This window comes from Chenopodium quinoa, unplaced genomic scaffold, assembly GCF_001683475.1.
Source record: "Chenopodium quinoa cultivar QQ74 unplaced genomic scaffold, ASM168347v1, whole genome shotgun sequence".
Classification (NCBI taxonomy): Eukaryota; Viridiplantae; Streptophyta; class Magnoliopsida; order Caryophyllales; family Amaranthaceae; genus Chenopodium; species Chenopodium quinoa.
The window spans coordinates 6,297,170-6,369,258 of record NW_018745410.1 but is presented as its reverse complement, the minus strand read 5'-3'; the positions used below and the strand labels follow the sequence as shown (position 1 = coordinate 6,369,258).

Below are 72,089 nucleotides of genomic sequence, written 5' to 3'. Positions count from 1 at the left end.
AAAACGGTAAATAAATAACTCACCCAAGTCTGGTACCGAGGTATCGACCGTTCAATAAAACAGTGATCCGGATGAGCCAGAGGAATCATCTCCTCAACAAGGCCATACATCCCTTGATAGGTGATGGATACGGATGGAGCAACATAATCCGCGTCCGTATCCTACAAAACAAACTGAGTAATCAATACCCACTTGGGGGCTATACAAGAGACAAATGCAAAAGATGAAGAATGCCTCCTCTGCTCCCTCTAGCAAAGCACGTGGTGGAGCCAAGAGCGACAGCAATGCCTCTGTGTAGCATAGCTCCGGATGGGCATGAGTCCACCAAGGTGTACCCTCTGGCGACCTACCCGCCAAGATCCTCAATCTCGCCTTATCGAACATATGCCGAGGAGGGCGAGCAGGAACAACAAACGCCTCCGAGGAGTACTGAATAGCCACTCTCTCGCCTAGATACACTGTAATGTCATAAGTCCTCTAGAAGTACCGACGCTGAGCAGTGTACTGCACAGTAAGCGTAGGAATGTTGAAATCTGCCCATGGTCATAAGTTTATGGCCGGATCCTACAAAATGCATACTCATGAGATAAATTCCTACTAATGGTATAAAAAGGCAAGTATGTGAGGAACATACCGAGAAGATTAACACTCAAACGCGCCTATTAGTAGCCGCATCACTATGACGGCCTCCCCAACCAGCGGCAACGTGGAGCTCGCGAGGTGAAGGTCTTGCCAGCGCAAGAGACGGAAAGTACTCATAGAACCAGATCTATGAAGATAAAGAAATGTCAATTAATGCCAATACAGATCTAGAGCTAAATTTAATAAATGAAATAAAGTGTACCTCTACGACTCTCGAAAAGCTGGAAAGTGCGATATCTCCCTCAAAGGAGCTATGACGACTAACAAGTCGCATTCCGACTAGGAAGTCCGTGTAGGCCAAGTTGGCCCAATCATATGACCCGACAATTGGAAGGTCACGAAGAGTAGGCAAGTAGTAGAGTAGCACTCGAAGGTGAAAAAGTCCCTGAAAATAAGATGAGAGCAAATATGCGCACCCGCTGCTCAGGGGTGGTTGCGCTGTCCTGAAAGGTCGTCGCAAGCGTGGACCATGCACCTAGAGCTAAGCTGCGTCGGCTCAGCCTCACTACGAGCCCGAATGGTGATGGGGCCCAGTAGCTCCAGTATCTCTAGAGAAAAGACAAAGATCTCGCTATCAAAAGTAAGCGCGACCGAAGCAAACTGTAATCCCGTGATGAGACTGAAGTCAGTAGGGATAACAGTCATCTCACCCCAGGGAAAATGGAATATGTTGGTGGTGTCCCAAAAGAACTACGCAAAAGCTCATACTACATAGTGGCTCTGTCCGAAGGAATACATAGCCTGAGTGGCTCGCAACAAAGGAGTCAGGCCACAAGACTCCCCCAAGAGGCGTAGGCTTTTATGGTCATGGAAGTAGGTATCGTACAAAGAGTCGATGGTCGTGTTGCCGGAACCATGGCAGCGAACTCTCCCGCTATGAATCCCTTGCCGAACATGCTTCAATATGTGAAACTCGAGCGCAAAATACAGAGTACGCTCATCCCACTCTAGAAACCTCCCAAGGGAAGAAGAGGTTCGTACTCCGGCGTCAACGGGATCGTCCTCCCGATGAGCCTCCCTAGAACGAGAACTGGAACCTTGTCGTCTAGCCATGCTATATTATGCAAAATAATAGAAAATTAAGTTTCTATAGTATCTAAGGTTTGCCTAGCCGCATGATACTATGTTCGCGAAAAAAAAAAAAAAAAAAAAGAGTGCGTAATACTAAAACAGAGCATAATTTCAATTCAAGCATAAATAGCAATTTTCAACAATCAAACAATTTCTTGAAATACTATGACTGTGACAAATTTGAAAAGAATGGCTAGCAAAAACACGAGAAACAAGTCACATTGTTCTCACGAACTCAAGGGGTTCAACAATGGCAATTTGCTCAATTCTTCACCAAATTGAGTAAAACAAGTCTCAAAATTCACTAAAGATAATACATAAACATGATCAAGCAATTTTAAGGCATAAAATTCAACAAACAAAGCGAATTAAGCACAATTGTGTTCAAATTTTTCAAAAACTCACGCATGAACGTGTTCGAATTCAGCAAAAACCGAGATAAGTTTGAGAAAAAATTACATGGATCGGGAAACTATATGAAATAAGCTTTGATTTGCAAGAAGTTTAAGCGAATTTGGTGGACAAACGAGCAAGTACGAGTGAATTGAAGTCTTCGAGCGCAAACACGAACAGCAATAACAGCTGCGGCAAAAATGAAGAAGAAGGGGTTTTATTTCAGAAAACTCGACATCAGCGCCAGATGACAAGTTCGTTTCCAGGCGCTGACCTCTGTCGCATGGCGACAGCGTGTTCCAGCGTGCGCTGGTGCGGCAACATGATGAGTGGCCCCCATAAATGATTATGCGGACCTTATACAGCAATTTCAGGTTCCTTGGTACACTAGTTAGCCCCTATAAGAAATTTGACATGATTAATTAATCGTCTCGATTACAATCACAATAGATGATCGACCTGATAAAAGATCGTCTCACTTAGCTTAAAGCGCCTAAACATTGGCTCATCACAAGCACTGACGTAATGGTTCACAAGTAGCAAAATGCGCCGATGAACTGACACCGTGGTAATTTCCGCAAATATCACAGCAGAAAAGTTCAAGTGAGCTTTGATGATCAACAAGCCTTGGTCTTCGGTAATATTCCTCAGAATATTATCACAACAACTTAGGATGCCTTCAAGCGGAATTATCTTCGATGGAATTCCCTAGGATGTGGAAGGTTTTCACAAACAACTGAGAATGGCTTCAAGCGGAGTTATCTTTGACGGCGTTCCCTAGGATGTGGAAGGTTGTCAGAAAACTGGACGTGATTTCAAGCGGAGTTATCTTTGATTGTGTTCCCTAGGATGTGGAAGATGGTCATAAAATAGAAGAAATTGAAGACAGTTGCAAGCGTGGTGGTCTTCAGACGGTATCCCCTAGCTTGAGGAAGATCGTCAAATAAAAATTGGTTACTCTAGAGATGTGTGCTTGACGGCGCAGGATACGCGTTTCTTAACTCTTTTATCTGTTTTAACTAATGCTAGTTTGCAGGTATCAGCGTTACAAGAATGATTCAGGATCGCAGAATGTTCTAAATCATTCTCTGTCCCTATCGCTACTTAGACTTTTGTTTTCGAAACTTGTGTTTCCCCAAACTCGGTCAAAATGGGGGCTTCTGTATACACCCAAATGTGTCTCCCTAAAATCAAACCCATTGATGAATAACTTTCACTTCATTTAATTATCGAACGAAGTGAAAGTGTAAAAATTCTAATCATGAGGATGTTTTTACTAAAATATTTCTCTTTCTGTTTTCAAAAATATTTTTTTTCTTACCCTATTTATGAAAAATAACCAGTCCAATTTGGTTTGGTCCATAATAAGGGTCCAATAATAGTGTTAATGGATTGGGCTTGAAAAAGAGCTTTCCAACGATATATTATAAGCCCGATTCCGATGAATAATGAGGATGTTATGGATTAAATTAAATTAGGCCTAATGATTTTACATGTGGCCCAATGATTTAGAGGAGGGCCTATTAATTATTATTCCTAAAGTGATTAGGATTGATTTTAATCTTTTAGAATGTTCTTTTTAATTCTAATAAGAATAGGATTGATAATTATATTTTAAAAAGATGTTTTATTTTGAATAAAATATATTATTTGTCACAAACATGATTTTAAATCTGCTTAGACGCGGAATTACCTGTTAACCGGTTTAAAAGATGATTCCGCGTACGAAAGCGCGTTGTACTTTTGAATCAGCGCAAGACAACAAGGTTGTCGGCTAGCGCTGCTCTTGTTGTCTGGCGCTGACTCCTGTCGTTGGCGAAAGGAGGTATTTTATTCCGAATACGACTTTCTTTGATCCCGTGCTATTTTTTTTATAAATAGGGGTCGTATTTCCCTATTTTGTTCGGATTTAGAATCGTCATTAACAACTATCATCTCTCTTTCTCTCTCTAAAGGCTAGAAGCTTTCTCTCTCTCTATTCTTTTTTAAAACCTTCCATCTCTCAAAGTTCCTCACTCATTAGATTTAGACACACCTAGCCAAGTTCGAGGTTGCCTTCGCCCTAGACGTGAAAGGTTTGGTATTTCTGAGGGTTTGGTCCTAAATCTCTATTTCAATTATTTAAATTAATTGTTTTGTTTTTTATTTTCCTTGAAGTTACTAAAGTTTTTATTTTGTTATTAAAAGAGATATGAGGCATCAAAGTAAATAATTTAATTGCTTTATTATTATAGAAATCATGCTTAGATTATTGTTTTGATTCCTAGTATCATGTAAGGATGTTTTATTGCTTCCTAGTATCATGTTTAGGGTAAATATAATTTCAAATATAATGTATGATTATTATGATGCTTCCTATTTCTTTCCTAATATTATGTTAGTATCATTTTAGGGCTAATTGATCTTTAATGTTTAGTGACATGCTAGGATTTGTTATTAATCTTGTTAGTTTCATGCCTAGGATCTTGCTATTATTATAAAGTTTTGATATGATAATGATGATGATTATTTTAATTATTATGTTGATTTATTATTGTTATATATTGTTGCTTGACACATTATTTATTGTTATTGCTTAATCACACCTTTTATGCATGTTTAAATGGAATTTGTACTTGCAATCACACTTAATAAGATAATTAATAATCTTGTTTGGGTTAATATGATTATAATTCAAGTGGTCGCCAATAATAGATTTGTTTGTGCATTAATATGCAACAAACATAGATTAAACAGGTTTAGGGTTGACCTATTGATTGCATGATAGTCAAAAAGCGTACATGAATACGAGAAGAATAAAGTAGAGGCCTATTATTAGGGCAAGTTCAATCTCCTTAAGGTTGGATTTGTACCTTTATTCCCGAACTTCCAGTCATGGTTTCAGACTTATTGGAGTTAACAATCTCATGGATCGTTAAGGGGTGTAACTTTCACCCTGTGAATGGTTTACAAATTCCTCAAACTTGTTAGCAACTCTTTTACTCTAGCTTCCTTCCCTTTATACGCCACCATACTTAAGTGTATTATCACAGTGGGGCTCAAGTTTGGGATGCTTGAAATATTCCCTACAGTTATCCATTAAGAAAAGATAAGATTAAAGAGTTTGAAATTGAATAAAACTTTTCTTTTTGAAAGTCCTAATTCTATTCGAATTGAAAGACGTTCAAAGATAGTAAGATATTATTTTCATGGTTCATAGCGTTTATCCAATCTTAGATTGTTGGATAGCCTTTGAATTTATCTTTCCAATGATATATATAATATTAATTCCGAGCTATAACGAAAAAGATATGAATGAAATATGAAACTCTATCTAAAACTGATATTGTCTCACTATTTTTTCCATATCTATTATTCTACTAAATATTTTAATCTGATTATTAATGGGTTAGAAAGTAGACTTCAACAACTTTCTAACGACATATTATTTATCTTATTCCGATTTCTAGATCAAAAGATCTGATAAAAACAATAATCACAAAAATTGTTGCCTTTCGCAAGAGATTTATTCCTATTCGAATTCGGATTTTATCTTAATTCTTCGACCCTTATTTTTTTCTTTATAAATAGAAGTCATATCACCCCTTTTTTCAATTACCAATAAGCTTGATCATAAAATCATTTTCTTCCATAACACTTCTCCTAAGCACTCCATGCAGTCCATAGAACACCCGAGGTTCCGTCCTTAAATCAAGGTGTGAAACATAATTTACTAAGGGTTTGCATCAAATAAACACTACTTTTAATTTAATTTAATTTCAATTTGCTTTATATTTTTATTGAAATTACTAACAATTTATTCATGATGTAGAAATTTACAGGAGCCCATGAAATGTGAGTAATTAATTAATTTAATTACTTATTTTATTTTTATATTGCTAGTATCATGATTAGGTTAATTTATATTTGATTTGAATAAATTATTGTTAAATTGCTTCCAATATTAATGTTGGATCTATTATATTTTATGATCACCATATTGCATTTTAAAGGGAATATGTAATTGAAAATCACGCCTAATAAGATAATTTGAACGAATGGTTTAGGTTCCTTTTTAATCTTGTTGTTTAATCAAGTGATCACAAATTTTTGAATTATGTGTATGCATTAATATTCAACCAATTTAACCTAATAATAGTTTGGAGCAAATTGAATTTTATTTGTATGCCTTTGAGGTTGCAGGAATCACTTTTCACAATAAGAATCGAGTAGAGGCCAATATGGGCAAATGTGACTCCATGATTCACTTCGTACCATCATCCTCGATCCTTCTTTCGTGGTTCCGAACCATATAGAGTTAGTAATCTCATGGGTTATGAACAGTGTGTAACCTTCAAAGGTCGTGGTTGCCTTTCATTGTCCCTTAATCGTGGTTGTCTTTTATGATATGTGAACGGTTTACAAGTTCCTTAAAAACTTGTTGGCGGCTCCATACTTTCCTTGTCCCTAATCGTATGTCAATTCCCACTTCCTATGAGTGACTAGCATATTTACACATGCTTAACGCAGGTGCACTTTGAACGATGCCTACACTATTTCTTTGTAATTTTCTTCGATGTTGACGAAGAAGGGATTTTTATTTTAAAATGTCGGGCCCCTTGAGGGGTTGCCTACGTATCCTTACAAGGAATCAGGCCAAACGTAGCTCTAACGGGTCTTGAACCCATGCAACTAGACATTAAATTTCTTGCGTTGATCCAAGATAGTTAAATTATGGAAGCCGTTTCCATCCATGTCTGCTAATTGTGCTGCTCTGCCCGACAAAATGGACTTGACAATGTATGGAATTGACCAATTTTGTCTAAATTTTCCTCTTGGATCTTACACATTTTTGCACAGTGCCTTAAGCACTAAGTTGCCCTCTTTGATATTCATAGTCTTGACTTTTGTATTGAAATGTCTTGCAATACGTTGTTGGTAGGTTTGAACATGATGCAAAGCTGCCAAGCGTTTTTCCTCAAGTAAGACTAGTTCATCATATCTTGCTCTAATCCAGTCAACTTCATCTAGTTGGCTTTCCAACGCGATTCGTAGATAAGGAATTTCTAGCTCTATTGGTTATATGACTTCAACTCCATAGAATAAAGAGAAAGGGGTAGCCCCGTTGATGTATGAACGGAATTTTGATAGTCCTAAAGAGCAAAATGTAGCTTGCTCGGCTAATCTTTATAATTTTCTATCACCTTTTCATTTATATTTTTCACATTCTTATTGGCTGATTCAACCACACCGTTCATTTCTGTAACAGTTCTACGCACTCGTCTTCGAAATGCATCCCATTATCACTAATCATTTTGTGTGGTACACCATAGCGGCATATGATATTTTTCTCAATAAATTGAGTTACATGTTTTGATGTGAGTTTAGCATATGAAGCAGCTTCGACCTATTTGGTGAAGTAGTCGATTTCCACAAGGATGAACTCGTGTCATCCTTTTCTTGGTGGTGTTATCTTTCCAATGATGTCCACTCCCCGAGTAGAGAAAGGCCAAGGAGAAGTGTATGTGTAGAGAAGCGAAGGTGGAACGTCTTGTAAATCTGCGTAGACTTGACACTTCATACATTTCTTGTCATATTTGTGATACTCTCTCTCCATGGTAGTCCAATAATACCCTTGTCGTTGAATTTTTTGGACTAACATCTTAGCATTCATATGTGTTCCACATATTCAGGCATGAAGATTGTCCATGGTTCTATATGCTTCTTTCTTAGTTATGCATAAAAGATTTCTCCCTTTTGCGGTCCTTTTGTGGAGTTCTCCACTAAGGAGCACATATTGTGAGGCCAGGAGCCTCAAAGCACGGCGTGCCCTTTTATCAGTGTGAGGAGGGTATTCACCCTTCGTTACATAGTTAAGGATGTCTGTATACCACGGTTCTTCATCTTCTTCTTATGATTCTTGCTCATCATCAAGTGCATAAACATAAGACAGCTCATATCTTCGTTCTATAGTCAATGGCATTCGGATTGTGTCTCTTAGAATTCGCACCATTGATGCCAACTTAGCTAGTGCGTCGGCAAACTAATTCTCTTCTCTAGGAAAATATGTGTATTCCACTTCATCTAGTTGTTCCGTGAGGGTTTTAAGATGAGCTTGATACGTAGCGAGACTTTCGCTTCTCACTTTCCATCTATTGGAGTTCTGGTTGATAATTAGTGACAAATTGTCGTAGATTCTGAGCTTCTTAATTTCCAAGGCCACATCTATTTCTAATCCCAAGATGTATGCTTCATATTTTGCAACATTGTTGGTGACATGAAAATCGAGCTTCATGGAAATTGGGATCTGTTCTCCGTTGGGTGATACGAGCAAAAATCCTACACCACAACCCTTTTGGTTCGAAGCTCCATCAAAATAGAGCGTCCAACTATCATCCTTGGTCATTAGTACATCCTCATCGGGGAAATCATACTCCTCTTGGAAATACATGCAAGTCAATTGTAGCAACTTGGAAATATATGCAAGTCAATTAGTTAAGGATGTCTGTATACCACGGTTCTTCATCTTCTTCTTGTGATTCTTGCTCATCATCAAGTGCATGAACATAAGCCGACTCATATCTTCGTTCTATAGTCAATGGCATTCGGATTGTGTCTCTTGGAATTTGCACCATTGATGCCAACTTAGCTAGTGCGTCGGCAAACTGATTCTCTTCTCTAGGAAAATATGTGTATTCCAATTCATCTAGTTGCTCCGTGAGAGTTTCCGGATTAGCTTGACACGTAGCCAGACTTTCGCTTCTCACTTTTTATCTCTTGGTGTTCTAGTTTATAATTAGCGACAAATCGCCGTAGATTATGAGCTTCTTAATTCCCAAGGCCACATTTTTTTCTAATCCCAAGATATATGCTTCATATTATGCAACATTGTTAGTGACATCAAAATCGAGCTTCATGGAAATTGGGATGCATTCTTTGTTAGGTGGTACGAGCAAAAATCCTACACCACAAACCTTTTGGTTCGCAGCTCCATCAAAATAGAGCATCCAGCTATCATCCTCGGTCATTAGTAGATACTCATCAGGGAATCATACTCTTCTTCTTTCTCAACTTCTCTAGTAAAAATCTGCTAAGAAGTCAGAAACTGCAAACCCTTTGATGGCGTTTTGTGGTACTGTAGACACCCATTTGTGTCTCCCCAAAACCGAACCCGGTGATGAATACCTTTCACGTCGAATCATAATCGAATGAAGTGAAAGTGTGGAAAGTTTAGTGTTGCGATTAGTTTTTTAATTAAATTCTTTCCTTCTGTTTTCAAAAACCTATTTTATTTTGTGAAAATATACAATCCAGTTCCGTTTGGTCCATAAAGAGGGTCCAATAATAGTGTAGTTGGATGGGACTCAAAAAGAGCTTTCTAACGATATATTATAAGCCTAATTCCGATGAATAATGAGGAAGTTATGGCCAAACTAAACTGGGCTCGATTAATTTTTTATATGCTGCCCAATGATCTAGAGGAGGGCCTATTATTAATTATCATTTCTAATGAAATTAGGATTGACTATGGTCTTCTAGAATATTCTAAAAGGTTCTTTTGAATCCTAATATGATTAGAATTCATAATTAAGTTTTATGAGTTTTATTTGGAATAAAAGAAGTGTTTTGAAAGAAATTACGATTTTACCCCTCGTACGGACTTTTAAGATTTAAATTTTATCAAAAATAGAAAACATGAGGGAAAATTGCCTGCAGCGCCAAACGCCAGGCTGTCGCCTAGCGACAGGCCCTGTCGCGCGGCAACAGAGGTTGTTGCGGCGACAGCGGCGTGTTTTATTCCTTTGCAAACTCCGATTCTTTTTTATCATATCCAAACTATTTTCATTATAAATAGCGTCCTTAGACTTTCATCGATTCTCAACCAAAATTCTCTAATTCTTCTCTCACTAAGCAATAAAGCTTATTCTTTCTCTTTTTCAAAGCCAACTTTTCAAACAAAATTTCGCATTCACAAGATCTAGACACACCTAGCATAATTCGAAGTTGCCTTTGCCCTAGACGTGAAAGGTTTGGTATTTCTGATGGTTTGATCCCAAATCTCTATTTCAATTATTTGATTCAATTATTTGTTTTAATTTTATATTTTCCTTGAAGTTACTAATGTGTGTATTTTGTTATTAGAAAGAGGTATGAGGCATCAAAGTAAGAGCTTTAATTGTTTAATTAATATTATGATATAGAAATCATGCTTAGATTATTATTTTGATTCCTAGTATCATGTTAGGATGTTTTATTGCTTCCTAGTATCATGTTTAGGGTAACAACTAAAAATTCCTAATATCAAGTATGATTAAAAAGAATGCTTCTTATTTCTTTTCCTAATATCTTGTTAGTATCATGTTAGGGCTAAAGCTTTGATTTTTATTGTTTAATGACATGTTAGGCTTTGTGATTAATCTTGTTAGTATCATGCCTAGGATCTTGCCATTATTATGCTTTAACATGATTATGATAATTATGATTATTATGATTGTTATTATTATTATTTTGATTATTATGTTGCTTGATATTTATTTTATTGTTATTGCTTGATCACACCTTTTATGCATGTTTAAAGGGAATTTGTACTTGTAATCACGCTTAATAAGACAATTAATAAACTTGTTCAGGGTTAATTTGATTCTAATTCAAGTGATCGCCAATAATAGTTTTGTTTGTGCATTAATATTCAACCAACATAGATAAATAGGTTTAGGGTAAACCTATTGATTGCATGTTAGTCAGAAAGCGCACATGACTACGAGAAGAATAAAGTAGAAGCCTATTATTAGGACAGGTTCTTTCTCTTTTAGATTGGATTTGTACCTTCATCCCCAAACTTCCAGTCTTGGGTCCAGACCTATTGGAGTTTACGATCTCTTGGATCGTTAAGGGGTGTAACCTTTACCCTGTGAACGGTTTACAAGTTCCTAAAACTTGTTGGTGACTCTTTTGCTCTAGCATCCTTCCCTTTAGACGGCACCATGATTAAGTGTATGATCACAGTGGGGTTCAAGTTTGGGGTAATGCTTGAAATATTCCCCACAAGTACGAATTTCAAGTCAAACTGAGCAAGGTCGACTATCAACCTTGATAATCTACCATTAAGTGTTGCCTTTTTGAATAAGTACTTGAGAGGATCCATCTTTGACACAACATGAATTGTATGAGTGAGCATATAATGCTTTAACTTTTGTGCAGCCCACACGAGTGTGAGACACAAATTTTCAAGTGGTGTGTACCTGTTCTCATAACCTTGAAGCTTCTTACTCAAATAATAGTTTGCATTTTCTTTGCTTTTGTTCTCTTGTGCTAGCATTGCTCCCATCGTTTCTCTTATGACAGTAAGGTAGAGTCGAAGAGGAAAGTCGGGTATTGCTGGCATTAGTACAGATGGGTTTTCCAAGTACACTTTTATCTTGTCGAAAGCTTTTTAGAAGTTGTAATCCCATGTAACTGGAACATTCTTCTTTATCTTCTTGAATATAGGTTGACATATCGCACTGAGTTTTTATATGAACCTAATTATATATTGCAACCTTCCGATAAAACCTCGAGTCTCCTTCTCTGTCTTAGGTGGTGGCATGGCCATGATTGCTTTAAATTTTGTAGGATCTATTTCAATCCCTCGAAAACTGATCACATAGCCAAGTAGTTTTCATGATGTAACTCCAAATGTGCACTTTGCTATATTCAATCTCATGTTGTTTTTGCGGAGTCGTTTGAAGAACTTACGGAGTGCAATAATGTGGCCTGGTCGATCTTTTGATTTGACGATCATATCAACAACATAGACCTCCACCTCTTTACGCATCATATCATGTAACAATGTTGTGGCTGCTCTTTGGTAGGTGGCACCTGCGTTTTTCAACCTAAATGGCATTGCCGTATAGCAACATGTACCCCATTGTGTGATGAATGTGGTTTTCTCCATGTATTCCTCGGCCATCAATACTTGATTATATCCAGCGTAGCCATCCATGAAGGATAGGAGTGCATGGTTTGTTGTGTTTTTTACCAGAATGTCAATGTGAGGTAGAGGGAACCCTCCTTTAGGCTTACCTTGTTGAGATCCCTGTAATCAACACATATTTTGACCCTTCCATCTTTCTTTGGAACTGGAACTACATTAGCTATTTACTCTTGATACTTTGATGAAACCTGCAGCTAGTTGCTTTCTGATTTCTTCCTTGATTTTGAGAGCCACTTCTGGTTTCATACGGCGTAGTTTTTGTTTGACAGGCTTCATATGTGGAATGAGTGGTATCGTATGCTGAGCTATATCCCTATCAATCCCTGGCATATCTTGGTATGACCAAGAAAATTCATCAACAAATTCACTAAGAAAGTTAATTAGCTCTTTGCATTCGTCTTGACTTAATGTTAATCCAATTTTAACTTCTTTGATAGTCATATCATTGGAAATATTAATTATTTCTGTATCTTCAATATTTGCAGTTTTATTTTCATGTTCTTCCATTGCTTTTATTATTTCCTTGTCATATTTATCATTAGCAAAGTAATATTTATCAAGGATAAGGGAATGACTCGCATCGTAAGCAAAGGTACTCATCTTATTGAATTCATTATCATTACATTAGAGAGGGTGCGGTCAGCTGCGACCTCACTAGAATTATTTGGGATGGAAGGAGGAGACTCGACAAAAGGCTCAATAATAGGAGGAACTATAGAAAAAGACTCAACAGCAGAAAGGGGTTCGGCCTTAGATCCTAAACACTCATCAACAGACTAAAACTCATACTCGGACCCAGACGATTTAGATTAAACAAACATAGGGCCTTCGCTAGTGGTCACTTCCATCTTTTCTCCACTCGGCACAGTGATCTTCACCGTCTTGCGCCATCCCTTTAGAACACCATCAGCTGAGCAATTAACTCAGAGGGCTCGAAATCTTTGCTTGACATGACAGCTTGAATGAGCTTAGAATTGTCATTTTCAATGGGCTTAGGTTCATTCTTTTCCAGCCCAAAAAGAAGATTAATATTCATATCATTAGAGCTTGGACTAATTGGTTTCTCGGCTGTTGAGAACTCATCGCCTTCGTCGATGAAATCAAAATCCATGATCACCTCAAAACCTGGCTCAGGTTTCCCATTGTGGATGAAAGGCTCGAGAAATTCATAGCATGGGAAGTCTTCCCCTTCTTTGATGTACTGGTCATTAAGCGTGAACGGATAAGGATCCATGGCCATTTCTGTTTTCATGGTTTGAGCATTGTTACGAGCTTTCATCTTCAAGAGAGCTTGTTCATATCTTCCTTGTTGGCTTTAATCCCCATCCAAAGGTGTCTTTCTTGGGTGCACCTAGGTGGCCCCAAAGTTCAGCCATCTTTTTCTTAATTCCAAGGGTCATTCTAGAGAAATTCCCTTGCTTCTTCATGATTGCATTAATGTTGGTATTAGGGATCGAAGTCGAGATGACACTTCTCCTCTTCTTCGATCATGAGAACGTCTTCTAGAGAGAAACCCCAGAGATCTTCATCTTTCTCATCGTGTTCGACATGTACGATGGGAGTATCAATGACTTAAATACGCATAGGGGAGGCATCAATGGTGATTAAAACCCTTCCAAATATGGCTTTAACTTTCTGGTACAGCAATGATGGGATCACTCTTAGTTCATGAAGCCAAGGACGACCTAACAACAGATTGAAAGAAGCCATAATGTCCACCACCTAAAACTTGGTGCGACGTTCAATGGATCCAGTAGTTATGTTTAACATGATAGTACCCCCGGCCTGACGGCGGATATTATAATAAGCACGAAACCCTTGAGTAGAGGGAATCAACTCTTCATCTTTTATGCCCATCTTTTTTGTAGTGCACAGTGGGCATACAATGATTGATGAGCCATTATCAACTAGGCTCATAGGAACATTCATTTGCCTACACACTACAGTAAAGTGTAAGGCCTTGTTATGTTGATCCTCTTCAGGAGGAAAATCCTTATCTGAAAAGGAAATCAAATTGTTGGTACTCGTGAAGGAGTTATGTCTTCGTCGTGTGCAATTACTAGATATATAATTGGATCAAATTATGGAGATAATTAAGTTCGTACTTTTGGGTCGTCGTTTTTCCATAGCTAGAGGTACTAACGATCTTTGGACTAGTAAAATAGCCCAAAGCCCAATTGGACGGATCCTATAAGGTCACACAAAGGGGCTAGATCGAGCATTAGAGGACGAGGCCCACCATGGGCCTCACTAGGTGGCCGGCCATATGGAGTGGACAAGGGAGTTTTGGGCTTCGTGCCCTAGTCTAATTATAATGAGATTATAAATAGACTAGGTGCCTAGGTTTGCAGTAAGTAAGGAATTAACTGATCAGTGTGATCAAACCCGAATTAGCAAACACGAAACCCAACCCTCTCAAAGTCCTCTCTCTCACAGCTCTCTCCTCCTCCTAGGCGCCGGTGGTGTGTCGCGGTGGTGGTGGTTCGTGCGGTGGTCGGTTGTCCATAAAGGTGGTGATCGCTATTTTCCTCAATCACTCGACCAATCTAGTATTGGTGGAAGGCTCGTTCGAATCTCGTGGACTAAGTAGAGGAGCAACGCTTGGGGCTCTATTATCTCCCTGATTTGCCTGTCGAATAGCTTCGTGGAATTCACGCGTCAAAGATATGATTATGTGTCTTGTGTGTTATGCATGTGATCTTGGGATTGGTACTTGATTGAATATGATTCATGTTTTTCCGCTGCGTAGTACATATAAACTCCTACAACTCGGCAATTCAGTAGTGAGAAAGCTGACTAGCCCTTGAGGAGTCAAGTCACTGTCAACCCCTATCTTCACAAGAGCATTCATTACCGCCTTTCTATGCTCGTGGGAGGTGGCCAAAAGCTTCCAAACATTCATTTCAACCTTAGTGTTTTGCAGTTGCTTAATCACATCGTTGCTTACAGGGTCGATGGGATCGACTATTGGTTATAGGGGTGTTCAAATCCGGGTATCCGGATTTTCGGGTACCCAAAAATGCGGGTACACAGATCTCCGGGTAGATCAAAACACAACCCATGATCCGACCTGAGAATACCGGGTACCCGGGTTTCGGGTACCCGAAAATCTCGGGTCGGGTCACAGGGTACCCGAATTTATTACCATAAAAATTTGCTGCCCAAAAATTTGAAAAATGAGGCACAATTTACTACCAACTCAACCTTCACACAATACCAAGATGCTAATAAATAATCAATATCACATACAAGTTTAAACTTACAAAGAATTAGAAGTGAAAAATAGAGGGAAATATATGTTTATTGGTATCTAAACAACCAAACATAAAAAAGGAAATATCTACTATAAAAATAATAATAGTAGAAAGATGAAAATAAAAAAGGAACTAGTGGAGTATATCAAATTAATACTTCGTAATACATACATAATAAACAAAAATAATAATAATGATAATATAAAAAAAAATATAGACCATTAGTACTTTGGTAATTGGTAGTACTACTGTAGCTCAATGATTTACTCAATTGGATCTTGCTTCATCATTTATGCACTGCAACTACAAAGTACAAACCTCCGATGAATTCGAAGTGTTCCAAGATCCTGAAGATGGGTGAAATAGATCGATTTGTTGGCGACGCGAATCAAGAGATCCATTCATAAATAAGAACGACCATTTAGTCACGAATTCAAGGAGTAGATCAGATATTACAATTGTAGGCAAGATCGAGAAGAAATGAAAGAATGTAAGATGAATATGGAGATTAGAAGAGAAAATAACCAAATAAAGAGAGAGAGGTGAGAAGAGAAGATGAAAGAGGAGAGAGAGAAGGGAATACGGCTGCAAGAGGGGAAAAGTTAAAAGCCAATAAACCCTAATAGAGTAATAGCTACTGAAAATCCGAAAAAATAAAAAATAAACTTTAAAATTACTTAACGGGTCTTCGTGTACCCGCCAGTTATAAAGACTACCCCATGACCCGACCTGACAGCTATACAGATTTCTCGGGTCGAGTACCCAACCCGTAAAATTGATTTTTTTGTAAAAACTACCCGGCTAATTTACACCGGGTCATCGGGGCAGTGGGTCGGGTAATTTTGAACACTCCTAATTGGTTGTGCATGCGGTGGAGGTGGAGGTGGACTAGGTTGTTGTAACCTTCCATTCCTGGTGAGAACCTGGACCTCAAGGTCCCCCCAAACATTTTCGCTATCTTCATGTTTGACAACACCAAGAGATGAACCGACTATATCTTTGAGATAGACGTCTTCTTCATCAATATCCCAAATTCCATTAACTTCTTCATAGCTTGAAACAAAAATAATTTCTAGTAGAATTTCATCCACAGATTGGATGAGTAGTGACTGATCAAAGGAGATTTTATCTCCCGTGATAGCCAAAGCATCGAAAAGAGGATTTGTTTGAATATTACGCTTCTTGCCCCCTGGAGGAATAGGAAGCTAATTAGCATCAATCAAGTCTTGGATCGCATCCTTTAAATTTCAACATTTCTCAGTAGTATGACCTTTGCCTTGGTGAAACTTGCAATGAGCATGGGGTCATAGCTAGTAGTTCTGTTCTCAAGTCTGGTTTCTGGAAACGGCCCAATAGGCATGATCAATCCTTGACTGTACAAGCGATCAAAAGTAGCATCATAGCTCATTCCCAAAGGTGTGTAAACCCTCCTTTGCCTTTGGAATCTCTGATTGGTAGCATTAAGAGCGAACACATCATTGAGGTTAATGTTGCTGGTAGCATTATTGGGCTTGGAAGAAGAAGAAGGAGGATTGTCGTTCTTCTTGTTTTTACAAGTTTTGTTGTTGTTTTTGTTGCTACCAGCGATCTTCATTAACTCATCCTCAATATTGATCCCAATATTGTACACAGCTTCATAGTTGTTCAAAGGAAGAAACTTCAAATGTTGCTTATACTTATGGGTCAGATTCTGAATTAAGAGACAAACCATCTCCTTCTCTTTAGGAGGATCCACCAAAAGTGCAGTTGTTTCTCTCCACCTGTTCAGATATGTAGTGAAGCCTTCATTCTCCTTCTGTTTGAGAAAGGAGAGTTCACGTTCATAAGTCTTAGCTTGGATGTTACACTTTTAATGACTCATAAAGCTTTCAGTAACCTCCTCCCAAGTCGCAGTATGCTTGAAATCCAAAGAGTAAAACCAATGTTGACAAAAATGTTACAAGGAAAGAGGGAACATAGTAGGGAAAAGTCATCTAATCCTTAAAGAGCCATAGTTGCAAAAAAAAAATCCTTCAAGTGAAACATGGGGTTATCAGTAGGCTTGAATTTTGGGATGTCAGCAGTAGAAAACTTCTCAGGAAGCTTGTCCTTGACATTCAGAGAAGTGGCAGCTTGCTCTGCATAGGTGAAGTCTTTAGAAATCTTACTCACTTGTTCTTTGATCTTGTCCATTGCAGCCACAGTGACATTATTTTGTTCCATGGTGGAGATTTTAGTAGTGACCGTTTGCACCATAGCAGCGAGTGCTTCAATGGTCTTGTTGAGGTTCTCGACGTCTTCCTTACTGGCCATTGGAATGAACTCAAAATGAACTGGAGACGAGGTGGATTATGTAGGGATGATTGTGCAGGTTTCCTTGTACACCTCTTAGGTTTAAGAGGCTGTTAAGGTAATGATTCGAACCGTCCACAATCTACCATTACTTCTCGACCAAGTTCTGCGACATTAAAAGCTAATGCACCTTTAATGACTAGACATAACCTTAACCCATCTGAAAAAGAAAAAAGGCAATAAATTTTTTCGATTTTTTTTAAAGTAAAAGTATGTACGGGAGGATACCATCCGACTTACTCCCTATAAAAAAAAGGGAGAAAAAGACAAGACCTTCCTTATGTACGGTCATGAACTAAAATGGTGCGCGACTTAAAAGTGTGTGAACTCAACATGACTTGTGAGTGTTTAAATGAGGTTATGGACGCATGTTATAACCGTACGGCTAGACATGGTACTAAACCGGAGATACAAACCACATAAGTACGCACAAAAACCAAAAAAGGACTGATAGAGGACTTTTACTAGGCACCGTGTCTAGGTGATAACTGTCGTGACACAGTGCTCCATACAGTCACATGGTACAAAGCGTCATGTCATGACGCTGCACACCATGGCGCGGCATATCTTTCGTGATACGGTGCACAGTTCCAGGGTCCAGTTTTGTGATTTTCATGATTTTATTCGATTTGAGTCCGTATTAAATTCTATGTGGAATAAAAACCCTCAGTCATAGGTTGGTCCAAAAAAAACATGAACAAACACATATGGGGTTAGCACCAAATAACCCACACAACACTTAGTCACGATGATTCGAAAAAAAGTTTGAAACCTAAGTTCAAGATCTATGTCCAACTATGGTCTAGCTTTTTGGTGTCAAAATGGTACCATGGTTAAGATTTTAAACGTGTTAGCAAGGAAGCCTCCCTTAAAGGTGTATGCCAACGGGTGGCTCCGCAAGTTCATGCTGAAATCGAACTCGACTCCATGGTTTGGGTGGATTTAATCGCTCGAATGAACCCTCATTGCCATGAGCGTTTTTAGGTTGATAGAGCTTAAATCCCCCGGGGGCTAAGATCTATGTAGAACACACACGTTTTTTAAGAAAAATCGAAGGAAGCTGACTTTGAGAAGAGAAATAATTCCACTGGAAAAATTTCAGGACTGCCGCGACACGGCAGAATGTACCATGTCACGGTGCTTAACACTGCGTGATGATGTTCGGCGTCATGACACGTCAGGCTCTGCTGTGGCGCGGCAATCAGAAAATTTGACTGGTGCCCCTATTTTCTTCGTTCACGATCATGTTATCCAATTTTTCCTATGGGACAGACCTGAAATACGACGTTAAAATGTCTATGCATATGAAAAAATGCCAATTTAATCACAGGAATATTTTCAAGAATCTTTTAAGTCTCATTCACTCATCTTAATTAAATACCAATCACTCAAATCGATAAATAACCAAGAATCCTCCCTAGTGGAGTCGCCAAATGTAGGCGTCATTCGAAGTTCGTCTACGTTAAGCATGTGTGAATATGTTTGGCACTTAGGAAGTGGGAATTGACATATACGATTAGGGACAAGGAAAGTAGAGAGTCGCCAGCCCGCCAACAAGTTTTTAAAAAACTTGTAAACCGTTCACGGATCATAAAAGTCAACCACGATAAAGGGACAACAAAAAGCAACAACGATTGACCCATGAAGGTTACACCCCATTCATAATCCATGAGGTTACTACCTCCATATGGTTCGAAACTACAAAAGGAGGTTCGGGGATGATGGTACGAAGTGAGTCATGGATTCACATTCGCCCGTGAAAAGTAATTCATGTGATCTCAAAGGCATGCAAACAAAGATTCAATTCGCTCCAAACTATTATTATGCTAAATTGGTTTAATATTAATTCAACATATAATTCTAAAATATTCGTGATCACTTGATTAAACAACAAGATTAAAAAGGAACCTAAACCGGTTGTCCAAATTATCTTATTAGGCGTGATTTTCAATTACATATTCCCTTTAAACATGTAATATGGTGATCAGAAAATAATATAAAATCAACATTAATATTGAAAGCAATTTAACAATAATCCAACAATTAATATATGACAAACATGATTAAAAATCGTTAATTTTTAAATTACAACCCAAAAATGTAACCATTTTCGAACTAGCCACCCGTTTAATTATTTATTTTAAATTACCACCCTTTAAATTAATAAATGCTCAGATTACCATCCATTTCAAAAATCCAGTGGATTTTCCGTCTGTAGCCCCCACCTAACACTTATTTTGACCCTTTTGACTGATTTTTTCCCAGATTTTTCTCTTTAAAAACACTCTCTATACTTTAATTCACATTTGCTTCACTAAATTATACCAAATTTTAAAGAGAAAATCTTGAATTGAAGTTAGGAGAGCATTTTTAAAGAGAAAAATCGGGGAAAAAATCGGTCAAAAGGGTCAAAATAAATGTTAGGTGGGGCCCACAACCGGAAAATCCACCAGATTTTTGAAATGGGTGGTAATCTGAGCATTTATTTAATTTAAGGGGTGGTAATTTAAAATAAAAAATTAAACGGGTGGTTAGTTCGAAAATGATTACATTTTTGGGTGGTAATTTAAAAAATTTCCTTAGAAAAATAATAGAAATAAAAGGAACATGATTCCTTACTTTGATTTTGTTTGCTTGCAACTATAAAACAATAAACGCATTAGTAACTTCAAGGAAAATCAATAAAACAATAATTAAAATTAAATTAAATAGAGTTGATTTGGGGCCAAACGCTCAAAAAATTCTACCTTTCACGCCTTGGTTTAAGGATGGAACCTTGGGTAAAGTATGGACTCCTTGGAGTGCTTCAAAGAAGTATTTTGGAAGAATAGGGTAGGTTGGTGTTTAGGCTAGAGCATAGAAGAGAGAACAGAGAATTAATTAAACCCCGAACTGCAGAAATGAGAGTCATTTTGATAGGGAAAATGAGTAGAGGGAACACACGGAACCCTAAAAAGATAAAAACCCTAAATTTGGTTGTCGTGACACATCAGATGTTTGCCGCGACACAGAAAAAAAATGTCGTGACACGGGACATAATACCATGTCACGGTGAAATAGCTGTCCTAAAAAGATAAAACACGTTCAAGTTTTACGGGGAGAAAACACGGGAAATTCCACCGTGGCACGGCACGTGATGTCATGACACGGTGAACATTTTTCCCATTTTTGCGTCCAAATTTATTTTACATCTAATTACACTCAGCATTTTTAAGTGTTATTTCATAATTTCGGGCTATTTATGTTTCTTATTCATTAATTGGGCTAAATTAATAAATAATATGAGATAGATTAAAAAGGTTTGGGACAAAATATAAATTGCATTACACTTTGACAAAACATTAGGACTGATCCGTTGACTATTTTGTGAGCTAATTTTGATTGAACATGAACTTTAAGCCCTCCCAGGATTAGATACTCTACCCGACCATAATAGCGATTAAAGATTGTTCATCATTGGGTTTGGTTTCGGGGAGACATTTTTAGGTGTCTACAAAACCCAAATCTAATGGCAGCAACCTCAGCTAATTCAACCTCCTAGTTAGCAGGGGTCTTCCTGACAGAATCCTACACATAACATGGTTGAACTCATTCTTCGCCACAACCCCCAAACCACCGTGTCAGTCAAAACAAGTATGTGCATCAACATTAACTTTAATCATACTTGCAGGCGAGAAAAACCAAGAAGAGCCTAATTATTGCACTTCATTTGTAAACACCTTGAATATTTTGAATGCGTATAAGTTAATTATAGTCCACAATTATCTTTGGCAAAACTTACTGCCATCACATTCATATCTTGATTTAACTCCTCAAATATGCGCTTGTTTAGGCAGAACCAAATTGACTAGGCAATCGCCAGAGACAACTAAAGTGGAAATCTATATTAGTAAAAGGCACCAATAAAAGACTCTTCTGGAAATAACAACATTTAAGCTATGATCAGAGTCTCAATGGCAAGAAAATGAAAACCAAAACATAAAATATAAAATATAAGCTAACTAGTAGATAATTCATTCGTAAAACTCCATATATTTCATTGAGTCGCTCAAAACTCATGCTAGACATTAGAATTGACATATTATACAGAATAAATTCAATACAAATATAATAACAAATACGAAGTGATATTGCATTCAACGCAAAAGCTTAAAAGATATAGTAATGTTCTAATAATCTGCCCCATGGTTCACTGAAAACCACAAGTACGGAGACAACATTTTATATAAATTTTTACGTAAGCATACTTTACAGACTAATTGATTTACATTTACTAATTTTCTATCTACATATGAAAATCTACAAATAATACAATATCCTAAAAGTAGATATTTTTTAAAAAAAATTTCGATGATGTTTGTTCAAGAAATTACAGATTTCATATTTAGGATAATCCCTTAGTCACTAAGTTAGAATTCAATAAAAGTGAGAGAATCTAGTTGTCAATTGCTAATGTGCCAACTAAAATTTTAACTACTTACGGAGCAGTCAAGTCTTCTACTTTTAAACATATCTAATTTACTTTTAAAAGAATTTAGTTAACTTATTTATGGCCATTTTAAATTCATTCATTAATGTATTCAAACATATATGCAATAAATATTACAAAAATTAAGCATAAATCAAAGTTTAAAAAAAATCAAAATTCTCTAAACAACACTTCACATTTTCCTCAATCTTGCTGCCAGCTTATCCGACGCCCCACCCCTAACGTTAACCTGCACTACTCCACACCACAACACTAACAAACAACATCCCACAAGCTTGCAACCCCTAGCCACTCAATAGAAACATAGGATACCACGCATTATGTACTTTTGAATCAAGTTGGTTTACTTTTATTAATTTTGTATCTACTTTAAGAGTATAAGAAGATAAGATTATTAATAGGAAATTTTAACTTTTGCTACCTGTCAAACAGGTCAAATCCACTTTTGCTACCCATCAAAACTTTTATTTATTTTACTATCTAACATATGCCCTTTTTTAAAATTTTGCTACCACTGAACGGAATCCGTTTATAATTCCGTTACCACCTTCATTACCACCATCCGGCCACCACTCCCTCCTTTGCCACCGTAAAAGCCTCCCTATCAACCACCAAAATTAAATCAACCACCCAAATTAAATCAACCACCCAAGAAACCAACCTTGCCCCCTCCCGTTAGCCACCTAGCTCCCTCCCCCGACCGGCGACCGGCGAACCCATCCCACCCCTTTTCCCCACAAACGCAACCCAGCCCCTCCCTCCCTTTTCTCCTGCTGCCCCGACCCTAGCCACCACACCGAAACCACAATCAAAGATCCAAATCGCCACAACCACCACCGCTACCACCACTCTTCTGCAACATTTTGCTCCAAACCCTAACGAATCGACCCGCCTTAACCTTTTCGGCCACCCTAACCCCTAAACCACCACACCGCAACTTTTTTCGGCAAACTTAAATTGATTTCTAGACGAGGTTCGATGGATCTGCGATTTGCTCTGATTTCGGGAATTGATGTGCGTGGCAGCGATTGGTGGTTTGAGTATCGGTGGTTGGGAATTGATTTTGTGCGGGTTGAGTGAGGAGGTGGCTGCAGGGGTTGCGATTGTGGGCTGGTATTTGGAGAGGAGCTGCGCGTGGTGGCTGATTTGGTTGCTAGAACGGGGAAAGGGAAGGGGGATGGGTTCGGTTGGCAGCGTAGGGGTGGGGGAAGGGGGGGTGGGTTCGCAGGCGCCGGCCGAATCTCTAGGCACCGGCCACCGGCAGGGGGGAGCAAAGGGGTGGCAGTTAAGGGGAGGGGTGGCATGGGTGGGTGGTTTATTTTTTTTTTGTTTTTTTATTTTTAATAATTTATAATTATTTAAAAAAAATGACGGAATTATTAACGGATCCGTTAAGTGGTAGAAAAATCTAAAAAAAGGACATATGTTAAGTAGTAAAATAAAATAAAAGTTTTGATGGGTAGCAAAAGTGGATTCGACCTGTTTGACAGGTAGCAAAAGTCAAAATTTTCTTAATAATAGAATACAACTAGAATTTATACTGCATAAACTGATTGATTAGGATTGATACTATCAAGATATAAAGTATAGCTCTAAATTTCTACAAAAATATAAGCTAAAAATAAACATTAAAGATCTAATCGCTTAGAATTAATCGTAGGAATTCACTCATTTCACATAGATTCATACACAAACTCAACCAAATTTCACATAAAATTGAATGTTAATGTTTTTTGTTCTAAATTTTAGGAACTTAAGAACCAAAAGCTCTCATTTTAATCATTCATAACCTCCAAAATTATAAATTACAATTCCAATTTCACTATTAAGAATAAAAAAATTAATCAGACTAACGATAAATTTAACAAAAAAAACCATAGATAATGATATCAAAACTCAATTATATAAAAAACTTACCGCACAAGTTGCTTCAGTGGAGTGTAGAGAGCTCGAAAGATGCTTTAATGGCGAAGAGAAAGCTCGAAAACTTTTGTAATGAAGAACTCAAAGCCGCATCAATGGAGGAGAAAGATTAATAGAAGGAGAGATGATTTTGAGCGTGAAGAAGAGATTATCACAAGATCCATAATTCAACTTATTAAATAATCTAATTAGTGGATATGTATTAATTAGGTTTAAGCTTTGACTCTTTATTCTCTCTTTACATTACGCTACAGATGGAGTGTACGTGAGATTCGTTAACGGATTCTTGTATGGAATCAACATATGGGTTTGTGGCTTACGAGGAATACTAGGGTGTTTAGAATTTCTGTTATTTAAAACTCTACCACTCCTACTATTATTTCAGAAAAGGTAATGCAAACACGACTCATTAATGAAAAGTTATCGATTACTGTATGGGATGATATCTAGGAAGGACCGATATCTTGTAAAAGCACGTGACCAAACTCTGAATAATTGTGAAAAGGCGCTGATATGCACCAGAAAGCAGACATATCGGCTTGTCGGAACTCGGCACGTGGCAACAGAAGCTCGACACTTGGCGCAGGAGGCTTTGCATGGATGAGAGCCACCTGTCAAGGTGGATCATTATAAATAGTAGGTAAGACCTCATTTATGAAGGCATTAATTACTCTCTCTCTCTCTCTCTCTACTTTCTCTCTCATATTTATCTTCTTCTCTAAAACACTTTCTGACTTTGTCATCGGAGTGGTTATCCCCGGACCACCCCGGGGTTAGCTAACTTCTTCTCATTGTGTAGGTTCTCGGCTTGCCGATAGGAGTATCAGGATCTCAGGTCCGAGTTCTTGGGAAATCAGATCCAGACAGAAACAATTTGGCGCTAGAAGGAGGGGACTTTGATCACTTCTATCGCCTAAGAACCTCACACAAAAAAAATATATACATAATAAAAACAATCATGGCCGGAAACAATGAAACACTAGTGACAAGAAAGGTAGTGAATCAGTCAGTAGAACAGCCTCAGGTGGAGATAGTGGATGAAACCCACACCTTAGAGGATAATCAGTTTCACATGCCGATAACCTCCCCTGCAGGCGGAGGGGAGGCAGAGGATCCTATGGCGGCATTCACACCAGATGAATTGGAGACAGCAACAAGGGTGATGAGTGCAATGAGTAGGAAGAGAAAGGAGGCTGAGGCGGCACAGGCTTAAAGGGGGGCCGCTCAGGCCGATAGAGGAACACCGCACCGTAACCGGGAAGAGCAACATAATCAGTTGATGAACTCGCCTAGGAGATCCCGACATGAGTCGCCGATAAGATCCCACACAATGTCACGGCGGGTTGAACAATCCTCAAGTCACACTGTGAGTACGAGAACCCAACAGCAGAGAAGTTCGCAAGTGGATGGGCAGGCAGTGCGAGCAGTGGTGCAGTTAAGGGCATCTCCTTTCGCCCAGCATATCTTGGAACAGCCAATGGAAAAGGTGAAAATGCCGACTTGCAGGTATGATGGAAGAGGGGATCCGGCAAGATTTATAACGTCCTATGAGGGGCACATGATGTTGTATACCAACTCAGATGCAGTCTGGTGTAAGGTCTTTCCGACTACTCTGATTGGGGCTGCAGCCGATTGGTTTAACAACCTTGAAGTTGGGTCAGTAGATAGTTTTGAAAGATTGACCGAGATGTTTGTGGGTCAGTATGTCAGCAATAGTGTGAGGCAGAGAACCTCTGGAGAATTGATGGCCGTGGAGCAGAAACCGGATGAATCCTTGAGGGATTACATTAGACGATTTAACAATGAGGCAAATACAATCCCAAAACTGCAACAAGAAATAGCTGTGATGGCTTTAATGAATGGCTTGGTTGATTCTGATTTTTCAAACGGTACCTTACAAGGAAAAACCTGCCGACATTAGCAGCGGCGTTTAGTAAAGCTCGTCATTACATTAAGAGTGAAGAATTGATGAAGACAAGTAGCAGACATGTCGTTGCCGGAAAGGGGCAAAGCCTGTATGAAGGGACATCGTCTGGAGGAAGTAGGCCGAAAGCTCCTGCCCCAGAAAGGGGAGGAGGAAGCCGGCAAGATTCGAGACCAACAAGGCTGCCAATGAAATATAGCACTTACACTCCCCTGAATACACCAAGGGCAGCAATCTACTCAGTGAATCAGAATGGAGAAGATTGGTCAAGGTCGATTCCCATGAAGGCAAGGCCAAGGGATGTAAAGAAGTATTGTATGTTCCATAGGGATGTGGGACATTATACAGAGGAGTGTACGCAATTGAAGGATAACATTGAGGAGTTGATCAGAAAAGGGCATTTGACACAATATCGGCTGAACACAAGCAGGAATCAACAACCGGCACAAACAGTTGAGAGGCAACGGATAGAGGCAAGGCCTGAAAGGACTCAAGGAGGAATAGTCCGACAAGGGGATGTAGGAATACCACCGTTGTCTACGGGGATGGTAGATGTGATAACAGGGGGACCGATTCATGGAGGGACGATTAGTGGAGCAAAGAAGCATTTGGCTGAGCATCGTCATCTAGTTTGCGCCTTGGATGTGGACAATCGTCCTCGGCCAGCATCAATACCTCAGATAGTGTTCACAGAAGAAGATGCAAGGGGTGTAGTGTTCCCACATGATGACCCGTTAGTCCTAATAACTAAGAAAAACGGGGCTGACATCAAAAGAGTGCTGGTGGATGGAGGTAGTTCAGCAAATGTGTTGTTTGTGCAAGCTTTTAATGAGATGAATATAGGAAGGCAGTACCTGAAACCGGTATCATATCCCGTAATCGGGTTCAATGGATCAACAGTGAGGCCGGAAGGGAGCATTGTGTTACCGGTTAAGCTGGGTGATGGGCCACAAGCAAGAGATGTGATGGCAGAGTTTCTGGTGGTGGATGTTAAGTCAGCCTACAACGCAATTATCGGCAGACCGATAATACATGATATGCAGGCCGTTGTATCAACTTACCATCTAGCAATAGCTTATGTGTCAAATTTAGGAGCTGTGGAGAAGGTGTATGGAGGTCAGGTGATGTCAAAAGCTTGCTACGTGACAGCTTTGAAGAACCCAGTTGGTAGTGCTCCAATACCATGCAATCCGATAAGGGAAGGTGAGCCAACAGTTCAAGATTTAACCATAAAAAACTTTGATGCAAGGCCTGAGGAAACACCAAGGCCGTTACCAGGGAGAGAAACCGTCCAAGTTGAATTGCAACCAGGCGACCCGAGTAGAACAGTGAAGGTTGGGACTGATATGGATGTGGATATAAGGTGTAATCTGATAAGCCTGTTGCGTGAGAATGCAGATGTCTTTGCATTTTCGGCAAGTGAGATGCCGGGGATACATCCAAAGGTAATGGAGCATAAGTTGAATGTTGATAGAAAATTCAGGCCGATAAGGCAAAAGAAGCGCAATTTCTCAACTGAGAAAATAGAAGCAATTCAGGCTGAGGTAAATAAGCTCTTAGCAGCAGGGTTCATTGAGCCTTGCACATATCCGGAATGGTTGGCGAATGTAGTAATGGTGAGAAAGCCGACAGGGAAGTGGCGAATGTGTGTGGATTTTACAGATCTAAATAAGGCTTTCCCTAAGGATTGCTACCCATTACCCCGGATAGATAGGCTGGTAGACTCAACCTCTGGTCATGCTATGCTCAGATTTTTGGATGCGTTTTCGGGATATCATCAGGTCAGCATGCATAAGGCTGACAGGAATAAAACGGCTTTTATAACAGATGTCGGTGTGTACTGTTATAAGGCAATGTCGTTTGGGTTGAAAAATGCAGGAGCAACATATCAAAAGTTGGTGGACAAGATATTTGAGAAGCAGAAAGGCCGGAATGTTGAGGTATATGTAGATGATACGATAGTAAAGAGTAAAGAAAAAGAGGACCATATAGCGGATCTGAGGGAAACATTTGAGACGTTAAGGAGATATCAGATGAAGTTGAATCCGGAGAAGTGTGTGTTTGGGGTCAAATCAGGGAAATTCTTGGGCTTTATGGTCAGTGAACGGGGGATAGATGCAAATCCAGATAAGGTGAATGCGGTACTCCAAATGAAACAACCAAAAACCATTCTTGATATACAGAGATTGATTGGAAGGATGGCAAGATTGACCAGATTTATCAGCAAGTTAGCCGACAAGGCGCTTCCGTTTTTCATGGTACTAAGAAAGAACAAGGCATTCGAGTGGGGAAAGGAACAGAGTGATGCCTTGGAAGTAGTAAGGAATCAACTCAGATCTCTTCCCACGATTTCCAGGCCCGAGAAGGGAGAAGTGATGCAGTTGTATATTTCAGCATCACCAAAAACGGTAGCAGCCGTTTTGATAGTGGAAAGGAAGAAGCAGCAGAAGCCGATATACTTTGTCAGTCATGTATTGAATGCGGCAGAATGCAAATATCCAGTGATAGAGAAGATGGCGTTAACAATAGTAGTGGCGGCTAGAAAGTTGAGGCCTTACTTTGATGCACATCCAATAGAGGTGTGAACCAATCACCCTTTGGAGAAATCATTGCATAAAATGGATACATCTGGTAGATTATTGGCATGGGCAGTTGGTGAAGGATAATTAGGTCGTTGGACTAACTACCCTCAACCAAACAATATTTATAAACCTACACCTACACTAAACAAGTTTAGTGGTAAGTAGAGGGTCGAACCACGGAGACGACATAAACACTATCAACACCACCACCAATTAAGCTAGGTCAAAGAGATAGGATGGATAGAACAATAAACAAAATGAGATTAATATTAAGTTAAACTAACACCAAGGGAGAGGGTCAAACATGACAATGATCTTCAATAAAGTTAGGCAATGGAAATGAGTTTACATGCAAACCAAATATCTCATATAAGGCAATACCAACAATACCATCTAACCACCTATCGGGGTCAAAGGCTTTCCCAACTTAACACATGCTCATACTATCGTCATAAGCTATGAAAGTTAAGGTTTTTGCATAGAATCGATCACCTAATGGATATCCCTAAGTTACACTATCGTCATAACTTAGTTCAATCCACCCAATTACAACACATGATTGGCCATTCACATGGAGTAATTAGTAAAACATCTTTACAAGGTATATTTAATCACATATAACCAACATTTGTCTAGCCTAATACATTCAAGATTCACCACATGCTATCACCAATCCCTTAGTAAAGGGAATTACTCACTAATCATGAACAACTAACACAAAACCCAACAAGAAGAACAAAGAGAAGCAATTAAACTAAAAAACTACTCTAATCAAGCAAGAAATTAAGAAAGAACAATAAATGAGATAAAGTTTAGAATGCTCATTGAAGTATTGAAAAGGAATCCAAAACAATGTCACTTTGCATCTTCATCTTCTTCAATCCACCATTGAAGCTCTTCACTTTCTCTCTCTAAAATACCCTAAATTACTCTTAATCTACATTACAAAGTATAAAAACAAAGATTAAAACTAAATATAAGCCTAATTTATGTGAAGATTGATGGAGAGATGTTAGGGTTTAACCCCTCAAAGAGGAGAGAGAAAACCCCAAAGAAACCCACCATCCAAACTTGGCCAAAAAGAGGAGAGGAAGAAGCATTTAAAAGACCCGTAGCTGCTCGTGCGCGCCCGCAATAGAGGCCTGCGCGGCCGCGCACTGGGATTGGCCTGACAGAGACATTCATTTTCAAACGGCCATAACTTCTGTTCTAGGAGGCTTCTGGGGGCGTGCGACCTATAGTTGGAAAGCTCTTCAAGTCTATTTTCCAATGCAACTTGAATCATCTCAATCCAATTTGTAGATAAAAAGTTATGGCTAAAAGAGTGAACAAAGGTTAGTTTTGGAGTTCAGGCCCTTGAGCGCCCGCGCCTATCTTAGGAGCGCCCGCGCCTAAGCCGCGCCCAAATCGCTCCTACATTCTGCCTCCAATATTTTCGACCCCAATGTTAGGCACGCCCGCGCTGGATTTGGCGCGCCTGTGCCATTCTGAAAGCGCGACCCGCGCTATCCGTATGGCCTTGCTTGCTTGCTCCTTAACTTCCTTTGTAGCTCTTCAAATGAAATCTAATTCTCCAAGCTCTTCATTCTCTCAAAATCAACTCCAAAAGCCTAAAAAACACGAGGAAAAGCACAAAAACATAATAAAGAGAGAAACGGAGCAAAAGGGGTACAAACAAGGGACAAACGTAGAAAAATACCGCGATTAGAGGATCTAAATAGTGGCATAAATGCCACTTATCAGCAGTTGAGTTGTCGGAGTATGAAATAAGCTACAGGCCGAGAACGTCAATTAAGGCTCAAGCATTGTCGGATTTCATTGTTGAAACCACATACACGGACGAAGAGGAAGAATTGGGCACATGGCAGGTATCAGTTGATGGTTCAGCTACGGCAACATGGGCAGGGGCTGGAATTGTGATAACGGCTCCAGACGGGAAAATGTTTGAATATGCCATGAAGTTTAAGCAAATAATGAAGCCGAGTATGAAGCTGCAATAGCCGGAATGCAGTTGTCAATCGCAGCAGAAGCAAAGCGGCTGGTTTTAACAACTGACTCCCAACTGGTATCAAGTCAGTATAGTGGAGAGTATGAAACTCGAGAGCCTGCAATGGTGAAGTATTTGGAGAATATGAAACAATTAGCAGCGCAGTTACAATATTTTGAGATAAAACTAGTTCCGAGACTGAAAAATGCTCAAGCAGATGCGTTGGCAAGATTAGTAAGTTCAAGTTTTAATGACTTGGAAAGGACGGTCATGGTGGAGGTTTTAAAGTAGAGAAGCATAGATGAGATGTCGGCAGAGGTTTTGTATATTGATGTTGGGAACAAGTGGTATGATAAAATACTGGCATACCTCATCCATGGTGCAGGGCCGGCGGATAAAGGGGAGTTGAAAAGATTAAGGAAAGATAGCGTGTGGTTTGTCATGTACCAAGGTCAGTTATACAAAAGGGGGTTTTCACTGCCATTGCAAAGGTGTATAACGGATTTTGAGTCATCAAGATTGTTAGAAGAATTGCATGAAGGTAGCTGTGGTAACCATCTCGGAGCAAGAGCCTTGTCCAGAATGCAGATGCAATAGCTTATGTTAAAAGATGCGAGAAGTGTCAAAAGTTTGCCCCAGTTATCAACTTGCCTCCTAATGATCTGACTCCGATATTAAATCCAATCCCTTTTGCCCAATGGGGAATGGATATAGTTGGCCCGTTCCCATCGGCCACGGGTGGAAGGAAATTTCTGATAGTGGGGATAGACTATTTCACAAAATGGATTGAGGCAGAACCAGTAGTGAAGATAACGGCATCAGAAGTGAAGAAGTTTATATGGAAAAGTATCTTCACAAGATTTGGGTTTCCGATGGCGATGGTTTTTGATCATGGAACCCAATTTGATTGTAAGCCAGTCAAAGATCTCTTAACGATGTACAAGGTGAAATTTTCTTATGCAGCAGTATGCCATCCACAGTCTAACGGCCAGGCAGAAGCAGCAAATAAGCAAATTATAACGCCAATTAAAAAAAAAGATCAAAGGTGCAAAGGGTTTGTGGGCAGATTTGATACCAGAGATATTGTGGGCAAACAGGACGACAATTAGAGAGGCCACAGGTGAATCACCTTATACTTTAGTGTTTGGAACAGAGGCAGTCATACCAGTAGAGGTTGGGTTGCCGACATTTAGGATTCAGCATTACTGTGAAGACCAAAATGATTTACTCCTACGACAACAGTTAGACTTTTTTCCAGAGCTCAGAGAAAAAGCAGCAGTTAAGTCAAATGCATATAAGGAAAGAATGTCGAGGGCCTACAATAGAAGAGTATCTCATCGGCCGTTAAGTGTGGGGGATTTAGTACTGCGAAGAACAGCAGCAACCGGTAAGGGAAATGAAGATGGAAAGCTGACTGCAAGTTGGGAAGGACCTTATCGGATTATAGATGTCGTCATCCAAGGATCGTTTTATCTAGAAACTTTGGATGGGACACCCCTAAAGAATGTATGGAACACGGCTGTGCTGAAGAAATACTACGTATAATGTACAATTTTCATGTGAAGCTGATATCGAAAAAGGGTATCAGTGATGAATGAAGAAATATTCAGACAACGTATATTGGAATAGGCATCCTCCATTTAACAGAACACCGTTAAATGGGACGGACAACTCAAAACCGCTTCCGTGAAGTTAATAGATATACAACCTGATCACGAGGTTGCTGGTTCAAAATATAATACCGGCCAAATCAATTCGAGTATACGCTGATATGAGGCGTAGCTCAGAAAGTGATCGCCGAGAGGGTACCTAACTGGCTGAAACAACAAAGCAGTAGGTGACCAATGTTATAATCTGGACCAGCAACGAATGATAGCTGCCAAGTATACATAGTTCTAACACGAACTATGTACACTGGGGGGAGTAAAGAATGAGATAAATATCATGCATTGATAGTTTTTAAATGACAGGTTGTTATGATATGATATCTTCATAATTTGATAATTGTTGAAAGTTGTCGGATATCAGATAAATATTTGTTTTTTGCAAACTGTCTTTTGCATATCTCTGTCTTTTGCATATTGTGAATTGCAAGGCAATGTAGTTACGATAACATTGTTTAAATAAGTAAATTAGCAAGTGATAAGCAAAAACAACTTAGTTACGATAAGAGGTGTTTAAATTTGCAAGCAGTTGATAAACAACGAAAATGAAAATGAGTTAAGTTTACATGACAGTAAAGTTGACAATCGACAGGTATCACCACAAAAAAGGGGTATATGCCGATAAAACAGCATTGTCAAAATAAATGTTAAGACATACAAAAGGCAATAAAAAGAGAGTTACAGCTGATAAGGCCCAATAATACAAGACCCACAAGAAGATGTCGGTGATGACTGCCCGCCCCTTCAAGCTTGTGCGTTCTCAGGCACTGGAGAGTTTAAAATGGTGGGATCTTTAGGGCCGTCATCAGCACTGGGCACCAAATTGTACAAGTCCTCTTTAGAGAATTGCTGCGTCTCGAAGCCGGAAGGGATCTTGTAAGCTTCCTCGTTGAAAGATTTTTCAACTTTGGCCCAATCTTCCTTCTTCCAACCGGCAGCATGGGCAACACACCTCTGAGCCGCAGTCCAACCTCCATCGAAACGATCTTGGAGCTTGGAGGAGAACTCGTTCGAAGTTAAATAACGGCCCACGGCTCTCTAGCGAATACCAGGCTTATCAGCTTCCATTTGTTTAACCTTCTCCTCAAGGTTTTTTATTTTAGCTCTGGCGTCGCCGAGATCCTTTTCAACTGAAGGAAGGCGCTCAATGGCCTTATCTTTCTCAGCAATTTGAGTCTTCAGACTCTGCACTTCCAATTATAGACCAGCAACCTTCTCAGCCTTAACCTTCAGTTCCGACATCTCCTTGTCGTCTCTTTTTTTTTTATTTTTTTCAAATCATCTAAGGCTCTTTCAGCATTATTGATGATTTCCTGCATGGCACTTTGGCTGGAGGAGGCTTGATGATGCTTCTCCTGATAATAACGGTACATCTCAACGAGCTATGTACCAGACATGACGGCCTAAAAAAATAAATAAATATATGCACAGTTAAGAATAAGATAAACAGAATAAGTCTATAGCAAAGTTGTATACCAAACATAAAAATATATAAAGGAAAAGTTAGAGTACCTTCATCATGTTGTGCATGTGAGTAGCAGCAAGGGGATCGATTGGACCAGCAGGTCTATCCATCGGCAGAGTAAGATTGCTCAAAAGCCGATAACCGAGATTCCCACCTTGCATTGGGTCATCGGTAATCATAGATTCATTCCGGCCTACATCCATGTTAGGTTGCCAACAGTCTCCGGAATGACCAGCAGGGACAGCGAAACCCTTCAGAACTTCGTCTGGAAACCTTCCAGAGACTTGTTCAATCCATTGATTGGACCGATAAGTCAGGGCCGGAATGCTTGAATCAGAGCCAACCGTAGTAAGGGCAATTGTGACGGTTGGCTGAAGCTGACGAGGGGACTCGACAGTAGTGAGACCTTCGATCTCAATCCCCTGAATAACCTTCTTTACAATGGCCTCAGGGCTCCTAGTTTTGGTGGTGGGCGGAGTCTTCTCGGACTCTGACTGGTCCTTCTTCTTCCCACCACGCCCTTCAGATTGTCTGGGGCTGGATATCACAACGGCTCCACCTCGCCGATTGGCCAGGAATGTCGTCTTTCTCTTTTTTGCATTGTCATCAGCCATGATCTCAGCTCTTCTTTTGGAACTGATAGCTGGAGCGCAGCCGCAAACGGTAGCAAGGGTATCGAAGGGGCTTGAAGCTTTAGGGAAACGTCTGAGAACCCTTTTCCCGTCAGAAGATAAGCCGAGTTGCCTGTTGTCCAACTTATCAATACCTGAGAGCAAAAAATGAAAATTCAATCAGCCAGGTGCAAACAATTTTGTAAAAAAAACAACAAAAGAAAGAGGTCGATAAAATAAACGGTACCATAATGGTCAGTCCAACAGAGATCGACACGAGATAACGGCGCGTTGCCCAGAATGTAACTCACATTCGGCACCCACACCTTAGGAACTATGCGGACCTTGCCGTCACCTTCATCAAATTCTGAGACGTCAAAATGATTGACGGCTCTCTCCTCATGTTTACCGAGATCTCTCTCGAGAATTGAGTCAAAACGAGGATGAGGCTGGAAAAAGGTTCTTCTCAAAGGAAAGTCCTCAGGAACCGACATGAAAAAGAACCTGACTTGCCAACCCTTGCAACTTGTTAGCTTAGGGTGGACGGTATATTTGTGAGGTTGGGTATACAAAGACCACCACCCATCTGACTGACCATCTCTCTTCAGAGTAATCAGTCGTCTAAAAACGTTAAGGGTTAGGGGATAGTTTCGATACAGCATAACCCAGATGGTGGCAATAACGGCCCGAATAGTGGGAGGAGTCACCTGAACTAAACAGACGTTCCAGGCCTTCAGGATTTTTTCCACAAAGGGATGTAAATGAAAGCGAATGCCGAAGTCTAAATGCTTCATATAAACGGCCACGGAACCTGCCGGGCCATCTAATACCGAGGCTCCAGAAGGAGGAATTGACAGCTCATACCCGTCAGGTAAGTTGAAAAATTTCTTAGCACGACGGCAGTAATCTTTTTCAGTTGCCGTTTTCCTAAAATCGTCATTTATTTTTGCCTTAGCCACTTTTCCATCTCTGGCAAGAGTAATAGGTTGTCGGAATTCAGCTCCGTCAGTTTCAGAGTTATAGCCCTCGTCCAGGTTCTCTTCCTGGATAACCTCTGCCGTCATGTCAACAATGTATTCCCTGCTCTCATTGTTGATACTACCTTCTTGAGTCTCGTCATCTCCTAAGACCGAATTGACGGCTGAATCATGAACGGGAGATGACGGACCTTCCTGGGGGTTTACAGGGATATCAGCTACTTGTTCTTCTTCAGAAGAACTCACAACTTGACCTTGCCCAGTTCTTTTGCTGGATTCAGCTGCCTTAGCGGCCTCGGCTGCCTTAGCTGCATTGGCGGCCTAAGCAGCCTCACGGGCAGCAGCTCGAGGCTGATAGCTGGTACTCTTTACCCTTGGCATGGTGTTTATACCTATATTGCCAACGTTAGTGCCGTATTGATTAAAATAGTGTTTCTTAGCAAAGCTGCGTAAGTGATAACGAACACTAACAGGCTCAACGTCAAGAATTTCAGTATCGGCAGGAATATCAGGATTAGTGGGATAATAGGCACGTTCGCAGTGGGAAATAGTCCTATGTAGCATAAAAGCACGTTTTTCTTCTTCAGAAGATAACGTCTCAAATGGATAATCAATATTATCAGAAAGGGAAGATGAATTACCCTGATTACTACCGGTTTCTTTGCCTAGGGATTGCCTAATTAAACGACGCCCAGCAGTACTAAGGTTAGGAAAATTCTCTTCGACACTATCTTCAGACATTTAATTTAAAAAATGAGAAAATAAAACAAACATGCAAAATCAGGGGTTAGGGAGCGGCAATACCTTCGACGAAAGTCGCTGATACGATGTACTTAAAAAGCGAGAAGTGACGAAGAAGAAAAGAACGCCGAATATACTGAGAAGCGCAGACCGAAATCGAGAAAAGTAAGAAGAGTAAACCTTTGATTGAAGAACAATTGACACTGAGAGAAAACTTTGGGAAAATCAGAAATAAAATGAAAAATGGTGGAATTTTGATCTAAAAGAAGAAACTGAAAAGTCAGTTGAAGTGAATGGCGGTTAAGAGATCCAACGGCCCTGAATCCACAATCAATTTCAAAAAGCAGCGGTAGGATTTGCGACACGTGTACTAATTTTCCCGCTTTAAAAAAAAAAACGGAGTTTTTCGCTCCCATATATTTTGCAATAAGTGGACCTTGTCTGCTATCGGCACACAAGGTCACTTGGGGGGAAAAACGGAGTTTTTCGCTCCCATATATTTTGCAATAAGTGGACCTTGTCTGCTATCGGCACACAAGGTCACTTGGGGGGGAAAACGGAGTTTTTCGCTCCCATATATTTTGTAATAAGTGAACCTTGTCTGCAATCGGCGCACAAGGTCACTTGGGGGGGAAAAAACGAGTCAATAGAGTAATGTGTACACCAAAGATAATGCAAATGAATACACTATGGGATTATAACACTATACAAAAGTTGTCTTGAAAATTACAAAAAAATAAAAATAATAGTAATAAATAAAAATAAATCTTCTCAGTAAGTCTCTGAGGTGTCCTCAAACTTCATCCACTGTGACATCTGAGTGGCAGCCAAATTGACATAGTCTCTGAACTTCATCCGATGCAGTGTTTGAGCATAAGCCAAACGGGTATAACGAACTGCAGCAACGGCAGGGATAGCAATAAATTTTTGTTGATGCACAGTGCTTGACAGAGTACAAGAAAGGTTATCACATGAAACTTCCAAGATGAGGTAAAATTCGAAGAGTGAGAAGTGGAACCCAAAGTTTGTTTAGTTAGGTTAAGTTTGTCGGCTACATTAACTGAGAACGATGATGTGTGATCATGCGTCCTCACTTGGGGGGCTAATTTTATGGGATGATATCTAGGAAGGACCGATATCTTGTAAAAGCACGTGACCAAACTTTGAATAATTGTGAAAAGGCGCCGATATGCACCAGAAAGCAGACATATCGGCTTGTCGGAACTCGGCACGTGGCAACAGAAGCTCGACACTTAGCGCAGGAGGCTTTGCATGGATGAGAGCCACCTGTCAAGGTGGATCATTATAAATAGTAGGTAAGACCTCATTTATGAAGGCATTAATTACTCTCTCTCTCTACTTTCTCTCTCATATTTATCTTCTTCTCTAAAACACTTTCTGACTTTGTCATCGGAGTGGTTATCCCCGGACCACCCCGGGGTTAGCTAACTTCTTCTCATTGTGTAGGTTCTCGGCTTGCCGATAGGAGTATCAGGATCTCAGGTCCGAGTTCTTGGGAAATCAGATCCAGACAGAAACAATTACTTTGAGGTGTTTGCATCCACCCAAACAATGTCCGGATCATTTTCTAAGGTTTGCGCAAGTTGTTTGTGTTACTAGATTTCTCTTCCCTACGATTATCCTAATTGACGACTTGTGGAATAACCACACACGTAGATTTGGGATGGGATGTTGTGCTTTTGTTTCAGTCAATTGTACTTATGGAACTTGGGATGTGCATACCATGGCTTAGCTATCACAACTTTACATACAGAGATGAATACTTGTATTAAAAGACTGCAATGGGCAGCTCAACGATTAGTGTAGGCGATTAAAATTTTTATAGTCACTAGCGATGAAATGCCTAGGAAAGACAAGTTATAGATTTCCATTTACAATGGACATTGGATCACATTTGTGGTCCTGTAAAAGCTATAGTATCCATAAAGTTCAGATGATCAAGGTGGATAATGCACATATCCTAGCTACTATGCAAATTACAGCTTAATGTCTTGTGGGAATAATTTCTTTTAGATATCGTTTAAGCACATGTCAAAAAAAAAAAAAAAAAAAAAGGCGAGGGTATTGTGCTGCGGGAAAAATTTATTGCGCCTCGCACGTTTGAAAATGATGACTTAAATCATTAATCTTGAATTCTAAGATCAATAAATGAACAAAAATTTAAAATAAGTCTTTACAACAATTACCCTCCTAACTTGTTTGACCTATTCCAAAATCACTAACAAGTTATCCATTTGTTCCTGCTAAAATGAATTGCTCTTTCAAAAAGATGATGAATATTTAACGGTTTGTCTGGTTCTCTTTCCAACTTGACTCGTGCAATAAAACCAGTAAGTGCACTTCCGCCTCTACAGATTTATCATCCGTGACATCCTTTAAACAAATCATAATAGACGCATCACAAGAACACTGTTCCTGACACATGTTAGCTCTCTCTATACAATCTTGTCATTCTCTCTATCAAGAACATAATTCATGTTTTCTGCCACCTGCTAATAACATTGCTTGCAAAGAACTTCAGGCTGCCCCATAATGATGACTGCTGCGATTCATCGACTTCATCATGCTTCTTTGTGGTAGTTACCCTAGAAAAACAAAAAATTTAGCCATTATTATGTCAAATCTCAACGAACATAACTCATTGTATAATAAGCCATCCAGAAAGATACAACACAGTAGAAAAACAATATTACAGAGAAAATACCAAAAATCGAGCAGTGACTAATTATAAGGCTCCCAATGAGATACTAATATTTGGAGACAATATATTAGCTTTTTTTGGCAGGATAGTAGACTATCACATCCCAAAGGACGAGTTCTATTACGTTGTTATCTCAAACTAAATTAGTCCCAATCAAATTCATAAATTTGCAGCATACGTCAGTCTTTTTAGCAGGTCTTGGTCAAGCAGCTGATGTTGTGTTAGTGTCACACATGCTTGATGTCGCGTTAATGTCACACATGCTTGATGACTATTGACCCTATAAATGTATATAGTACCCCCAATAACATTAGGGGAAAATCCAAGTTTATCTCCTAGATAAACTTCCCATGTTTATGAAGTGCATTATTGTAAATAAAAGGCATTGGAATGTATGAAATTAGAGTAAAAAACTATTTTCTCTGCCAACTGTCCAACTGGCATCTAAAGGAACTTGACAGAGCAAACAAACGTTCATTAGTACCATCAGGACTTAAACCCAGTTACAAAATTTAATTTAATTCAAAACCAATTACAAAATTTAATCTTATATTCAACCCCATTGAGCAATGAGCATATACACAGTTCGACAATTCCCATATTCAAGGCTACATCCACCACAATGTCAAAGTTACAAAATTTAAATTCGTTATTCAAAACCAATTACAAAATCTAATCTTATAGTCGACCCAATTGCAAAATCTAATCTTATATTCAACCCAATTGAGCAAATACAGTAATACAAAGTTGGACAATGCCTAATTCAAGGCTATATCCACAGCAATGTCAAAAACTCATTGTAATCAGTAAATATGAGTTGAAACACTTACCTTTGAAGAGTCCAACTTCATCTCATCCACCCACAATGTTCAAATTCAAGGGTATGCTAGCACCAAACAAGCAACGACGAACACAAAAAAGCAAAACCCAAGAGATTGGAAGTTCGGAGGTGATTAATTCAATGGGGTTGAAAAGAAAAACCCGAATGGGGTTGAAAAGCAAAACCTGATTCAATTAATTCAATGGGGTCGAAAAGCAAAACCCGATTTCAACACCAAACAAACGATGAATGATACAATTTAACCCAGGAGATTGAAGTCCAAAAGAGATTAATCAATGGTGTAACAATGGAAATACATTAGGCAGCTTTTACTGATTTCTCGGAGGCTGGTAACATTAATCAACTATTGTTAACACTTCCAACCTAACGACATCTATTGCGGGGTCTAATCCCAATATTCTTTGTTACCGTTAAATTACCATGATACCCTTCACTAACAACTGGAAATGACATTAATAGCCGTAGATAAACATCCCAAGTTTATCTAGGAGATGAACCTGGGCTTGCTCAAACATTAGTCCAAAACCATAATATCAATTTTAATACCATAACTATTGACCCAAAAACAATAATCCAAGATCATAACTATTATTAGTCTGAAAATGGTAATTAACAACCAAAAAAAAAAAAACAAAAAAAAAAACCCAAACTTATTAACCAAATAGATAAACCAAAAGAAGAAAATGAAATGCATGTACAAATATCATACTTATAATCCAAAACTATACTTATAATTATTAATTCAAAATCATAATTAAAAACCCAAAACTAGATTCATTAATCTAAAACATACTTCCCAAATTTTAACTTACACTATTACAAACTTTGCTTTGACTAGCATTTATGATTTATAGATTAAAAAAAAAAAAAAAACAAAAAGAAACTAAATCATGTGAGATCTTGTTAAATTTATTTTAATATGACTTAATTAAAAGGAAAAATATAAATAAATAATCTCACCTTTGGTGGGTCTTCCCAAAGCAATCCCACTTCTCAAACAAAATACTTGTAGAAACTAGAAAGTATGGGTAAGATCTAAAATGTATTTGAGTCGGACCCTTGAAAACAACAATTTTTCCAAAATAATCCCACCCCTTGACATGGATCTTTTTTTAAAGTTCCATTTCACCTGCTACCTGCTCAACAAGTTAAATGATTTTTTTTATTTTTAGATTAACTCTCCTCCCACCTCCTCATCTCCCTTCCATGGCAACCACCATAACCACCACCCACAAAAACCCTTGCCACCTGAAGAAGCACCAGATCTAACCTGTTGCTGCTGCCACCCTCCACTCCACCTAGAGGTGCAACCCCAGCCCATCCTACTGCCACTGCGGAACCCCCCAGGCCCAGCCCTAGCCCTAGCCCTAGCCCCAGCTCATCACCAAGCGGAAAACCCCATCTCACCCCGAAAACCCCCACAAAACACCCCAAAAAATCCCTAGCCACCCTGAACCCCCCCCCCCAACCAAGCACACCGAAAATATAAATACTACGAAAAATTTAAAACAAAATAAGGAATTGCTAGAGAATAATACCTTTAAATATTGATTAAAATTTGGAATTGACCTTGAGGGGCTCCCTTTCTTAACGAGGAAGCTGGGGTAGGATGGGGAGGGAAAAAGGTGGTCATTTAGACCGGGGTGGCGAGGGGTGTGAGCATTGGTGCGAAGATGTTGCTGTTGTTGGTTGGGTGCGTGAGTTGATGTAGGTGTGTTGAGTGGGTGCCTGGGGCGTGAAGGGGGAAGCTAAGTTGCACAGAAACGGATACGGGGACAAAAAAGGGTACGGATACGGGGACGGGATAAGGCAAAATCAAAATTTCAAAAAACGGGTACGGCATAGATACGGAAAAAAATAAATCAGCAGAATATAAATCTATAAAAATATTTTTAAAATATTAAAGAAAAATAGAAAAAAGAAAAAAAAAAACAAAGTACAAACGTATGTAGGGCTCTAGGCTACTTCGCTACATTCCGCTAAAATCAATTGGAAGGAAAAAAAATCAAATAATCACATAGCCATTAAAAAAAAATAAAAAAACCAAAACTAAAATAAAAAAACTGAGTACTGCTAAGGTCGAAGAGAGAGAATAAAAAATTAGAACTGTAGAAATTGAATTAGAATTTAAAGAAGATAGAAGTTTCGCCAGTCTTCGATGTCGGGGTGGGTTGCCGGAGGTTTCCGGCAAGGAATCGTGGCCTTATGAGGTCGCAGCAGGTGGTCGCCGACAAGGAATCAAGGAATCTCGGCCTCTTAATTTCTAGGGTTGTTGAGAAATCAACCTCAAGTAAATTTGGGGTTTTTTTTTAACGAAATTGGTTGGGCTTGTAGTGAGGACGTCGGAATAGAATAGGATCCGTCCCTGAGACGTTTCCGGAGCTCCTCCCAGCCGTCCCCAAAATTACTTCCCGTACCACATTTCGAGGGTATCACATTTCGAGGGTACTCCTTGGGGACGTATTTGGGCCGTACATGTACCCGATACGTCCCCGGTACGGGAAACGACTACACTTTGGCGTACCCGTGCATCCTTAGGGGGAAGAAAGTGCGTTGTTGCCAGAAAAGGGGGTGGTTGTTTGGCCATTGACAGCGCAGGGGTGGGGGTAGGGTTGACTGATTGATCGTTAGTTTCTTCTTTTTCTTAAAAAAAAGTTTTTTAATTTTTAAAAATGAAATAGACCGATGAAATAGCAACATGCGGCAAATAACTTACAAAAATCGGTCACCAGCAAGTAATGGGATTATTAGATGAAGATTGTGGGCAAAGGTGGGATTGTTTTGAAAAAGTCAATACGTGGATTGTTTTGGGAAGACCACTGAAATGTGGGGTTATTTATTTCCATTTTTCCTAATTAAAGAAACATTTCATCTAATTTGAAATGGGGTAAGTATAACCATTTACCCAAAGCCCATAATTATAAATAAAAAAGAGTAATTTTTAACCCGAAAACCATAACTATTAATCCAAAACCCTTGTACCATCTATAACTAGAAAATCATAATAATTAACTGTCACTATAAAATCAAAAACTATGATTATATACCTACAAACAACAAGTATCAATAAGAAAATCATAACTATTTAAAATATCATAACTATTAACTATTAAGCTAAAAGTTATAAATACCAATAAAAATACCACAACAAAGCCAAAATTGTATACCATTAAAAAATAAATAAAATAAATAAATAACAAAAATGTAACAAGTAAATTTAAAAATCAAATTTTTCCCACAAAATTTTAGTCCCAAAATGATTTGATGTCAACTAACATGTATTATCATAAGGAAATTGTCTGAAAAGGAACATGGCATAACAAGATAAATCGATTTGAAAAAAAAGTGTAAAGTGAGAAACAAAAGAGCAAACAAATAAATTTAAGAGTTTTAAAAGAGTGGTAAGGTGATAAAAAGGAGAGGAGAAACGTGTGAGTAAAAAATATAACATAACTAAATTCCATTCCTTACTACTAGTTAGATGTGATGCAGGTGCAGCACTATTCTTGACTTCTAGTTGTCTCCCACTGCAAATTTGACAAATCTCTAAAGGGCCCACTACCAATCTTTACTCGTCCTCCTCAACCATAGACCACCAAATCTTTTCTTTTGCCTTACATGCATCATCACTTTATCCACTACGATGCCTTTCCTTTTTCTTACCCTCCGATCCTCCCTCAACTTCAACTCTTCTACTAAGCAACTCAAAAAGTAAAATATGAGAGAAAGTACGCACATATTCAATTTCTTATTTGCTCGTCAATATTGCAATGTTCTAGCATCACTACTCTACTTTTAGCTAAATTTAACCCACCTCACGTTGGCAACAACCCAGCTGAAAATCAAACAAATGGATGTCTTTGAAACAAAATCCAGCTAAAAATCCAACATAAATTGATGATTTTGGTGTTTTAGTTCAAAAGTATTCGCTCAACTCCATGAATAAGCAGCTCCAATGCTAGTACGTAAAACAGTCGCTACATAACACTATTATACATGTCAATCTAGATCCATCCTTTGGGACCACACCTTCTTCAGATTTTACACATACTATTCCTTTTCATTCTTCCCCCTCCTCAACATCACTCAGCACAACACCATAATTCTCCCTCTCTTTCCTAGCAAATCAACCTTCCTACCCATACATGGAGAGAGAAAAGGGGGTGAAGGTGGAGGAGAGGGAAATAGAGGACTGAGCTTGGCACTGGCGTCACATGTTTGTTGTCTAGGTATACTTCCTCCGCTTCTTATTAGTTGACATGTTTGATTTTGGCACACAAATTAAGGAGAGATGAGAAGGAAAGAAAAAAAACAAAACTACCCCTGCAAAGTTATAACCCACCCACCACCAACTATTCTAACATGCCAGAGCCTACCCATATCTTCCATCCAGATCTGGAAAACTAGAACACTTACCGACGAATCACAAAGCCCACCACCAGCACCATCACTCATCCCCACCACCAGCACCCTCACCACCAATCCACCGTCACCATTAATTTGCAGCAAACTTAACCCATCATCTTCAGTTTTGTTTTTTTGTTTTTTCCGAAACAATAAACAACCCTCATAATGGTTAGATTTAAAAACAATAACTAAATAAATAAAATTAAAATTTAAAAAAAAAATCTTAATTTTATCTCTTTAATGGAGGTTTCTCCAGCGATGTCGGCATCAACTTTCATCTCTTAGATTCAGTGAATTGGTGTCTAATTCCATCATATCCTCACTAAATGCACCGACTTATACAAGTAGTGGGTAAGAGGAGAGAAGTGAGGTGACGATGGAAGAGAAAGAACTCGGCGACAGGAATGGCAAGTGAACTCTGGCGGCAAAGACTTGTGGCGGTGGCTGAAAAATTGGAACACATACAGCTCGTGCGGTGACGGTGTCGTTTACCCATGGAGGTGGCGGTGAGGGAGAGAGACTAAAATGTGTCCGCCCATGGTGTGGCTGTGAGGGAGGAGAGACTCTAAAATGGATCACCCTTCGCAGTGGATTTGACTCATGTGAAGAGAGAAACTACTGAGATAGTGGGTTATGGAGAAGAGAGGAGAGAGATAGAGTGGGTCTGTCATGGAAAGAGGGAAAAGAAAGTAAGGCAAAATTGACATTTAATTATAAAAAGTAACCAAAAATAGAAACGTGTCAACTACAAAGAAATTTCCCAAAAAGGAATAAGACACAACTAACGAAAAACAGAGGTAGTTTTTTTTTTGGCAGCTTATAAGAATTTCAGATTTCCAATATAAAGAAAAGTTGCAGCATAAGTTTCCTATGCAAACAAAAAGCAGAAAGGGCTCAATTAACAATATATAGTTATGGCCTAAAGGAGTAATGATATGTCAATAAATCTAATAAGTTTCTTGAGAAAAACTCAGTTAAAATGTGGTGGAATTCAACCAGCAAGCTCGACTCAAGTCTTTACTAGCTTTATTGAGCAGGGCTATGATCCAAAAGGTCAAACTTTAAGTATGAAAATCAGAAAGTAGATTGGACCGTTTGAAATTGTTACGACTCTATCTTGGCTTCTCCTTCCTCTGTTAAAAGAAAATATAACCACCACTGCACAATATTTCTTAATTGATCCTCATCTCGACTTTACCGCACGCTACCATAATGACAGCCAACTGATAACACAAGAAACAGCCAACTCTCTTATCCCCTCACTCCCTCTCCTTCGATCTATACCACTTTTTAGATGAAATCACTTAGCTCCCATCATCACAGCCACTGAGTTGCTAACCAATTCCCTTGACCCAACTCAATCATGAAAGGGGCAGAGGGTGTAAAAAGAGCTCATTAAATGGTATTAATTAATTTCCTATTTAATGCTTAAGAATCTTGTGGTATTTTTTTTTTTTTTAATATACAAAAAGGTCCAACAAGCTAAATGGGTTTTACATTAACATTCTTCAAAAAAACAAAAATATAAAGAAAATAAATTTTAATGTTTTAAAAATAACCTGTTGCTCAAACTTACCTTAATATTTTGAGGAGAGCATGGTCTAAATGGTATTTCAGTGCCAAATCAAATCCTAATTGGGTGATTTGGGCAAATTGTTATTAAAGAGAAGAAAAGTATTTCCAAAAGATTAGAACATGCCCTAGCTCCTGAATCACTTCTGGACATTCCTCGACGAAATTGCAAACTTGCTTCTTACTCCCTCAGTATTAACCAATCTTACAATCTTAAAAAGAAAATCAAACAAATACCTTTGGGAGCAAGAAAACTTTTAGGCTTATAAACACAGGCCATCAACAAAGTTCTCTTTTACACTAGCAGTCTAGCAAACCTATCATATTGGGCAAGAACCGTAATGACTTAAAGTGTGATATTTAGTGCTAATCACCCACTCCCTCCAAAAAAAAATGATAGATGGGGGGAGGGAAGGACTGCATTCTTCATTGTGTACAGAATGCCATAATGAGAAAAAACAAAAAATGAAAGGGTTAAAATTAAAGAAATGGATGGAAAGAGGCAGTATTTTCAGTTCCTTAGTCTGATGAGAAGGAAATGAGAAAATAAAAAATAATACAAGTATATGTTTAAATGATAATTATTTCGTTGTAGGAAAAAAATTTAAATTGCGTCTTTGAATTAATGTACAAGACAGATAGATAAACTATCCCCTTCAATACACCTGAACAAATTTAGAATTACACACATGAAAAACTTAGGCCAATAAAATTGTCAAGTTCTAACCAATGGGCACAGATATTATACATACAGCCCAAATGGCCAAAAACCACTATAAATCAAACTCCATAAACTTCTGGCATTTTCCCAACCCATCACTAAATTACAGCAATTTTCCCACAAACTTTTGAAGCAGAAAGTTTTAAGACATTGCAGACTAATGGGGCGAATTCCACACCAAATATCCAAAACACCTCAGAGTCTCACCATCTACTGATCACGTGGAAAGAATTAACATGCAAAATACTATACATTTATCCCACCACAGTTACAGCATAATAGACAAATATCTCCAAGTAAATATTTTGGCCTTTTTGTATATACTATTGCAGAAGTTTACCTTTGAAATTATGTTAAAATGGCTACAAGAGGCCATATGGATATCAACAATTTAGTAAAAGGACTTACAGATAACTGCACTACCTACACACTTATAAAGGAAATTTTGAAAAAAAAAATAATAACGGAAGAAAAGAAAAAAAAAATAAGCACTGGAACAATTATGACAAGCATATTCAGTACCCTATCAGCAAGCTGTCTTACTAAATAAAATTTGGCAGCACTGAAAGCATCAAAGTAAGACATTGGACGACTGAATCAAGCTGAAGGGGTTCAGCCAGTTCACTATATAATCACAAAAGTAAACAGAATAAGAAATAACCAAACCAATGTATCCTCAAAAAACTGATACCCTCATCCAAAAGCCTCTTAGAGTGTGTTTGGATTGAAGGAAATGGAGGGGAGATAAATGGAGGAATTAAATTACAGAAATTGATCCATCCAACAATGGAGAGATTTAGAAGAAAAACTCATCATTCTTCCTTCCCCTTCCCTTCCCTCTCCTTCACCTCCCTCCCTTTCTTTTTCCTCCCTTAAAATTACCCAAACAAACTGTAAAGTCACCAAACAATAAGTTTAATTTTTATTGCATATAAATTTTAATGGTATAAATGCCCATAAATATTTTAGAAATAGATAGAAACAGCTAATGCGGCAACGATGTAACACATAACAGTCAGTAACAAATGTGAAAGATCATATTTTACTGAGCTTTCTACGGAATGACCTGTACATAATGCAATGACCTATATTCACTTCCAGGACTAACAACAAAAAAAACTATAAATTGCATGAGCTTACCTTGGGAGTTTATCACATTTTGAAGCTGGCGCAGATGCCTCGTCTAGATTACCTATTGTCGCATTTTGTGATGTTTTAGGAACTTCAATACGATGACTTGGCATTAATAAAATTGCAGAATCCTCCTGAAAACAGAGCAAGATAGTATAAGTGAATAACTATCAAAATAGCATGGCAGAGATAAAAGTTATGGATTTTTCTACATGAAAGCCACATTTTAAATTAATTTGCAATCATCAAAACTACTATTTGAAGGGGAAACCCCACCAAAAAAAGGGGGGGACAGAACAAGTCATGAGCTATCAAGATTTACAAGTATAATGTTCCCACCACACCCAACCACAGTAATTACTAAATTAATAGGACATAAATAAATTTCAAACAATGTACATGAACTAAGCAAGGATTAGAGCTATCAATTCGGGTAAACGGGTCAGGTTTGGGTCGGGTTAGTGTGGGTCAAGTCAATTCGGGTTAATGTCATAAGACTTATAACCTATAAGGGTCGGGTTCAAATTGAGTCATTCTTGAGTTGGGCACGTCGGGTCATACATCTTATCGGATTTGGTCGGGTCAATAATAGGTCGGGTTACATTCGGGTCGAGCGAAGAATATGAACTTACGTGATTATTTAACTTATATCGGATTTGGTCGGGTCAAGAATAGGTCGGGTTACATTTTTTCACTTATTTTAGGATAAATAATTTCATATAAGTTCAAATATGAGTTTGGATAGTTAAAATATGACAACATTAACAAATCAAATATAAGGTGTTGACATTAATCTTGTTATGCCAATTAAATACTCCATTCTTTATTATCAGCTTTATGATTCGGATTACAATACTTCTCAATCAACTAGCTTCATTAAGGAAGACATTTAAAGCATTAATGTGCTAAACTAGACTACTAGCTATATTAGATAAGAGTTAAGATATGTGTATTGTGTGGGAAAGTAGATTTAAGGAATCAATGCGTAAGCAATGTTCAAGGTAGATTTGTCAATTTGAGTGTTAAAGTCGAGTAAACTCGGTTAGGGTCAATTTGAGTTAATTGCATTACTATTCGGGTAGGGTTAAATCTGGTTTAGGTTGGGTTGAATCAGAGTCGGATTATTAACCAGTCGAATTGAATCCAGGCTGGTTAACAGGTCGAGTAGATTTCGGGTTTTAACAGGTCAAAACGGGTTTGGGTCAATCTCGATTTTGGGTCGGGTTTGGTTCAAGTTAATAATTGAAGAGTTATGTTTGGGTCAGGACATCTCAAGTCGGGTCATGATCGGGTTCGGGTCATGAATCCTAAGGTTAACTCAGGTCTCGGGTTGGTTCTAAGTGATCTTAGGTCAGGTCATATCGAGCTCGGGTCACCTATTTATCTGGTTCAAACAATCAGGTCATGATCGAGTACGGGTAAAATTTTCGGCATCTCTAGCAAGGATAACAGAACTAGTAGCTCTCCAATAAATCCTACTTCGCATAGAGTTGCAGACTTAGGACATAATATTTCTTCCTTGCCCTAGATATGGGATATAAGTAAAACCAAATAAAAGCATAAGACTAAATTTGAGAAAGGAATGCACATAATACTGTAAATTTAGACCTTGATCAGAATAAGAATTTTGGAACATAGAATGAACTCAACTAAAACATAATAAATATATCCATCCAATTTGTGATTTTGTTTCTTATAAAAACGGCAATAAAAGATAAATCATGGCCAAGCTTCAATACATATCAGAAGTCTAGGAGCGTGTGGAACTCATAAGGCATGAGGATGTAAGAAACTATTAGTAAAACTTACTGTTGCTGTGGCTTTTGCACTACTAGCTGTCATTTCCTCACTTCCACAAATATCTTCAACTGCTACTTCTTTACCCTTGATTAGAATTGGGTTACTTATCATCCTTTGACAATTATAGTTATCCACCTCCTTCTGGTCGCTGGAGTCATCTTCAGCTGAAACATGGTAGTCATCTACACTCACAGTCCTACCAACTCTCACTTGACAATCCAGAGTCTTCTCGACTTCACCAGTTTTATTTTTTTCATTTCTCACCAATTTCTCAACATAAGCACTATCAGGGTTACTAACTTGTTTCTTACTGTCAATCGAAGTTGAGATTTCCCCAACACATGTCACCTTGCACCTGCAGGGGTTAGTATAGATGTATTATCGGCAGGTGAGTCAGCTCCCAAAATGGAAGAGGTTGCATAAGGAAATACTGAAGCAAAGGTATAGTCTTTTAGTTTAGAGAAAGGAAAAATGAATGGTAATATATTTTTAACTAACTGAATTATCATAGCTATCTTTCATAACACCTTATATCAATTTGAAGAGAAAAAAATACTTATCCTTGGTCCTTGTTAAAACGATCTTACTCACTATCAAATTCTGGTTAAAGCCAATGGAAGTTTCAATTCATATTGAGTCTCTTATGGTCAACTATGGTTGAAGTCATACTCAAATTAATATGTTACTATCTTTCTATATTCAAATCAATACTAGCCAAATTAGTTTTTGCAATGGCTACCAATTTCAAATTGGATCAAAATAGGATTATCTTGTTTATGGTACTGCTTAGATTGGATCAGGCACTGAACATGAAAAAAGCAGCAGAAGGGTAAACAGACAGGCATATGTCATCTGATAAACATATGTATAGTTTAAGGACATGAGGCCCAGATTTCCAACTTGTATTTAACTTAACACTTAATGTCTCCACTTTTCCAGCATTCATAAAAATTAAAAAAATTAAGCTTTCCCGCTACCCTATCCTAAGAATTTTGCTTCTTTCTGTTTCTAATGATGTTAGCAGTCTTAGCACTTTAAATTTTATCAATATTCATAAAATTCACTTTAACCATCGTTTGTAATTTATACTTCCTCTGTGTTCATTTAAACGCAACACTTCTCATAACACACTTGCCAATGGGTTATTTCAATCATTATTATCTTTTATTACTAATAAGTAAAAAATAAAAATTTGATATAACAAAGTATAAACCGAGACGAATCTAACAAGATCTTACAAAACATTTCTAAATTTTTCCTTAATTATAAATCATCAAGGCTAGTCAAAGTGAAGTATATAGATAGAGGAAAAATGTCAAAGTGTTGCATTTAAAAGAAAACATAGGAAGTATAGAAGGAAATATATAATCATATGAGGTCTTGAGAGATTCTTCTCGGCACGTTTTTTCAAAATGAAAATTTTCTATACTTTTTACATACATAATTAGATATTTTAATGCTAAAAGTTTTACCTTGGCAAACATGAAAAGGTAAAGTGTTACTATCAAATAGAAACGAAAGAAGTATATTATACAGGATCATGACTGCCTTTAGTATAAAATTAGTATTAGGTAACTATAACAATGACATGCATACCTTATGAGTTCATTAGATTCAAAGGCTTGACCAGAAGTCTCATCTACTTCCACAGACTTTGTGTTTTTATACATGCCAGAAACTTCAGAAGAGTGATCTGATTTTGCAGGTGATTCGAAATCATCCTGAATAGAGAAGCTATTAAATATAAACATCCGATGAGGTATGTCATAAGAGACCAAGTTGACACATAAATTTAAAAGAATTAAAAAAAAATTACATATGATCTAGAATTCTCAACCCATCCCCCACCTTCACCACCGAGGTGAGATTCAAGAAACTATAAAATCTTCAGGTCTAATACAAATACCAGACAACAGAACAATTCTTCTACTTCGTACTCAAGTACTCAACTATTGCTAATTCACATCAAACTATTGGCTCAATACACCATTTGTTTTTTATTAATTCTATACATCATATCATTTACTGGTAAAAGTAGAATGTTAAATATTGATCACATCACCACCGCATTATAAAGATTATTTTATCTTACCACGGATGGTAAAAGGAGGCCATCATAGGTGCAAAATACCTGCATTGCCAACAAAAGTGATTCCAAAGACATGATTTTAGGCTATGACAGGTGCAAACCATGTTAATGTTGAGTTTTAAAAAGGATCATAATGACACATTCAGAAACAGACCGGACCAACAGAAAATACAATTCAAAACCTATAAGGTGATGCAGGATCAAGAGAATTTAATAGTCTGAAGTAAAATAGAGATGAGTGGTCCGCAAAACACTAATATGCAATTGTTGGTGGGACACTATAATCTGATGCACTTATTTCGCCTCGATGTCAGCCAAACTCAACGTAGAATGTATTCTACCTACACCCATGATACATCACACTTATTCATCTATTTCTACCATAACAGAGAAGCCATGTTTAAATCAGCTATCACTTTAGCAAATGAAACATATTGAAATAATAATATAAACTATTGATTTCAGAATTGCAAATTAAATGCTTCAAGTAACAATGGACAGCAAAATTCATTATGCCAAAAGAAAATCATGTGATGGTACAGGGCGAGGTTTCTATCTTAAAATAATGCACTGGTGTAATATTTAGCCGCTGAATTACAATCAGGCCACACATTTCAGAAGCATAGGTATAAGAATTCATACCTTACATTTATCCTACTTTCACATTAACTCACTATTTAGTGGGGTCATGGGATCCCGAATACTTAAGTGACTCAAAAGGGCTGAAATTACTTATAAGCTCAAAATTCTACTCGATTAAAATGGACCCATTCACGTCAGCACTCCAAAGCTTACAACCTCAAATAAATATCTGGTATTTTACTGACTAATGACACTCCACATATTGACAATTGTAGATTTAAAATATACACTAGTAATCATACAATCTATATATATATATATATGGGGAGTTTTTTCTCAAGATTTTAGAACTCCAAGTAGGATTTTGATTTTCATAAAAAAATTAGAGCACCACGTAAGATTATGATTTAGAAAAAGTACCATGTAGGATTATAATTGTTAAAAAATTAACTTAAACAAAATTAATCCTAAAAAACATATTTATAAAACTAATCTTTATAATTAATAATTGATATAATAATTTTATTTTTTTATGGTAAGATTATGGCTTATGTTAACCAATATTTGTATTTTATTTTAGATTAAAAAAATTACAATCACCATGTAAGAAAAATTAAGGAATGAGATTTAATAATTTAATTTTAAATATAAAAAACAACGAATAATGTTTTAGGATTTAAACTATTTAAATACAAAAAAAAAAAAAAAAAAAAAAGATATTTTTACATAAAAGATGATTCTACAAATGACATAACATATTTAAAATTAAATTTATTTTTAATAATTTAACGCATAACTAACCCTAGCGAATAAGATCGCATCATAAATTACATTAAAATAAAGGAAAAATATACTTTAATAATCCCAACTTTTGATTATTTATGCAATAATCTCAACTTTCACCAACGTTTTCTTTCTTCAATCCCAAACCGGTCAACAACCATTGATTCTAGGTAACCTAATACGTGTCAACACCTAATTGGTCCAAATGATAAAAAAGTTATAAAAAAATGAAAAATCCAAACCACCTGGTGGCTCTTCACCCCAGCCCTACCCACGAACCACCCCTCTCCCAGCCCCCGCCACCAATTATCGCCACCAAACCACCGCTTACATCGAAAATTGGCCCCCAACACTACGCCACCTCAAAAAAACCACCATTGCCCCTCACGACGCCGCCTAGATACCATTACCCTCCCAGCACAACCCCCTAAATGGACCCCCTCCCTTCCTATGCCGCCGAAATCGGCGTTCCCTCCCTTCCCACACCACTGAAATCGGCCCCTCTCCCTTTAACCCTAACCCTTCACCTACCTTCGAAATCGGACGGGGCTAGGTTGGGGTTGGATTGGTTTACAAGGTACAGTGGGGGATAAGAGCGGTCGGAAATCAGTGATGGCCGACAAAATTCGGATTTCTGGTTCAAAAATAGGTTGGCCTAAGGGAGGGCGTGGCCACTGGCGTTGGCCATGGACAGCTTAATCTTTAAATTTTTTTTTTTCATCTTTCTTTTTTAAAAGTTTCTTTTTTAATTTTGAACCAATAAACGAGTGACATGTGGCAATTATATTAAAATTAACCATTCCTCCGGGTTACTGGTAATTGGAAGCAAAGAATGAAACCGCACGTGAAAGTTAGGATTAAATAATCGAAAGTTGAGATTATTCACAGTAAATTGGGCAAAGTTGGGATTATTAAAGTGTATTTTTCCTTAAAATAAAATTAAAACTTAGACTTTTTGAATAAGCAATAGCAATTCTTATTTTATTTTATTTTAGTCTAAAATTGTTAAATAGTAAAATGAATCAAATAACTACAAAAAAAAATAAAAAAAAAATAAAATAAAATAATAAAATAAAATAAAATAAATAAAAAAAAATAAAAAATAAAAATAATAATAATAATAATAATAAAATAAAATTCTTTTACAGTCTAACAAAGAAATATACGGATTTTTTTTTTTTTGAGATTTATGTATTAAAAATCCGTGCATTGCACGAACTTTCATCTAATTTGATTTATGAATGAACAAAATAATCAACTCATCCCTAACCATTTTAAGATACCTGCAATTATAAAATAAAAAAAAGTAAAAAGTAAAAATGGGGGTAATAGCTAAATGAGTGCTTACAACACGCACTTTAGGGGTGTGTATAATTCAAAGAGGATTTCAGAGCACAACTTGATCATACCGTTGACGTGGCAATTAGAGTCACACTTGCCAAGGTGCTCTCCATTACAGTTGATATAACAGGCACTATGCAGCTTTCCAGAATTCTACTATTTTCACTCTTGTCCATATCTGCAGATGCCCTGCCATGCTCTCCCCAAAGTTTCAAGTCAGCCTTTTTCTCACTACCAGATTCATATTCTGCTGTTATCTCATGGTTCTTGATCAAAGTTGACATATCAATCATCTTCTGGTCACTGATTTTATCACTTTCATAGCTCAAATAACATTCTGCTGAAGTAGTGTCATCCACAACAGTATTCCTCTTGTCCTTGCCAGACAGTTTACAGTCAACAATAGCTTTAACTTCAGAAATCTGATTCTGATGAGCTTTTTGCAGTATAGTTAATTTATCAGCAGCACGGGCCACAGTAGGTAACTTGGATTTGTATTCCAACTCCTGAATAATAACCTTAGTTTTATAGTGAGAGCCGCCAATTTGATTAGTAACATTTTTGGTTGTTGGGAATTTTCCGGAATTCATCACCCTGTATCTGCAACAAAAGTGATCTAAAAATTTAACTCCATGACTAGCATGCCAACTACTCTTAAGTCTTAAGGTATAATTCCACATATAAGAAAAAAACATCATATGGGAAATGCAAGATTAACACAGAATAATCACTATACGGCATAATATGTACCAAAACAGTCAGATAAATTTGAATTCATATTGATCATAAAGTTTATAGATGACAATTATCCTTTAGGATTAGTATACAGTCAACTAGCAGCTAATTTCAAATTTGTTAAATTGTTATGTTAGTACAACTATAGTTTTTACAAGTGAGTAACATGTATGAATAGGAGTTTGTTAGCAAATGTAATTGTTAGCATATTATAGTAGCAATTGTTATAGTACAGTATTCGGTATTTGTAATTTGATGTTATTCCTAGAAGAAGTTGTCAAAATTTGATGTGTATTTATTTGAGTAGCATAGGTCAACCCTCAATGTCAACACCATTTACGAGTTGTCAATATGTGGTAGTTTTGGGTTGTTTTATTGGAATATTGGTTAGACAGCTATTTTGATACGGGGTTAGTTGGGTGGTAAATGACGGCTTGCATGCAAGGAAGTATACCAGGCTTAATCTTAGTTCCATTACAATAAGTCATACCATTTTAATATTTTATCAAGAATCCTATACAGTTTTACTTAGGGGTGAGCAAAATTCGGGGTACCCAAGATTGAAACCGGAACCAGTTAAGAACATGCGGGTCCAGAATTGGAATTGGACCCTTTGGTTCCAATACCGGGTAATAAATTTAGGACCCGATTACAAGTTACAACCGGTTCCAATTTCAATTCTACCCGGTTACTTAATATATGCTAAACTAAATATATTTTTAATAATAAAAATATGTTGAATGTATCTATTAAGTAAAATAAAAATAAAAAAAAGTAATAATATTATCTAACATAAACACAAATAGCTTAACGCATATATAAATTTAAGTATTAAACGCTAAAAATGAAAATAACCAAAATAAGAAATATAATTTGCATTATATTTTAACAATTACATACATAAGTGGGTACCTAGAACCGGAACCGGTACTTGGTGGTTTCAATTCCAAATCCTAAATTTTAGAACCCGGTTGAACCAATTCCAATTTCGGTTCCGAATTTTAGGACCCGATCCTAACCAATTCCGGGTTTGGGTCCTAAAATTTTGATCGGGTACCCGGTTTGCGCACCCCTAGTTTTACTAGTCCCTTAAAGAGTGGATTTTACGCGCAGAACAAGTCATACCATCTTTAATTACCGGAAAGCTAAAATTATAAGAAGTTGCAATTTTAAAAATATATAACGTGACGAATGTAACAAGATTCCACATTACTATATATTTCATTACGTATAAATCACAAAATATAATTAAAGGACAATATGTGAATAAGGTTAAAGTCAAAACATGTCAACAAAAAAAAAAAAAAAAGGAGAAAGTAGTAATTTATTATTGTGAAGAGTCCTAGTCCAATTAGGTGTTTATTTTCTATCTAACCTAGATCTCTTTTCTAGATTATTCTATAATTTATATTGCCTATATAAATGGTCTTAGAATCTTATCTTGTTTGTGTGTGTTAGGTTAAGATTAATAAAGTTCACAGTTTTGTGATAAAAAATATGAGAGTAAATGAGATGCTTAATCGGCCAACTACCCTTTTGTAGATGTGATGAAATCAAAAAAAAAAAAAAGGCAATACTTGGATGGAGACAATATCGAGTGTTACCCGGGAGTGGTGATGATAGTTGGATGTATGATAATAAACCCTCGAGTGGTCATCTTGCCTTATTAATGAATAAGGTTTACAATGATTAACATTCTAAAGAAAGGGAGCAACATTTCAAGTTAATTACTACTAATTTGAAAATTAACCATGCCACATAAACTTGATTCCTATGAAAGACAAGATCGAGGCAACATTTGAAGTTGAAGAATTGACCTTTGTTTGTTCGTCATTGAGGATTCATTGAGTTGCATGAATTACAGTGACACATTGAAGGAAGTTGATGAAGTTTGGGAGTATTTTATGTTAAAGATTCTAGCATGATTTGTGGACGAATCAATTTCAAAGAAGGGGAGTTTGATGTGTATTTAAGTAGCAAGAGTCAACCCTCAAAGTCAAAACCATTTATGAATTGCCTATTTGTGGTTGTTTTAGGTTAGATGTATTAAATGCCAAAAAAAATGAACAATGAAAGAAGAAAAAAGAGGGAAGATGTAGAGATTAATAAAATATCATAATAATAATGGTAAGACGGCTATTTTGATACATGAGTTAGGTAGTAAATGACACTTGGCGTGCAAGAAAGTTACCAAGCTTAATCCTCGTAAGTCGTATCATGTTAAGAGCCGTTTGGTATAATCTTTTCGAATGGGTTAGATACACTTTAATAATTCCAACTATTGGCGATTTACTTCTAATAATCCCAACTAAGATTTATTATTTAATATCCCAACTATGAGGTGGCTGAGAATGGATTTAGGGGATTTTTTTTTTCTTTTAACTTTTTTTAAATTTTGGAGCAATTACATGTTGATACTTTTTTTTTATTTTTTATTTTTAAAAGTTTACCCTTTCAGTAGGATTACTAAAGGCAAAGTGACCCCATAATTGAGATAATTAGATAATAAACCTTAGTTGGGATTTTTAGAAGTAAATCGCCCATAATTGGGAATATTAAAGTGTATTTTTCCTTCATTTTATTGTTTGGTTAGGCTTTTTAGGTATGGAACCTCATACCGAGAAGGTTCTAAGTCTGTCCTATCCCACTTGAATCTCATACCCACCTCACCCCCTAAAATTTACATTCCATTTCAATAATGAAATGTAACACTTACTTTAACATATAAACCAAATAGCTTCAAATTGCTCTCTCCGTTCCCTAATGTTTTTTACGTTTGGAATTATGCGGGGTTATTAAGAAATTGTGTAAAGTTGAGGTATGTTGAAATATTTCAATGATTGAAAGTACAATTTTATTGAAAAATACAATGTTGAGCATGTGGGGTGAAAGAAATTATAGGAGAGAGGAGAACGAAAGTAAGAATAAGTGTTGAAAAACTATTAAAATAGTACATAAAGTACAATAGCACATGGAAAAGTAAGGACTTTTGAGTATAAAAATTGTAAAAAAAACGATAATTTTGTCCAAAATTTATGACCAAAATTGGAAAGATACTAAATGTATAGAATAAAAAGGAACACCCTAAATGGAAACGTAAAACATTTAGCAACGGAGGGAATAGTACGCAATTTAGATCCATTCCTCCCTAGTATGAGATTTATTTTTTTTCAATCCAATTTAGTTTAACGAACCAAACAGCCCTTAATGTTTTATAAGGAGCCCCTCGCAGTTTTACTAGTACCTAAACGATGGAAATTTTACGTGTAGAAAAATAAAAGTCCCTTCATTTCGAAATAAGTGACACACTTACTTCTTTTTGGTCATTCTAGAATAATTAACAAACTACCATAAATGGCGAGGAACCACTATTATCAAATTTTTACCATATTGTTCCAGCCCACTAGCTTTTATCGCCCCACATGTCTCCTTTTTAATAATATAAATTAAATCTAATAACTTTATTTTACATTAAACGACTCAATTTATGGTCCCCACCTATAATTTTCTTAATACATTCTAGAATAAGGAAGCGTGTCAACTATTCTACAACGAAGGAGTAGTATCTCATTATCTTTAAGACTCTTAAGAGTCCTATTTAATAAGTGTTTATTTACTATCTTACTCAGACTTATTTGATAGTTTATTCTATAATTTAGTGCCTATATATACAGCCTTATTTGATAGTTTACTATCTTACTCAGACTTATTTGATAGTTTATTCTATAATTTAGTGCCTATATATACAGCCTTAGGGAATGTTTTTATATTTTTGTGGTTGTATTTGAGATTAGAAAGTTTAAAGTTTTGTGATAAAATTAATGAGTGGATGATACACTTATTCACCTTACCTAGGTTTCCTAATTTGATTTAGTATTTGCCCATTTGTTCAAATCCTGAAGTTAGGTCCATTTGTATCTAATTAGCACCCTAGATTTTGTGAAGTTCATAAGACTGAGCAAAACCATATTAAAAAAGCTTTAGAAAATTGGTATTTAATGAGGGTGTTTGGATTGTAAAAATAAAGAAACAATATGTTTACCTCCAAAAACTACCTCTACCAACAACTTGTTGTAGTTGGCTTTTTCCAAAACATGATGTGAAATAGTAGAACTTATCCATTTAATAATCTATAACGGGAGTTGTTTTGCGAATTCTTGTAACAAAATGGCACAATAATAGCAAGGGCCTTGTTGTGTTAAGAGTTTTAATTTCTCGTTATGTCTGTTCTTAATTACCTAAACAATGAAAATCCTTCCTCCTTGGCTCCTTGTGGGTGCGCTGCGCCTGAGCCTCCTCACAACTATCGCTCCACCACCCCTTCTCTTTAGTTATTACCACAATCATGGTTATAACTAAGGTATTAAAGGTCAAATTTGAACATAAATTCTTAGATTAGAAGTTTTCATAGTCGAATTTGACTACTTAAAACTATAATTAATCATCCAAAGTAAACTCTTGATTTTTCTTTTTTAATCATTGTACATGTGGTTTTTCAAGGCTATAAAGTTTTTCTAGGGTGGGTAGGAGTGGATTTTTGGTGGGTTGGGCATGGTTTTAAGGGATTGTAGTATTCTAAAGAGTGCATGATGGGTTGGAGTGTTTTAAATGGTGGGTATGGTTTTAAATGAGGGTTGTTTTGTGTAGTGTTAGCATTTACAGGTGACACTAGTGAAAGTGTGAAGGAGGTGATGGTTTAATGTTATGATGGTGCATTAGTGGCATAAAGGAAGGGAATGGAAATACCATGGGGGTAGGGAATTAAAATAAAGTTGTTTGAGGAAAATGAGAGGGTAAAGGTTACGATAAATACGGCATCATAAGTAACAATTTCAATTTTTGTCCATACCAAACGCCCCATAAGTCAAAGTTAATCCGTGTGTATTGAAGTTCACTATAATTCTAGATACTTTTGTGTTTACTTCTAAGGACTTTACTATCGCAATATAAAGTGTGCTTTCAAATGCTTAGAGCTGAAACACATTAATATACTAAATAGAGTATGCTATTCAAGAATAGATCATAACAAAGCTTGACATAAACAAGCAGAAAGATTAAGGGAGTTGATACTATTTGAGTTAGAGAACTAATTCAGACAAAAATTACTACCAATCTTGAGTTGCTTGTAGAAGACCATGTTAGCCATAACATTTGGAGAAAAGTATACTATTTCAATTGAAGCATCTTACTAGTTCTTAATAATAAAGAGAATGACAAAAGCCTTAATGGAAGAATACTCACCATTGAACAACTTAACTTAAAATTCACCATTCAACAAATCAACTTTAAATTCAATTTATGATAGGTAACATCAATCTTTAAAATGCCTGTTTTCCTAATATAAAAAAAAATAAAAAAAAAATAAAGGAACAAGACACAGAAATTGGGGGCGATAAGAAGCCATTCAGCCCAATCATATGAGATTCATTGTCTTTCATTGCTTTGTTTCCATAAGCAGTGCTCTGGGGTAACAAACAACAAGTCTTTTAAACAATGAAAATCATGCCCACTGTCACAAAGAATAAGGACTATTCACACAAACAAGAGTCACGTTTTTCCTTTTATCAAGAAACTGCCATCCCATCATAGTTTCTATCTATAAAATTAAAAAATAATAATAAAAAATAAAAATTGCTACCAAGATTGATGTTGTCTTAGAGAAAAGACTGAGACCAATAAAAAAAAAAAAAGACAACAACAACCCATCTAAGACTTCTAGAGATACTAGATAAAAGCACTAGGCCTGACAGAGATTCTGCTATGGACCAATCACTCCACTTGAAGAAAAGCATTATTTTGTATTTTTTTAAGTCAACCTATTGACCCAATAACAGATCTGAGACCTTCTGTTGGCATCTTCTTCTCCTTCAGTCATGTTTGGAGTATAAGAATTAGAGTAACAAGGAGTCAAGGATCATCCTTTTAAACTCCACTCTGGAGTAATTTACTATCCATTACTAGCACAAACATCCTAATAGATTTTCAAGCTTCTAATAATGAAGAATCTTGCTTTTTGAACTTCAACTATCCTCCAGCAATGATATTATGCACAACCCAACTAGCGCACTACATCCACATCTCATACCTTGTTGACAGATGAATCTCCTAATAGGGTTATGACCATTATAATCAAAGAATCAAACTGATACGTTTAATTGTCTCGGTCTTCTACTCTTCTTCACTATCGGGAAACTGATAATTACATATTAGGCTACCAAACAAACAAGTACAGAACCAAGAGATCTTATCAATTCTATACAGTCCAAAGCTGAAATTTTATCAATGATAATTATTTCCACTTTGTGAATGTAATTTAATCCAATAACACCGAACTTCAAAATTAACCATCTCGATCACAAAGCAATTACTACAAATAACCCCATCACAACAACCTAACAAAACACTCTTCAATAGCTTTACAAAAATATCTTAAAAAATAGAACGACAATTAAATGGTTTACATTACAGGCCTTGTAAAACACCCATTTGCTAAATCACACCCATAAAACAAATTAAAGAGGCAATAAAAGTGAAATGATCCATCAAAATAACAGCGAGAAAAAAGGAGCATAATACGTTCAGCTTACTTGTTGACATATGCTTCCACCTTTGCTTTTCTTTCATCTGCAGGGATCCTTTTCCCAGTTCTGCGCTTATTGGGTATTTCTTGAGCCGAAGTCGCAGTCGCAGTCGCAGCCGTACCCAAATACCTCCGTTGCGACCAAGCAACATCTGCAACATGCCATTCAAAATTCTCCACAGTTATTGCACACAAAACACAAACTAATAAGAATTCACACTTCCATTGCGCGGAATTATGAAAAATTACCTGAGCGGAGAAGAGTGTGGAGACGGTTTCTTAGAGGAGAGAGAAGTTTGAAGTTCATGATTATAGAACAAGAAGACGAGATATGATGTCCGAAGTTAGGGACACAACGGCGGGAGAGCCATGGAAAATCGGAGAGATGGAGACTGAGAGTCGATATATTGGGGTTTTCAAAGATGTTTGCTCTCGGTGGAAAACGGGAAAAGTAGAGCCTATTATCATTCACCGAAGTCAGCTAAACTGAACTGAACTAAACTAAGATGAACTGAAATGAATATTTTATAAGAGAAGAAAATTAGGAACGGAACTGAATTTCAACGGATGAGAATAGGCCCGTAGTCCCAAGCCTTTAGTTTTACTTATCTCTACCCTTTTAAAAACCAGAAATTGTATTTCTATTTGAAATCTACAATGTAATACCCCTTTTACCCTTTTTCTCCTTTTTTTTCGATTTTCTTTTTTATAGAAAAAATGAAAAAAAGAAAGATGAGAAGCTTTTTTTTTTTTTTGTGAGCATGAGGGGCAAGCCCCAAAAGAAGAGAACAAACAAAACAAACTACAAAAAGATCTCCACCCAAAAACCAGAAGTTGTGTTACTATTTGAAATCTACAGTGTAGTACCGCTTTTACCCTTTTTTTCCTTTTTTTTCGATTTTCATTTTTTTAGAAAAAAAATGAAAAAAAGAAAGATGAGAAGCTGTTTTTTTTTTTGTGAGCATGAGGGGCAAACCCCAAAAGAAGAGAACAAACAAAACAAACTACAAAAAGAAAAGGAAAATAGAACAAAAAAGAAAAAACCGACAGCTAACAAAAAAACAACTAAGGCCAAGTAACCAAACTAAGTACCCATCTGTAGACACCTAAAAATGTCTCCTCAAAACCAAACTCTATGATAAACAACCTTTCACCGCTATTATTGGTCGGGTTGAGTATTTAATCTTTGGAGTGCTTAAATCCATATTTCCATTCAATACATTTCATAAATCTACAAATTTTTGCCTACACCCCCTTGTAGGTACAGCTGCCTATACCCTCTTCCCACCATATCTCCCTACACTTTATCTCACTACAACATTTCCTCAACAATCAAATTTATGTCATTTTAAACTGCTTATAATTTTTTTTCCTTTTTCATTTTACTTTTCTTTCTCTGTTACATATGATTTTAAAGCCTGAATTTCTTTCTCTTTCAATTAATTTTTCCATTTTCTCTCTCCTAACATTTTTTCCTCCTAATTTCTCTGATTTTATCGTCATTATCAATCAACTTTTTTTTTTCTCATTTCGATTCTTTGATTGTATTGCTTACATAGATAATACTTTGATTTCCGATTTTGATTATGATTATGAAGTTGTGTTTCCATCTAGAATTGGAATTGTAGTTTCAATTGTTCATCAATGTGAGTTATTATGTTCTTATCTTTGATTTTTTATGATTTTTTTTCTTCAGTTTTTAATATTTGCTTCATGACTTTGATCCTAATCGCAGTAATTATAATTTACAAGAAAAATGCAAATTTGTTGTTATGTTATGTTATGGTGGCAGCGATGAAGGCGAGATAACATAGGTTTTTGTGGCAGGGGTGGTGGTCAATATTTTGTGGTAGCGGTGGTGGTCGATATTTTGTGGTAGTGGTGATGGTTCTTTTGGTTGGAGTTCTTTTGGTTGGAGTTGAGGTTGGGTTAAAGGAGACAAACAAATGATTGAGAAGGAGAAAGAAAATGGTAAAGAATGAAGTTTAAACCACCATTGATAAAGCTTGCTTCTGATTTTAATGAGAATTGTTTTGGGGTTTTCTAATGTCCTGCGGGAGAGTTACAATTTCGAGACTGGATCCGTGCGCCTGTACCTGCAAAACAAACGGAGACTCCTTGTGGTAGGAGCTCCGCCTCCGACGATCAAGTTAGTACTTGCTTGAGGAGTGATAATTGCGGAAAGTAAAGGTGGGAGATCTGGTTCCTCTAGGGGAGGAGTGATCAATGTGTTTTGGTTTTCTCTAGGTGAGAGTCATTCTGCTGAATCCCCTTAAATGAGGATTAATTAAGTATTTATAGTCTTGAGAAGCGTGCCAATTTTAGGTTTAGGTTAACCAGGGCAAATTGGGCTTCTCTCGGACTTTGGGCCTTGGTGGCCATTTTGCCTATTTGGCATATGGGAGGCCACGTGGCGTGGCCTGATTAGTCCATGTTGGACCTCTTAGGGTGACAAATGGCGGACGCTGATTGGCCCACGTGGTGGACACGTGACAGGTCCGGATTGGTCCATTTGTCATGGGTAATTTTTACCCTAAACATTTGCCCCTCGGAAGGAGTAATTTTTCTTTCCAGGAGGGATTGCTCCTTTCGAAAGTTAGACCCTCGAAGCTTTGCTAGGTCGGCATCTTGTCTAGTTCTAATGGGAGATGGACTTGATTAACTTAGAAATTTTTGATACCTTGGGCGGTATGACATTTTCAAAGTTAATCAATCATAATAATGATTGCCGCCGAACTAGACAGATGCCGATTCTTTGCCCCACTATGCAGATAGCCCCTGATCAGGTGGACTGTCAACTATTGCATAAGGGGTAAGCGTTTAGCATTATTCGGCCATTGGCCTCTTTTGATTCAATATACTAAGTTTGGTGCTTAGTTTATTTCGTTGGGGGATGGTTGGTCGTCTGCTTTGGTGGCTGCATAGAAGCAGGCGTCATACAGGACGTCCAACCAAAGTAGCTACGCCTGTTGGGTTACAGACGACAGCTTTAAGTATAGCCAACCTAGTAAGAATAGTGGTCGAGTACCTCTGTTAACCAAAAAACAGGCGGACTCCTCATACCTTTTAGGTTCCGTACTAAGGAGGGCGACTGGTTAACCTTGCGGTTAGTCAATCACTGCCTATTTTGTTTGAGTGGTAGGGAAACCAGGCGGCGGGGGCCGGATAGTCCCCTATATTCGCCAAGTTTTTCTTGGCTATTAACTCAAAGGTTGTTAACCTAGCAGGAGTAGTGGTTGAGAGCCCCTGTTTGCTAAAAACAGGCGGGCGACTCATACCTTTTAGGCTCCATACTAAATTTGAGAGAGTGACTATGAGTTAACTTTGGTGTTACTCGGTCGCCGTCACTCCTGCTTGAGTAGTAAAGGTACCAGGCGGCGGAGGCCGGCTGAACCTTTTGATTCGCCAATGTTTGTTGGCTATTAACTCAAGAGGTACCCCCTGAATTTATCCCAAGTAATACGGGGGGTCATCCGACTCAGATTTCAACTGCTACCACTGGTTTGGTTAGTGATAGAGTTATCCTTGTCTCAAAAACGGCTACGTGGTTGCCCTTGGGGACAGTCGTATAGGTGCCGTGTAATTAGTTTATAGAGCAATGTTCCACCCAAAATGGAGCTGCTCTTTGCGACGAATTTCATCCGGAGGGATGCCGTCGAACGCCTGCTATGATGTTGGGACAGGTCGTATTAGTTTAAAGATTGGATCAGTTGGCTTGGCGCCTGGGCTGATCATCGGGCCTGTGGCCTTGGTTAGTTCTTGGCGAACGTAGGTGCTAAGTAAGAAGAGGGCAGCCGCTTGTTTAGGCACATGGTCGGCCTGGCCCTAATCTTTTTTAGCTAAGTATAAGGGGGTGGTTGTCTGTTTTGGAAACAACCGTCCCTCTTCTATGGAGAGTGGCCGACTGTATGTCTAGACGGCATGCCCCTCTGGTGGAGTAAACTAACCAATGGAGAGTAGCCGACCATAAAGGTACAGGCGGCATGCCCCTCTGAAGATAAGAGTAAAATACTCAATGGAGAGTAGCCGACTGTAAAGGTACAAGTGGCATGCCCCTCTGAATCAGTATCAAGTATTGAAATCATTTCAAGTGTTAGAGCAGATGGATCACCTAGTTCCCTTCCATAGAGGATGGATGGTGTTATTAATGAGAGTCGGCTGCTTTCATAGCTACGAGACTCCATTATATAGGGGGCCGGCTACTATTCATGCCGCCTCTCTTACTGTCACACAAATAAGTGGAGGTAATCCATGAAGGGAGACGGTCTTCAATTGGTTACTGACTATGCTGCCGGGTTTAATAACCTTAGGCAATTTTTTTTTTTTTTTTTTTTTTTTTTTTTTTGTAATCATAATAATGATAGTGGTAGCTTAGAGAAAGTCTATGAAACCACGATGCATGGTCATGATGATTTGTTGATGATCCCGGCCTTTCTTGCAAAATGCGGCTACTAGAATAGTTTTGCCATGATGTGCTTACTTTCCTCATAGACGCTTTCCCTTTAGGATGCCGCCTCGCAAGGTAAATTAGTTGCACGAAACTTGCATAATAACGCTATCCCATATGCATACAACCTGGTACTTGGAGCTCGCATAAGGCCGGCTGGTGGCTGCGTTGCTGGGACTAAACCGGCTGCCGCATGGCCAAGTGCTGGGTGGCTGCTGCCGTCTAGTCTTGGGGGGCACGTTCATGTGCCGCCTCGTCTAGCATGGAAACAAATGCTCAGCTTTTCACAATGGCCGGCTGTAATGAGCTACTTTGGTTTAGCAAAAGAATCGATCACATAGGAGGTGATCACTATATAGGCATAAAGCACCGAATCGAAATGGTCTTTAATTAAGAAAGGTGCCGCCTAGTAGTGATCTTCAGCCATAGGAGCTTGTCAGGGTATTGGCACGCACAATGTTTGATCACGACGGTGCCGCTTGTTTTTATTACAATCATCAGGATTTCTTTGTTTTCTTAATGCCAGCTAGGTAGAACTTGCGAGGACCAAAGAAAGTACCATTTACCAATATTCAAGCTCAAGCGTCCACGAGAAGTTGGTTGAATTCACAAAGCATCCGAACACTAAAGTAAGAGCAATAAAGATTCTGATTTAGCAAGAAATTGCCGGCTGTTCTCATGACGATTTGCTTGATAATCTCGGCCATCCATGCTTATTATGGTTTATCTAACAAAATACAAAGGTTGCTCTAATATCCTCATATCCAACCAATAAGGGCTGCCCACTTTAGCTAACCAATGACTTTTAAGTGAGCATGTGCCGTTTAATCAAGGTCGGCTCATCTAATCACAAGGTGCACTTCCGCTGAAGCACACTTTTGTCCATGAGGGTGCCTGGCTTTCGTGATGGAGCCGGCTGTTTTAGTGCGTTGGGATTGGGCAGTATTTTTAGATGCTTGTGCCGGCTGTATCAAAGAGAAGCATTACCTGGGTGCCGACTGTTCAGCAAAAATGCCCATGCTCCGCCTCGCACTTGCTACTCAATTTTTATTGTTTCAACGATTCAAGATGAGGCGCCTGGCTGATAATAGCCGGCTGATCCCATTGATTGTCATTGGAGCATCATGAATATGAAGCTGCCCCTGCTCACGCATGAACAAACCAATTTGGTTCGTCAATAGGAGCGATTGAATATCTAGACGGATGATGCTTGTATTTCTAGGCGCTTGTATTTGGTAGCTGTCCTTGATGGCTTAACAACCAGTGGTATAATGCTTCCCATACATAAATACAACCGCCTAGCCGCGAACTCATTCGTCTCGGCCTTTAGAGTTCCTTGGAGGCCACTGGTTTATATTGCTAGCCGACTGTTTTAGGTGAGTTGGTGCGTCTAGCTGGGGCTGCCTATGCGTCATGCCGCCTGTTTATACCCAGCCTTGCACATTGAATGGATTTAATAAACGGCTGATTAAAGGCGGGCTTTTACGTGCTATCTGATGTTTGAAACAAGCATGGCCACACCCGACTACTCATAATCTTGGCTGATATTCTCCTAGCAGCATGCAAGAATTGAGACATACACGCGTCTGTAGGCTATATGCTTTTGAAATGAAGTCATTCTTCTTGTATTCAAATTTCGGCATCGAATAGCCGAATATTCATGCGACTGTTGGTAGAGCCGCTTGTTGTTTGGAGTACCGCATGTTCCTTGTAGTAATATTCAACTCTCATATACTTGATTAATGTTGCATGTTTATGTGGAGCTATCAAGTGTCGGTTGACTTGCTTTTGACTAACAAAATACAAAGATTGCTCTGATTCTATGGATTTGAAAACTTCTCGCCTCAAACTCGGCATTGGCCGGCTCCAGCTAAATCATGCTAGTTGCTGCTGCTGTTTACCCAAGAGTCGGCTTTGCTCATCCAGCCAATCATGGTGCTGGGCAGCTGGGCACACATCCAGCTTTGTCTTTGGCCGCCTGATTGCTCACGCTGACTGCTCATGAGGCTGCTCAAGGAGGTCAAAGTGAGGTTGTTCAAGCTGCTCGTGAGTCGGCTGCTCATAACTCCTCGACCATTCGGACTGTCCAAGATAGCTCACGAATAAACACAATAATGCTCAATTGTAGTGCTGAGTGTTTGCCGAGTCGGTCAAAGTCAGCGCTTGATTCCATGTTTACCATCTTAATGTCGCTTGCTTGTGCTATCTCAAGGAAGACTTGGCAAAGGTGATGCCGGATGACACTTTTATTAGTTTGAGAACCGAGGGAGGTGCCTTGTATCAAAGGACTTAAGTATCCATTGTGAGCTAATGCTCACAATCGTTATGAGGGTCGATTGTATGCTAGTGTCCATGGCCCTCATTAAAGAGTTCAGGTTGTTTTGATGGTGGGTTTTTATATGAGGCACATGGTGTAGAACACTCACAAAGGTGAATACGAAGTGGCCTTTTGTGAATTAATTGACATGCTAGCTGTCACACATACATAAATGAGATATGGGTGTTGCCCATATGATCCTTGTAAATACGTACTTAAGTTGTGTCGTTAGGTAGCTTTCCCTTTATTTCCACCAAAATGTATAATGATAGTGGAGCAATTAGGCGGCTTTCCCTTTACCAATGCAAAAATTTTATATTATCATAATAATGATATGTTCATATGAATATCTTACAAGTTTATCCATACAATTCTTGGCATTCGGCCGTATGACGCCTGCATTACTTGGTTGTCGGGCCGAATGCTCGGAGGCTGCTATCTTATCCGCTATACCCATAGAGTGATACTAGGCGCATGTAACTTCAATTAGGGGTGGTTAGACCTGGTCGACTGTTCCTTCGGTGGAACAGGCGCCCTCTTCTTGATCAACTCTTGAATCTCTCCCTTGAATCCCCTCATGAAGGTTATGAGCTCATTCCTTGTAATGGGAGTAGATCCCTCAGCCGCCTACTGTTGCTCAGGCGGTGAGCCGGCTGGTTGGCTGGGACCAGCTTTGCAATTTACCCGTTCCCTCCTCTCGGTGGGACGGGTGCGTCGGGCCCTTAGGGTCCCGTCTAAGGCCGTGTGTGTCTCCACCTCGACCTCTTTATAAGTATCTTGGTCTGAGTAGACCTGAGGGTCGTCCACTGGACGCCTCTCTTCTGGATTCGGTACAGACTGTGGTTCCATCTCGAAAGTACTCTCCCCACAGACGGCGCCAAAATGTTTCGGGGTTTTCTGATGTCCTGCGGGAGAGTTACAATTTCGAGACTGGATCCGTGCGCCTGTACCTGCAAAACAAACGGAGACTCCTTGTGGTAGGAGCTCCGCCTCCGACGATCAAGTTAGTACTTGCTTGAGGAGTGATAAATGCGGAAAGTAAAGGTGGGAGATCTGGTTCCTCTAGGGGAGGAGTGATCAATGTGTTTTGGTTTTCTCTAGGTGAGAGTCATTCTGCTGAATCCCCTTTAATGAGGATTAATTAAGTATTTATAGTCTTGAGAAGGGTGCCAATTTTAAGTTTAGGTTAACCAGGGCAAATTGGGCTTCTCTCGGACTTTGGGCCTTGGTGGCCATTTTGCCTATTTGGCATATGGGAGGCCATGTGGCGTGGCCTGATTAGTCCATGTTGGACCTCTTAGGGTGACAAATGGCGGACGCTGATTGGCCCACGTGGTGGACACGTGGCAGGTCCGGATTGGTCCATTTGTCATGGGTAATTTTTACCCTAAACAAGAATTATATAATATTTAAATCTTTTTATAAACTGTATACTCGTATAATTTTATAATTGAACATATAATATTTTTAAAATGAACATATTTATTTAATAGTTGTAAATGAACATACAATTATTTATAATTGAACATATAATATTTCCAAAATGAACATACTTATTTAATGGTTGTAAATGAACATACAATTATTTATAATTGAACATATAATATTACAAAAATGAACATATTTATTTAATATTTGTAAATGAACATACAATTATTTATAATTGAACATATAATATTTCAAAAATGAACATATTTATTTAATAGTTGTAAATGAACATACAATTATTTATAATTGAACATTTAATTAAGGAGCATTAGTATAGATGAAAAATGCATAAAATTATTTATAATTTTTGTACTTATTATTGAAAATTTTGAAGGTAGCACACACTTCTTATTGTAATTGTAAGAATCATTTCCATGACAACTACAATATAGCACACACTCTTATTGAAATTCCTTATTAAATTTGTGAAAATAACTACTTCATGATATAATTGGGTGCTTTAATTAGTAGTATAAAATTGAAATTTTAAGTATATGTACATGTTCATTATAAAATTGATGCATTTACTTGTTAAAAATAAAATGATCATGAATAAGAATGAAAATGAACACTTATCAATACGTTAATTAACATTTATATATAATAAAAATTAATTTATCTTTTGAAATTAATAAACATATAACACGTATACTATGTAAAGAGGGGGGGTTTATATATGTTAATTATCATTTTACATATTCAATAGTTAAGATGTGTAAAAACTAATAATAATATACAAGAAAAGCAATATCGGATCCAACATATCACTTGATGAAGATATTCATCTTATTGCTAAGGGTTTTTTTCCTATTCCTTTGCATTTATAAATATAAACTTCTCGATCATTCAAATTTGAAGAATTCAAGCACGTGTTATTGGTTCATATTGCTTGGCGACTCCATGCCTTCCCGATTTCTTTATTTTTGTCATCTTACTTTTTTCCTTGCCCTTGTATGGTTTAACTCAATATATCCACGATTCTTTGTTTAACTAATAGACAAAAAAATATAAATTACTTTATTAGATTTTAGCTAGAATAAGTGTTAGAATGAACCAATTTTCATATGAAAATGAACCGGATGAGTATAACAATTGACATGATCGATATGGAAATGAGCATCTATCAATATAAATGAACATGTATATTTATAAATGAATTGAACATATATTATTAGTGTAGAAATGACTATCTATTAATATGAAAATGAACAACTATTAATACATAAATGAACATATTTACGTAATTCAATATGGAAATGAATATCTATTAATATATAATTGAACATTTATTAGTTTGAAAATGACCATGAAAGATAACGATCGATGACATGAAATATACACTGAATAATTAAACTCTTGAATCTATTAATGTTTGATTTACCATATATCCATGTAAGGAAAAACATATATTGAAATTCAAATTTGAAATGAACATGAATAATTGAATAGAATGACTAAAATATGAATATTATTTATCAAAATTCTAATAATCGTATATTTATATGTGAAATTGTGAATGATCATATACTTGTATATGATTGAATATCTACCAAAATGAATATGAACATTCATTCCAATCTAAACTATGAAAAAGGACGAATATTATTACATAAATGACTATGTACTAATATATAAATGAACATATATATTAATCATTTACTAAAATGTGAATGACGTTATACTAATATATAAATGAACATTCAACAAACGAAAATGATCATATAAAAAAAAATTAAAAAAAAACTACGAACTATAATCTTTGTTTTTCTTCTCTGAAACGGTTTCCTTTGCTCTGCAAACAAAACTGAAGAATGTACTAATATAATTTACTAGTTCCAATAAAAATTACTAATATTATAGTATAATACTTACATTGATATACATTTTTCATGGTTGATGTTTCGATTACATTTTCGAAATACATCGCAACAAAAAAATAGTAAAACCTAGGGTTTATACTCTTTTTCATTCCAAATTTAAACAAAATAACTTGTTTTTCCAAATTTTGCTCCTTGTTTTATTGAATTTCATAGTGCTTGAAGTTTTTTTTTGTGATAATTTAAAAACAATTTTGCAATTAAAGCTTTTGATGAGAGAGAAACTTGCAATGAAATGGGTGTGGAGAGAGAAAATGTAAAAAAGGGTGAGGAGAGATAAAATGAAAGTTAGTGGGAGGGTGTGGATAGTACTCTAAATGAAGTATTTAGAGGGGGTGTAGGGTGTCCTACCTACACTAGGGTCTAGTGTTCACTAATTATTCATAAATCAATCCATCTCCTAGCTCATTTTCCCTACACCATAACTTGTTTTCCTCTTTTCGTTTCCACATCACAAAGCTGTGAGAAACTAATTTTTTGGCACAATAATTTTTATCCAATTATTATTTAGTTGGATAGGCCTTGAAATAAGCTTTCCAACAGTACAAATTTTTACCTACATTCTAGTGTAGGTAGAAGTCCCTACACCCCCTCCCCACTGTATCATCCTACACCCTCCCCCACTACATCTCTCCTATCCTTTTATTTCC

The 72,089-nt window shown here is 37.7% G+C and overlaps 1 protein-coding gene across 3 annotated transcripts; it reads right to left on the bottom strand.

Moving 5' to 3' along the window:
* Positions 1–38,126: 38,126 nt before the first annotated feature.
* Positions 38,127–61,803, bottom strand: LOC110713232. Of its 3 annotated transcripts, XM_021891689.1 has the most exons (8): positions 61,560–61,803; positions 61,318–61,462; positions 54,064–54,595; positions 51,293–51,331; positions 50,797–50,921; positions 49,210–49,555; positions 47,410–47,534; positions 38,127–38,612 (listed from the first exon to the last, which is right to left on the bottom strand). In XM_021891689.1, the coding sequence occupies exons 1-8, from the start codon at positions 61,615–61,617 to the stop codon at positions 38,501–38,503; spliced, it is 1,482 nt and encodes a 493-aa protein (XP_021747381.1). In that variant the 5' UTR covers positions 61,618–61,803; the 3' UTR covers positions 38,127–38,500. The 3 variants fall into 3 exon arrangements, with proteins under 3 accessions (XP_021747381.1, XP_021747382.1, XP_021747383.1); XM_021891690.1 differs by lacking the exon at positions 51,293–51,331 and having other exon boundaries at positions 61,560–61,801; XM_021891691.1 differs by lacking the exon at positions 61,560–61,803 and having other exon boundaries at positions 61,307–61,433.
* Between the last annotated feature and the right edge of the window lie 10,286 nt (positions 61,804–72,089).

Bases quoted from the DNA above. Each gene is read 5' to 3' on its own strand.
- LOC110713232 (XM_021891689.1), bottom strand. From the start codon at position 61,617: ATGAACTTCAAACTTCTCTCTCCTCTAAGAAACCGTCTCCACACTCTT. The intron at 61,463-61,559 runs GTAATTTTTCAT...GGCATGTTGCAG, and splicing joins CCACACTCTTCTCCGCTCAG to ATGTTGCTTGGTCGCAACGG. The intron at 38,613-47,409 runs GTAAGCTCATGC...TTGTTTTTCTAG, and splicing joins AAATGTGATAAACTCCCAAG to GGTAACTACCACAAAGAAGC.